Consider the following 72,089-nt stretch of genomic DNA (forward strand, 5'->3'; position numbering starts at 1 on the left):
ATACTGCAGTCATGGGCATGTCAGGACATGTCACAACTGATAGCAAATGACAGATGCCTGCAGTCATTATATGATAATCATTATATGATCATTTATTATGAATTTTGGCAACAGTTGTTGTGCCAAATATTTTTATAAAAAGTTTAAAAGAACAGGATTTATTCAAAATAAAAATCTTTTCTAACAGTACAAGTCTTTACAATCACTTTTTATCAATTTAACATATCCTTGCTGAATAAAAGTATTAATTTCTTTCAAAGTTCTTTCAAAAATGTACTGAACCCAAACTTTTAACAGTACTGTATATAGTTAGAAAATATTTGTTCTTTTTATAAATTTTATTCATTTAAATGTTTTTTTAATTAATAAAAAAATTAATAAAGCACAGCTGTTTTCAACATTGATAATAAATCAGCATTTTAGAATGATTTCTGAAGGATCATGTGACTGAAGACTACAGTAATGGTGCTGAAAATTCAGCTTTGCATCACCTGAATAAATTCTATTTTGACGTATATTGAAATAGAAAATAACTATTTTAAATTGCAATATTTCAAAATGTATTTTTTAATAAAAAAAACTCTAAATTTGTATTTTTAATCAAATAAACGCTAAACATTGAAACAGCAGTGTAGAAATATTTTTAAGACCTTAAATATTGAAACCACTCGTGATTATTTCACTCCGTTTTCGATTATCATACCCTTGTATAATTGTTATTTTTAATATGAATTTTAATAATTAAAAATAAAACCTCCATGTTTAGGACAAAGGTAAAACAATAAAATATATACATAAAATGGACAGCATGATACAACAGCAAAAGATTAATTATATAACCTGTTTAAATATAACCTGTTATATACACTTTTTTAGTGCATTACACTGTCGCATCAAACCTCAAAGTATAAAAATGCCAGTTTCACAAATGAACTCAAACCAAGTCTCACCAAAAGGGACAATTTGGGGTTTTCTTAAAATGAATGATTCTGTAAGGTTCTTAAATTGTTGTCATTCTGTTGAACTCACATTAGCAATTTACTTAGCATAGATTATATTTGAAACACAATGGAAAATTTACCATCATTTAGCAGTAAAAGTAACATTTCTGATATATTTCCTGGAAAATTTTTCATTGACCATAATGTGCAACACATGACTAAAAGCTGCACTGTCTGATAGATGCAAGTCATATATTCTACATCACTTTAAAGCATCCGTTATTTGATTTTTAAGCATTGTTGAGCATTATTAGAATCAACTGCAGTAGTGAACATGTCAGGACGTGTCCCATGACTGATAATAAAAGAAAGATGTCTGCTGATGGTTGATTCCTATATCTATATTCTGGAAAGATAAATATGGCATCCAAAACAACACACAATCAAAGACTCAACACGCCTAACCTCTCCACTGGACAGACACTAACCACAAGAAGGTAGATTTCAAATTAATGTTGAAGTTAAGACATTGCAATTCATGCACCACCATGTTGGGGAACGCCCAAATTCGACAGGAATGGCATGGATCAAAAAATCGTTACTCTCACTGGATTCATTGCTCAGCTTTTACAAAAATGAAAGAAGATGTACAGTAACAGGAAGTAGTGACTCGTTCGCTAAATAAATGAGCTTCACCCGCTTATTACTCACTCCTTTTTGCAAAACCTGTATGACTGTTTACTTCTGGGGAACAAAACTTGTTTTGAAAAATAAAGTAAATGGGGTCCAGTGTTGTTCAAAACACCATTATGTTTTGTGTTCCACAGAAGAAAGTGAAATTTTTACACTCAAGTTTTTGAACTGAGGACATCCACATCCTTGGCAAAGACCAACATTCATACTTGCAACTGCAACATTTCATACTGCAACTGCAACTGATTCTTCTCCAAGATCTGACCAGGCAACACGTGTTTTCTCTAAGCAGAACTACTAATTAACTAACTCATTTTTCAAAATGACTCTATACTGGCACCGATCGCTATTTAATTATCCATTATCTGTAACATCTCTGACTCAACTTTAACACTAGCGTGTTTCAAACAATTATTTCCATATATTGTGTGAAGATGTAGTCAAAGATTTTATCTCTACATATTATGTTCAAACGTATTAGATTAAGTAAATGAGTTAAGTCTTTTAGGTGTTAAAAAATAACTGATGAATGTATGCAAAGAAAAATAACTCACCATTCCAGTATTTGCAACTTGAAGCATGATGACAGTTTGAAATAGCTTGCACATTTGAAGCCTACTTAAGTGCCCACCTCTTTTTTTTTTTTATGTGGTTCTTACTTCCTACCAGTGACGTCACGACATTCACAAATGCTTGTTGCATAATCATTGATGACTGGATATAAACCATGACACCACGGCACAGTAATTAAATCTGATTATGAGGTGTTTATAACCACTTGTTCAAATGTAAAACATTTGCATGTCAGCATTTCCACGTACTCACGGTCTATGCAAGTTCTCTGTTGGAATCTGTGATAAAACAACAAAATGTCACCCAGATATTTGCATGTCATTTCCCACCAAATGTTACACAATACTATGGTTTGTGCACACTGGGTTTTCCATTATATGATGTCCTTCAGTTGATGCTGCATGTTAAAATAATATCAACATGCTTTTCGACAATTTCTCTGTACACTACCAGTCAAAAGTTTTTGAACAGTAAGCTTTTTAAAGAGTTCTTCTCTGCTGCCTGCATTTATTTGATCCAAAATACAGCAAAAGCAGTAATATTGTGAAAAACCTTTGCTATTTAAAATAACTGCTTTCTATTTGTATATATTTTAAAATGTAATTTATTCCTGTGATCAAACAGAGTCATTTTTTTAGGAATATTTATAGATCAGCATTTATCTGAAATAAAAAGCTTTACATTATAACGTTACACATTATACACTATATCATTCAAAAGTTTGGAGTCAGTATATTTTATTTCATTTGGAGAAAAAAATAATAGAAATTAATACTTTTATTTAGCCAGGATGCTTTAAATTGTTCAGAAGTGATGATAAAGACATTTATAATTTCGCAAAAAGATTTCTATTTCAGATAAATGCTGTTCTTCTGAACTTTCTATTAATCAAAGAAACCTGAAAAAATTCTTCTCAGCTGTTTTCAACAATAATAATAATAATAATAAATGTCTTTTGAGCAGCAAATCAGAGTATTAGAATGATTTCTGAAGGATCATGTGGCTGGAATAATGATTGAAATCACAGGAAAACAATACATTTTAATATATATTCAAACAGTAAGCAGTTAAATAGTAAAATATTTTTAGAAAAGTACTGTTTTTGGTGTACTTTGGATCAAATAAATGCAGGCTTGGTGAGCAGAAGAGACTTTAAAAACACTAAAAGTCTTACTGTTCAAAAACTTTTGACTGGTAGTGTATATTGCATTTTTAGGGATATAACAATGTACAAGTAAGTTTTAAAAAGTTACATAGTTCTAGTTTATTCACAGCATGCACATTCCAAAGCTGTTTGTCCTTCGTGGCTTGAGGTTTCTTGTCACTTCCTGCTTAACACCCATTGTAAGATGACTACATTTTCCAATGTAAGATCTACAAATAGATTTCTCTCTGGAATGTGAAAAGAAATAAAAAAAGACTAGCCTGCTGGAAAAACCCACTTTATATCAGCTTAGGCTGGTCTGTTGACTGGTTTAGTTAGCTGGTAAGACTGGGCAGGGTGTATTGTAGTTGAAAATGACCTGACATGGTTTGAATCCTTTCACCATAATGGAAATACAGAATGGAAATACGTTTTTATCTTTTTTTAACTATAAGGGAGACAAAGCAACTCATTTACACTACTGTTCAGATGTTTGGGGTCGGTAAGTTTTTTGTCTTCACTGCATTTATTTTATAAAAAATACAGTAAAACAGTAATATTGTGAAATATTTTTACAGTTTAAAATAACTTTACTATTTTAATATATTTTAAAATGTTATTTATTCCTGTGATGGCAAAGCTCCAGTCTTTAGTGCCACATGATTCTTCAGAAATGACTATAATATGCCGAGTTGGTGCTCATACAGCACAACATTTCTTATTATCAATATTGTGGTTGAGTGGTGTGATACTTTTGTGGAAGTCATAATGCAATTTTCACATTACAATACATTAATGATGTCTTTACAAAAGTTTGGGATCAGTAAGATATTTAATGTTTTTAAAGAATTCTCTTATGCTCATTTACTTGATGAAAAATACAGAAAAACAGTAATATTGTGAAATATTACTAGAGTTTAAAATAATGATTTTTGTTTTAATATATTTTAAAATATAATTTATTCCTGTGATGCAAAGCTATACTGTGGTTCAGTTGTGTGTGTATTTTTTTGTGGAAGTCATAATACATTTTTTTTTTACATTACAATACATTAATAATGTCTTTACAAAAGTTTGGGATCAGTAAGATTTTTAATGTTTTTAAAGAATTCTCTTATGCTCATCAAGGCTGCATTTACTTGGTGAAAAATATAGAAAAAAACAGTAATATTGAGAAATATTGCTACAGTTTAAAATATTGGTTTTCCATTTTAATATATTTTAAAATATAATTTATTGCTGTGATGCAAAGCTGAATTTTCATCACCATAACTCAGTCTTCAGTTTCACATGATCCTTCAGACATCATTCTAATATGCTGATTTATTACTTTTATTATTAATGTTGGAAACAGTTGTGCTGCCTAAATTATTATTATTATTTTTATTTTTTATTTTTTTGATTTTTATTTTTTTTTTTTTTTCAGGATTTAGGAAAAAATCTTAAATAATCTTTAGTTTAAAAGAACAGAATTTATTCAAAAAATCTTTTCTAATTTAATCTTTATAATAAAAAATTTAAAACATCCTTGAAATAAAATTTATTTAAAAAAAGAAATATTTTCTATGGTAGTTTATATTGTTACTTTAGTTTCACATTTTTTTTCATGTCAATTTAATGCACATCCTTTGCATCAAAAGAATAAATTACATTTTTAATTCAAATGGAAAAAAAGTTATTTTACACTGATCTTTTTCTGGATTTGGAAATGGAGCCTCCTGATGAGCATTAAAACCTCTTTAAAAAAATCTTGCTGACCACAAACTTTTGAACATTAGTGATTATATTTGACATTTAAGAAGCTAAACTAAACACCACACCCTGTTTTCACTTTTCCAGTGAGAAAAAGTATAAAGGACCATCCACTGATACACCCTCCACCAGCTCAACTAAACGCAGGATGTCTTCAGGATCATCTACAAACATTTCTTCTGGCTCATCAACGCTCATTTCTAAACAGCAAGTGTCATTCGAAGCATCACAACCTGCACACAATTAACAAAAAAGGACATGAATAAATGTCTAAATCTATGAAACATTATCCTGGAGTCAAAATCAATCTCTTATCTAGTTTTTATACTATGAATCAAAATCAATCTCTTATGTATAAAAGGAATATGTGATTTCGGATGCAGCCTATTCAAAGTGGTGCCTCTAATGGTGGTAAAGTTACACACTTAAATCTAATTCTTTACCTTCAGCATTTCTACATTCAGTGGTGCCAATGGTTTGCTTCTGGATATTGTCTATAAGCAACTTCAATGGTGGAAGCTCATCATCACTGTCCTCCATGTCCAGATCAGCTCCATCTGTGATGTACATCTCTCGGTGTGTCCCTTCATCCAAACAGATAATGTGTAGTTATGTAAAATATTCAAATAAAGTAAATAAGAAATTATAATAGTTATCAACTTATAGTATAGCTGTGTACATTTTCACTCTTAACACACATTAACAATTATTATTACTACTTTTACTTTTTACTAATCTTGTTTAATGTTCATTTTAACATATTTGATTTTTAACATTAAAAGTAGCATCAAGGTGATACAAAACCCATCAGTGTCAGTCTTATTCATCCTGTTAAGGGTTATTTTGTGATAATGGCAGGTTGATTTACATGAATACTGCCCATTACAATAATATAAGCTAAAAAAAAAAAAATAATAAGAAGCTTATATTTTAACATTTACATTAAACAAGACTAAAACATGTTGTAAAAGAGTGTTATTTCATGATATCTAATGCATACACTACTATTTGAAACTTAAAAGTTAGGTAAAAATAGAATAGGTTTCTTGTTTTTGAAAGAAGTCTCTTTTCTGCTTTATTTTATCAAACGTACAGCGAAAACAGTACACTCTAAAAAATGCTGGGTTCAGCCCGTTGGTTTATTTTATTTGGTTGTTTTTAATATTTTTTACCCAGGTGATGGCTAGCTTCTGTAACTGTAAGTTGCTGGGTCATTTTTTTAACGCTGGGTTATTTTTTTCTACTCAACCGCTGAGTTGAGCCTGTCTCTGATGAAACAACCCAGCTGCTGAGTTACAGTCAATCAGAGTGCAGGCTTTTTGAGTTCTCTACAGGAGAAAGCGGTTCTCAGCGCCACCACTTTGCACTTCTTTAGCAAAATAATTTTGTTTGTATACATTTTATTTAATTTAGAAAGTCTTTACTGTGCTGTAAATTGTATTATTTTACACAATGCAACATAAGGACGAAATGCACTATTTCGGTAAGAAATGGTTATTTAAAAACAGTTGAATACACTAAAATTTAAATTATACTTTTAATTACATTTATATTACATTACATTACATTGTAACATTACATTGTTACATTTTTGTCTAAAATGCTTGTTAAATGAGTTTAAATGTATGTACAGTAATGTTGTAAACTATGCTGTATTTACCCAAATAAATTAAATTTGTCTTGTATTTTGTCCATGTATTCTTGCTTAATAATAAATGTTTATCTTTTGATTATTGCTGTTGCCTCTAGTAATTCTGTGTGTTTTTTATAAATTTCAGTCCATTTTAAACCAGCAATATGATAATTTTTAAACAGTGGTTGACTTAAATAAAATAACCCATGTTTGGTAAAAACATTTAACCCAATCAGCAATTAACCCAGCATGTGTTCTGTCCAATATTTACCCAGTGCTGGATTGCCAAATAACAGCAAGTGTGAAATATTATTATTTAATTTAAATTTAAATACTATTTTCTTATTTTACTCTATTTAAAAAATTGTATTTATTCCTGTGATGGCAAAGCTGCCATTCAGCAGCCATTACTCCAGTCTTCAGTGTCACATTATAAATGTCTTTACTGTTATTTTTGATCAATTTAATGTTTCCTTGCAGAATTTAAGATTTAATTTCTCTCTCTCTCTCTCTCTTTCTCTTTTAAACAAAATTATTAAGCAGTAAAACTGTTTTCAACTTTGTTAATAGTAACTATTTTTCTTGAGCACTAAATCAGCATATTAGAATGATTTCTGAAGAATCCACTTGAATAATATCTACTAAAAATTCAGCTTTGCCATCACAGAAATAAATATAAAAAATATATTTTTAACTATAATTATATTTCAGAATATTGCTGTTTTTATCAAACAAATGCAGACTTGGTGAGCATAAGAGACTTGTTTCAAAGCAAATCTAAAATGTGAAGGTGGGAAAACACAACAGATGCTCTTTGCACCACCATCTTCCATATGATTGTTGTTATTTTGGACTCTGACCATTTCTGTTCTTGAGCCTCATGGCCAAGGACTTTGTGTTGAGATGCAGTCGGTGACTGTTGCTTATGTGCTGAAGCAGGTTTTTGGCGTGAAGGACAGAGAGGCTATAAAGACCAACTTTTGATTATGCAACCCATCAGCACAAATGTGAAACTTCCTGCCCTGTAGTGTAACAAAGACCATAACTGAAACTGCAACACAGAGGGTTAAACATACTTAAGATAACAATTTCCTTGGAAAGGTGCTTTTAAGTCACTAGTGACTGATTGAAATTTTGTAAAACAGTAGCAATAGAACCTGAAAAGTAATGGAATGAATGGATGGCCATGGCAAATCATACACAAACTGCTGTTTTCCATTCACCACCTGGAAAATAGAAATGAGACACATAAATGACAGTAAAGGTAAGATGCAGAGTACAGTTAAGAAATTAGTAATTGTTTATAAACCCTACTGACATGATTAGATCAGGAGTGTTAAACTCAGTTCCTGGAGGGCTGCAGCCCTGCAAAATTTAGTTTCAACCCTGCTTTAGCACACAAACCATGTAGTTTTCAAATAAGCCTGAAGGAAGTGATTAACTGGATCAGGTGTGTTTAATTAGGTTAGGTTCATTAGGCTTCATCTACATTAATCCAGATACATTTGAAAACAGTGTTTTTGCTTTAAACACTCTCTGTCCACACTAGCGTTTTCCAAAAGTTTCTCATCCACACTGAAACTTCAGAAAACATTGCATTTGCTTTACCGTGCAAGCGTACACCATCAAAAAACTCACTGAGATGATACCCGGAACAGACATGACACGTTTTAATGCTATTCTTTTTATTCAGGAAAATTTTTTTTGATGCAAGATATAAGTGTACAAAACAGCAATAACATCTTTGCAAAGTAGCACAAAGCAATGTGAAACATGTCATGAATGATGTAATTGGCCATGATTTTGGAGTTACCTCAAAAATCTGCAGTCCTGTGGATGCCACACCCATGAGGACACAACTCTGTGGTTTGTTCTTTTCCTGAGATCGCAGGAGAGGAAGGGCAGAAGTGGAAACAGAGAATTTTGTTTGGGAAATGTGAACAATATTGGTAAATAGGGATGTAATGAAAATTTCACGATACGATAATATCTCCATGTAAATGCATTTTGACATTTCAAAATTAAGAGCTTCAACCCTAAGAAAACAAGTCAGAAAAAAGGGACTCTCTTTTTAGTTGTGTTATACTGTCTCAGTCTAAATTACATTCACACTGGTGTTTTAGGAAACCAAATTAGAATAATAATAATGACAACAATTTGATACCATTGTTATTCCTATGACAATAATAGCTATATATTGTAAAACAAAATGTCAATGTAAAATAAATGAAAATGAATAGGTATATTATTTTTGCCTTTCACTACAGTAGGGAAATTACAATATTTATTTCCTAATTTATACACTTGAGTGAGATATTTTGAATTTGGACTGCAGTAACATTACCCGTTTGCTGTCAGCAATTCATATTTTCCCCGTGAAATCAAAATGAAAGTTGTTTGGCTTAGTATGAATATGTTGGTTAGATAGATAAGGTTATCTATAAGCTAGTGTGTTCCAAAACAATGACAAAATTCACGTTTACAAGATATAAGCATTTAAAACTTACAGTATCTCACTTCTGCCAATATGAATTAACGATTTTGATGACATCACGCTGCACCTCAGCTTCTCATTAAACTTTCTGTCCAATCAAATGCTCTCTAGAATCTGAAGCGTCCCGCCCCCTACACTATAAATAGACACTGAAGCTGCGGCTGAGATCGGTCACTTGTTCACAGTGTTAGTATTTTCTATATGGTGAATGGCAGGGGCGTTTCTAGGATTTGAAAACACCTGGGGCTGGGGGCAAAACATCAGGGGCAAGTAATGGTGAATGGGAGATCACATCATAATTATGTAAGATTTTGTTAGACACAGGTGGGTGGGGGAGGTCCGGATGGCATGCCCCCCAGGAGAAAATGTGATATATTTTAAAGTTAACTTCATTAATCTTGTACACTTTGAGAGTTCAAAAATAAGAGCTATAAGTTAACCCATGTTCAGTGTGCAAACTGAACAAAGAAAAAAGGTTGATGACGTGACTCACCCCTCTACTGATACTCTGAAAACATCTGACTATGAACTGATCGTTTGAGCAAAGTCATATTGTGCTTTCGATTTTAGTTCATTTGACAGTTACTTTTCCAAAGCAATAGCACAAAACAACACTGTTACACTATGAAAAAAAGCATTATCAAAGCATTATCACAAAATTATAACTTTACGAAAATATATTACACAAACAAAATAATACATTTAAAAATATATATTTGCATGCAAAAATAGGGCCCCATTTATTTTTTTCAAATTCCATTTTATTTATTTATTTTTTTTCTAAATTCTGTTTTTTCTGTTTTAATTTTTCTGGGCGCCGTTTTAATGGGTTAATTTAATTTTATTAATCAAAAACATGTCTAATTAATTAAAACAATGAAACTTATACAATTTAAGGTCAATTTATCAAAAGTTAAGTTATGTTTAGGGCCCTATGAAATGTTTTATTTTTTTCTCACCTTATATTTTATTGTTACCAAATTTGTTTTAGCATGTCTATTTATTTAAATGCATTAAAAAACTTTTATTTATTTCTACAACAGCCTCATGAACAGGGGCGTCGCTAGGGCTAATCATTAGGGGCTCGAGCCCCGAAAGTTTTTACTCCAGCCCCAAATGTTTTTTTGTATGACCCCTATGATTTGCATGGAATTTGACAAAGTTTGAATGATTTTATCAAAAGTTGGTCATTGAACTTAAACCAGGTCGCGATATGGACTGGTATCTGTAAATATTATGCCGCAAAAGACTATTTAAATATGAATCCTGCATGTTCTGCGTGTCTTTTTATGAATGAACGGCGCGGATGCGCGGTTTCGTTTTCTATAATACTGACACGCGCAGTGATTTCAGCGTCTGCCGTTTCACTAAATGAGGGCATAAATACGTTAACAACATCTCCAGAACTGCATGAGCATTTCACTGTTTCATTTGAGTAAAACAAGCGTCAAAAATATACACAGAAATTTAAAGGTATTCACGGCAAGTCGGCAACCCGTCAAAATAAAAGTTCGGTTTAACTTTATTAATCTTTCAGTATAATGTACGTGCCTACTACTACGACTACTACTACTATTAATTAATAAAAATGTTTACATTTTTTTTTCACACAATATTTCTTCCATGTTTTTACATTTTAATAGTAAATCCCCTTTATCTGCCAAAAATAAAATATAATTTTCATTAAAAGATCAATAAAATTAATATTTTATACCTTCATCTGATAACCAGAAAAATGCACAACACAGAATTCCATGAAGCTATTGTAAAAAATAAATAAAATTTGTTTTTATGCATTCAAATAAACAGAGATGCTAAAACATATTTGGTAACAATAAAACGTAAAGTGAGAAAAAAAAGTAAACATTTCATAGGGTCCTAAACGTAATTTTTCTTAACTTTTGATAAATTGACAGTAAACTGTATAAGATTCATGGTTTTAATTACTTACACATGATTAAATACATTTTGATTAATAAAATTAAACCATTAAAAAGAAGACCAGAAAAATGAAAACAGAAAACAGATTTTGAAAAAAAATAAATAAAATAAAATAAAATAAAACGGAATAGGGCCCTATTTTTGCATGCAACTATATATGTGTTACAGTTATAAATACATTTTCAAATGTATTATTTTATTTGTCTAACATATTATTGTAACGTTATAATTTTGTTATAATACTTTGATATGTTTGCTATTTGTAGTGATGTATAATAGTGATTACTATTTACTATTGTTAATAGTCTGACAAGGTCTTTAACACCCAGTTTAATGCCCCCGGCCCCACCTAGAAGGATCCAGGTTCAACCACCTGTGTCTAACAAAATCTTATGTGAGCATGATGTGAGCTCCCACCCACGACCACTAGCCCCTGATGTTTTGGCACCAGCCCCGGATGTTTTAAAATCCTAGAAACGCCCCTGCTCATGAAATTCTGTGTTGTGTATTTATTTTTTTCTGGTTATGAGATAAAGTCATAAAATATTAAAATTTAAAAAATTAAATTTTATTTTTGGCAAATAAAGGGGATGTACTAAATTTAAAAGATAGAAGGAACATTGTGTAACAAAGTTACACAATACAGTAATACTACTAGTAGTAGTAGTGTAGTAGTAGTACTGTAGGTACATGCATTCTACTGAATGATAGTAATGTATTTCTGCCACAATGTCTACAAGCCAAACTTTTATTTTGACGGGTTTCCGTGAATACCTTTACATTTCTGTGAGTATATAACCCTGGTTTACTCAAATGAAACAGTGAACTGCTCACTAAGTACTCTCAGAGCAGTTCTTGAGATGTTGTTCATGCATTTTTATGGCAGACTAAATGGTATTTTGCGGCGTAATATTTTCAGATACTAGTCCATATCGCATTTCATTGAAGTGTAACGACCGGCTTTCGATTAATTCATTCAAACTTTGACAAATTCCGTGAATTCTTCGGAAATCATACAGCCATACAAAAACATTCGGGGCTAAAGAAAAATCTTTTGGGGCTCGAGCCCCGAATGATAAGCCCTAACGACGCCCCTGGTGAATGGCATGTAGTGCACAATGAAAGTGGCAGGGAATGATTCCGACAGTGTGAATATGCTTTCTAGTGGGGCAAATTACGTGGTTATGCGTTGTGTCACGCGAACCGCGGCAGCGCGCACAGTCTACTCCGGACTTATGTCTCTGTCACATATGTCACATATTCTTTTAAAACTACACAGCCTCAGCATGATCCTGATGACTATTTTGTTTTATTAAGAGTTTCATATTGAATCAAAGGGGTCATCATTTAGACTGTGGCTGTCAAATGCAGAGCTCAACGGCTCTGGCCCAAGCTGATATAAGTTAAATGCTATTGGATATTTTTAAAAAGGGGGCGGGGCTGCTCGATATGTCCCGCCCTGTGTCCGTTGTTTCAGTTGAAATTACGTCCCACATAAACGCTGCGTGTTTCAAGGCACTTCAGTGGACCTTTTACCGAGCTTTTTGAGTCTCGGCAAAATGAACGGCATTTCGTATTTTAACAAAATATAATTAAAATGTTACGACCTCCCTAACACATTTACTGCTTACACAGACGTGAAACACTTCAAACTTAACAAAACTATAATGCTATAAGAAATAATGCTAAAAGAAAAGATTAATTCATTGTTTACCTGGGTCTTTAGTCTAATTCGCTCACCTCGCCTCTCATCCGACAAGTGAAATGCTGCAATCAGCACCATAAGAACGAACGACTCGAAAATAAAGACTCGAAACAGGTGAATAACTAGTGAACCTATTGTTGCACATGCGCGACTAAACGAATCACTTGTGACCCGACACATAAAGATTTTGAGAACGACAGTTTCACTACTTCAGTGGACCTTTGAGCTTTTTTGACGGAAACGGCATAGAGCTTTTATTTTGACCGAAAACTCCAGCTTCAGTGAAAACAGGCTTACAAAAACACGTCTCACTACAAATCTAATGAAATGCTGTAATCATCTGACGCGAAAATAAAGCATAACTAGTGACCTATTGTTTCATATCGCCTTGTTTATATAATTTTGAGACAGTTTTGTTATCATGATACCACGATATTGATAATACATTACATCCCTAATAATGGGATTACATACAAACTTTTCATGTTTTCCCTTTATATATTTGAGTTTTTCCGAAGACAAGCAGTGAGACAATTCTTGTAACCATTGTTTAAAATGAGGGCTTTCTGCTTTTCCAATGTACAGCTATGTAAGTTTTGCTTGTAATAAAATATCAACAATTTCTTATCAGAGCTAGTAAAAGTGCACATTACAGGGAAAATATTTAGTGTACAGTTTATAGAACAATTGGGAACATTTTGTTTCAATGCCAGGGATAAATAGTCAAACTTTTTTTTCAAAAACATTCAACTTGGGGACACTTCCATAAACAATCAGGTTTTGATCTCTAGATTGCATTGGTCAGGAATGTTGGGATTAAATCTGTGTAGTTTTTCCAGAGCTATATACTCTCATAATCCACTTATACTGCAGAAATTTAAAATTTATATTAATCATCTGGGTTTGAGTCTTTAACTGAAACTGCATCTCTTTATTTGAATTTAAACTTGCTCACTGATGTGTAAATCCACTAAATTGCAGCTGCTGGCAAAGGAGCAGAGTGTATCAGAGTGTTTCATTTTCAGTTTAAATCCTCAAAAAAAAAAAACTATGTAGCTATATACTGTACAGTGCTTAAAATCCACTTCCAAAACAAAGATTCACATATAATGTACTCATCCAAGATGTTCATGTCTTTCTTTCTTCAGTCGTAAAGAAATTGTTTTTGAGGAAAACATTTCTGTATTTTTCTCCATATAATGGTCTGATATGGTGCCCCGATTTTGAACTTCCAAAAGGCAGTTTAAATGCGCCTTCAAACAATCCCAGCTGAGTGTCCTGTATTCTTGCTAGCATTGTTTTTAAGTACACTTCCACAGTCTCTGTTGTTATTGTTATTGTTATACTTCCAAAAAGTTTCTAGTTGTTCCCAAAGACTTGCTTTTGATTAATTTGATCTGTCTGTTAATCCATTAAAGAGACAGATCACCCAGAAATGAACATTTTGTCTTAAATTACTAACCCTCAAGCCATTCCAAAGCCGTAAAGCCTACGTTCATCTTTCGGAACACAAATTAAGATATTTTTGATGAAATCCGAGAGCTTTCTTACCCTCCATAGACAGAAGGGTCCTTCCACATTCAAGACCCAGAAAGGTGATAAGAACATCGACAAAATAGTCCATGTGACATCAGTGGTTCAACCGTAATTTTATGAAGCTATCAGAATTACATTTTGTGTGCAAAAAAAACAACAACAACACCCTAGCGCCATTTTGGAAAGGGTCAGAAAGCTCTTCGATTTCATCAGAAATATCTTAATTTGTGTTCTGAAGATGAACAAAGGTCTTACAGGTTTGGAACAGCACGAGAGTGAGTAATTAATGACAGAATTTTTTGGGTGAACTATCCCTTTAAATCCCAACATTTGTATTTTAACATTAGAAACACTACTGTAACTTTAGAACACAAAGAGTTACTTTACCACATACTGGTGTGGATTAACCATTACAGAAACATAAAAAATTATTTTGGTAATCACCAATACTGTTAGACAGCTGTGGCAAAAAAAAAAAAAAAAAAAAAAAAGAAAAAAAAAAACTTACATTGGGTGGTGGTACAATAAATTTGTTTAGCACTGTATATGTTATTGCAAATAAGATCCTGCACTCACTGTTGTGTAAAAATCCTTTTTACACCTTTCTGTAAAGGGAGTAAAAAAATTTAAAAAATAGACTTTCTTTGTTAGCCATAGAGTCTGAAGTGATTAACAGATTGTATTTACTATTATTACTATTTGAGCTAACACTTAAAATGACTTCTGTTGATGTAGCCTTCTGTTATTAGATAAATTAATTAATATGAAATTTGGTAAATAATAATAATAATAATAATAATAATAATAATAATAATAATAATTTTCGGAACACAAATTAAGATATTTTTGATGAAATCCAAGAGCTTTCTGACCCTTCATAGACATCAACGCAACTACCACATTCAAGGCACAGAAAGGTAGTAAGGACATCGTTGAAATAGTCCATGTGGCATCAGTGGTGATGACATGAGAGTGAGTAATTAACCTTTATATCTGAATCTGGAAATTTCTGGCCTTGATTAATACACTTCTGAATAAGTGAACTCGAAAAAAAATTAATTCATTTAAAAAAAAAATCACTAACTTTGAATAATCTATAGATGGTAAGAGGCACATCACTCAAGGTAAATGCTTCCTGTATGAAAAGCAAGGTAGCCTCGCTGGATGACATTCCTTTAAGCTCCATGTGCAGGGCTGGGGTGTGCTTCAGGATATAATCATTCCCGTGCTTCTGTACAATCTGCCGACATCACAACGAAACACCATTAGTTTGTGAAAAATAAGAACGGGTGGGTTTTTTTCAGCTTTACAGTCTAAAAGGGGAACACCAGCAAATGTAAACGTCATATAAAATAAATGTCATATAAAAGTCATACCCAAAAAGGGAAAAATCCCTGTGGGCTGAAATATGGGCTTAAGACTTGTGCTTCAGAATCTCCCAGTTCAGCTTGAAGGGCATAGGCAGCCAGCTGGAAGTACAATCCTTCTTGCTCAAAGCACTCAGATCTCAAAACTTTCGCTTTCAGCTCAGCATAATACAGCTGACGGGCTTCACTGTTTCTTTCAGAATGAAACAAGCAGTTCAAATGATGCTTAAATTCACAATTTAAATGATTAACATCAACAACAAAAACTCAGAAATACTTTTAAGTATCTAATACTCCTTTATTAAACTGACTTACTATGGCTCACTGGAATACTTGATTCTGATTGGTCAATCACAGCATTCTGTGATCAAATATATTTGTATAATAATGACTATTAAACTATATAACTGACTATTTTCCCATGCAACCCATTTCCTGCATTTAATAAAATAAACTCATTATTTCAGTAATGTGTTTTCATAAAGTTAATTTTGTTAATATTGGTTAATACATTTAGGCAGCGTTTACACTACAAGTCTTAATGCACAGATCCGATCTTTTCACCATACACTGTAAAAAATAAAAAACACAATTTGTTGAGTCAGCTTAAAATAATTTGTTACCCTGCTGCCTTAAAATTTTAAGTTGAGTCAACTCAAATAAGTTTAGTCAACTTGAAATGTTAAGTTGTACTAAGTAACAACTTAGATATTTGTGTTTGCTAAACTTAACAGATGGGAAAGTAACCCAGCTGCCTTAAACTTGAAGTTTAATCAACTCAAATATCTAAGTTGTCACTTAGTATAATTTAATATTTCAAGCTGAATAAACTTTTTTTGAGTTGACTCAACTTAAAATTTTAAGGCAGCCAGGTTACAAATTATTTTAAGTTGACTCAACAAACTGTTTTTTACAGTGTATCCAATTTTTTGGCCCGCCTGTTTACATTCACTTTAGATACGCCTTGTATCCGATATCATTGTTTATCCTAATCTCCCGCATAAAACCATTCCACTGGCTTTTACGACCATGAGCGCAAGGACTGACCCTCGAATTCTGGACTTTTGCTTATTCATATTTTCCAAAGTCGGCAAAAGTATACCCGACAGCAAATAATTAATCAAAGAAAGCGAATGCGACCTTTAAATGCTACCATCATAAGGACGGCGTTAATGCTTTCTACATCGGCTTCTTCAGCGCGGCTGACTGCACGAGCGTTGATGATGACAGCCAATTCTCGATTTACCAGTGAGTGCACTGTATTTCATCCCGTGCTTTAATAGGGTTACAAACTCTTTTTATGTTATGTTAATGCTATTGCATACTGTGTAATGTTTATCAAAATCGTCTCCCCTCCTTGCTGAACGTGCTCGCATAAACAAGACTAGCTTTCATTAACATGTTGTTAACATAATTTCCCTGGTGAAAAAAACAGCATATGCTGGTAGGTATGTTTTGATGCTGGAATGCTGGTTAGGTAGGTTTTGATGCTGGTTTAAGCTGGTCCTTTGCTGGTTTTTGCTGGTCATGAACCAGCAAAGGACCAGCATAAACCAGCCAAGGATCAGCATAAATCAGCAAAGGACCAGCTTAAACCAGCATCAAAACCTACCTAACCAGCATTCCAGCATCAAAACATACCTACCAGCATATTCTGTTTTTTTCCCCAGGGTTGCAAGTTTCTAGCATGTTTCTAGTCTGATTAGCATGTTGATAGCATGTTTTGTGCATGATTAGCATGTTACTAGCAATGATTTAGATAGCTAGATAGATTAGAAATATTAGAAATATTGGAGTGAAAGCTTAAATGAGTCTAAATCGATTAGAAATAGTACATAGAAGGGAAGCTTGATTGAGCTTCAAGGGATTCTGGGAAGTGTTGAAAAGTGTTGGCTCATTTGAACATTCCGTCAATGTAAGTCTATGGGATTTTTGGTGGTTTTGATAGTCTGGTTTACAAAAACTGTAAGCCGGATCAGTTAGAAAAGATATAGCACACCGAGTCAGATCAGTCTGAAGGTCTGGACCAAGTTTGGTGGTTCTAGCTTGAAAACTCTAGGAGGAGATAGATACCGAAATTTGGCTCAGAAGAAGAATAATAATAATCTTAAATAGTAGATCAGTAAGTTGGCTTTGTCAAGCCAACTTAATTATGCCAACTTAATTATGACATTTAACGCAATCTGTCGTGGAACAAAGACGTAACTGACACGGAGAATCGAATGTGTTTAAATGTAGTAGGTCGGATGTCCAGATATCAGATCGGATGTGAAAAAAATCGGATCTTGTGCGGATATTTGTGTTTACACGCGTGCATCAAATTCCGATCGGTGTCAGATGTAGGAAAGAAATCTGATTTTTTCTGCCAGTGTAAACGCAGCCTTGGTATCATAAACAATGAGCCACAATTTTTATAGCATTTACGAATCAAGGTTTATGCTATCTTATAGATTAACTATTTTTTATTAATCTTTTTTATAATAGACCAATTTGCTGTTTGCAAACAGCGATGACGATTTTTTTTGTGGGCGGAGCCTATCTGGTTGCAGAAAATAGCGGTTTTCACGTGGCAGTCAATGGAAACCATGCAATAAAAGAATAAAAAAGGTACCTTTGAGTTTATATTTTAAACTTCTGACTTTATTTTCAGAATTCCAAGATTATATCTCTCTTTTGAGTTTATATCCCACACTTCTGACTTTTTTCCCCTTAGAATGAACAAACTCACTATTGTTGAGTAACTCGAGTTATAAAGTCCGAAATACGAGATATAAACTTGCGTTTGCAAGAAAAAAAGTCAGAATATATGGAATAAAAAAGGGTAATGTAAAATGCTGTATTTTAAATAGTATTTCGTGCTGTAACTGTAGGGCTAATATAATGTTCCCTATGAACTGCATGTGTGAATACAAAATACAAAACGTTGCAAAACGTTTTTCAAATGAAAACGGTGGTGCGTTGAACACCCTGTTCTGATGAGAAGGCCCTTCTTTGTGTTCTTTTTGAAGAATTTTCAGAGCCTGATGAAATCGGTATGAATACGTGTTTAATACTCCAAAATACGCCCGATGTTACAGTCACTGCCCTTGCCGTCCAGAAAAAAAGAGAACATTCCAATCGAGTGAAGGGAATGGAAACCAGGCCCGTAGCCAGCCTAGCGGAAGGGGAAGGTTCTTTTTTTCAAAAAAGTGGAACTTTTTCGGTTCCCACCCATTTTGTATGTAACTATGAGGTTCAAATACTTTTTTTGTGTTGACTACTCATACATCAGTTTGTGCTGCATTATCATGTGTGCTGGTATCTTAATAAGCATGATTTTTTGATTCACCAAAAATATTTACTACAATGTTGTCAAACTGCTTACCAAGATATGGCCTTGTTCAGTAAATATACACAAATACCTAAAGCAATAAGTTATTTAATTAAATTAATGACATTTTTAAAGCAATAAATTCACAGATTCTTTATACTGACACATATCCATATGGTGGGTGGACTTGTGTCTGGAATTTGGGCGTCCCCAAATTTAAGACCTCTTGAAATTATAATTAAGACTTTTCTTATACTTATTAAGGTGTTTAATACTTTTTATGGCTTTTAAAGTGAGTTGTTATTTAAAAAGAACACTTGTTTATTAAAAAAAAAACGTACATAAATTCTGGACATTTGACGGGATGGGGTGGGTCGTTCGAACCACCCGAACCCCCCCCCCGGCTACGGGCCTGGAAACCGTGTTTTTTCTGCAACCACTATGCGCGTGCAGCTGCAAGTGATGTAACTGTGACATCTACATTACATTACGTCTAATTAATTTAGTTAGAAGTTAATTTTTACATTCTGAAATGTTGAAAATCCACTAGAGCATGTAGAAATGGACATTACCCAAGATGTTAAAATGTTCTTGTAAAGTGATTCCATTACTTCATGTGAGAAGTGTAGTAAATCATCTGTAATTTTTTGTTCCGGTAGTGAACTAATTCTTTTACAGGGTTAAATCAAATAAACCAGGGTGATCAGGACACTCACACAAAGTAAGGTGACAAACATTTTCCAAATTTCCCAAAAACACAAAGGAAATGAAAAGAGAAGAACATACTTACAAAATGAGTTCAACATTTTCTACAAAGTACTGCACTTTCAGGTAGAGAATCACTTTCTCCTATGAAAAGAAATAGACAGATAATGCATTAGGATGACATCACATCTTGTGCCATACCACTGAAGCATACAGTTGCCAGGTAATAACTTCACCACTTTACTGGAATAAATACTCAAAATTACAACACATCAGAAAACCACTAACATCACCTGTATGACAGGCCCACTCACTAATGTTCCTATACACGCTGTCTTCTTACTAATAGTCCTTTCAGTATTTACCCCAAAAGTTATGAAACACTTGTGTTGGTTAGTCAGTCATGACTAACAGGTATTTATGATTTACAGGTATTTTAGATGGATTTTTTTCAAACTTTCAGGCAGTGGGCTTTGTAAACTCCAGGGGACTAGGCAGCCCCTACCCTTATGCTTTTAGGGAGCACACAAAATTATCTTAACCTACTTTCAGTATTATTCATTCAGTAATTTTTCACCATGTCATGCATTACTGTATACCATGTATAAAAGTAAGCTACAGTCAAACTAAAAATTATTCAGATACCAGATATAACTTTTTTTTTTTACTAATGGGTGCAGGGCACTGTAGTTCATTTATGTAAGTGAGTATAACAAAATAAAGTAAACTGTGACATATTATACTCAAAAATTCTTCATACAATGGACTACCAGTAAATTTGGAATAAAAAATTATCCAGACACTTTGACCTGACCATGTTTTGCTCAAGTGTTATTACTTTAATTGCTAATGCAACCTTTTTACACCACAGACTAAACAAAATTAAGCATTACTTGGTAATTGGTCAATACAGTATTGATAGTTGTGTAAATATAGTCACACTTTTTATAATTTTTGGTTGATAGTAATCCATTACATACCTTTCTATTAAAGTTATGTAACATTGTCACAATGAATTTGTTCTGACATAGCTTAACAGAGAGATGTTGAGCAAAATTTGACGTCTTAAAACAAAACATGACATATCACACCGTGTCATTATTTATTTAACAAATATAAAGCCAAGATGGAAAAGCCATGTGTGACAAAGTTAGGACACCGCATGATTTAATTGCTTGTAGATCCACTTTTAGCAGTAATAACTTAAAGTAATCATTTTCTGTATGACTTTTATCAGTCTCTACATCGTTTTGGAGGGGGACCAGGCACTATCCTTTCAACTTTGCTCCTGTTTATTGAGGTTCGTGGGTATTTGTTTGTTTAACACCTCTCACCACCGCATTTCACTTAGGATAAGGTCTAGACTCATTTTCAGAGGTCTTGTAAAATAACGGCAGAGGCTGGAGACCGGATGTACATCTTTCAGATAACACCAAAACCACAAATTAAAGCATGCAGCACACGTTAGAGGCACGTTTGTACTGCAGAGAAGCTCTCTCGCACTGTTATTCAGTACTGTTCGGTTTTCTGTGAAAGTGTGACTCTTCCAGTTCATTAGCTGTTTGATTAACCTGTAAAACTGTTTGCACTACAAACCACTGTATTCATAATAAGACTAATTCATTAAAACAATAAAAGACACACCAGTTTGTAATATCAAGCAGCAAAACATTCTGTTTTGTACAGCTAAAAATAGCAGGGTTGCCAACTTTTAAGTTCAGCTTGGAGTGAGATTTTTTTTTTTTTTTCGATTCTACATATAAGGGGATAAAAATGCAGTTGAATGCCTTTTTTTAGCACCATTTTAAACTTGGTTTAAATTCAGTATTTGCTTGCATTCATTGTGTGTACTTATACAAGTATCATTAAAAAAAGGATGAAAGTTTTTAACTTTTTAAATTTCACATTTAAAATATAGTGTTTAATCATTTCTAAATATTTATTCAAATGAAAAACTTAAAAATAAGTTAGCAGTTAGTAAAGAGCCACACAGTTACCTAGTGGATAAACCATGGCATCACAAATGAAAATGTTTTTTTTTCGACCACAAAATGACTCTAATTTCCCTTTTCTCCATTTAACCTTAAATACTACACTAATTTTAAGTAATAGACATATAAAAATATATGCATATTTTAAGTCATTGATGGACCATAATTATTGGACAAATAGTATTTAGTATTAAATGATCTCCTTAAAATATTAAACTTATTTAACTGAAAAAAATTAAACTGTCCCCCGTTGGATACGTTCATGTGCATATTTTGTTTGTTTCAGGGTTTTGTTCTTTGAACCATTCAGAGCCCTGCAAAAGAGTTTACAGTTGACTAATTTTGCGAGTGTGAGGTGACTTCGAGGTGCCCAGGGGATACAAACCAAGTCCTAAATTATCGCCCTTCCACCAGCATATGTGACTTTTGGTATGAGGTGTCAGTTCTGATGTTCTCTTTAGGTTTTCACCAAACATAGTGCTGTGCATTACGGCCAAACATCTCTACTTTGGCCTTGTCTGTTTGTTTTTAGTTTGCAAACCTAAACTGTGCTGCCATGCTTTTTTAGATGGAAAAGGCCTTCCAAACATGCCATACTTGTCCCATAGTTATAACTGTACTGTCATGAACTTTATCATTTAACATGTTAATGGAGGCCTGTAGAGTACTTCTTGGTTTGTCTGCCATTTCTCTGAGCATTACACATTGTGTTAAAACTCACATTTAAAGGCTCCAGACCAGCAAACTGCCAGAACATCTAAATGACGACATGGTGCAATATGTCATGCGTTGTTGTGCATTTGAGGTTTGATTTTCCAAATTTTAAGACCTGCCAAGGACCAGATATTTTTTCAATCCTTATTTGGAAAACCATGCAATTCAATAGGATGTCTAATTTTTTTCACTGTATAGGGCCACTGTAGTATTTTTTTAGCTTTATTTGAGCTTGATTTTACCTTTAACGTATTCTTTCTCCAAGACTTTGGGAGGTACAAGGACAATTTTTGCTCCAGATCCAAGAACAGTGGTTGATTGTCTAAATTAAATGCAATGAACAAGATAAGTTGAAAAGGCTACCTTGGTTTAGACCAGGGGTGGCGAACTCCGGTCCTGGAGAGCCACAGCCTTGCAGAGTTCAGCTTCAATCCTAATAAAAACTCATCTGCCTGGTTATGCAGGTGTGTTTGAGTTGGGTTAAAGCATAACTCTGCAGGGCTGCGGCTTTCCGCGACCGACGTTCCCCTCCCCTGGTTTAGACAAACGAGTTTTTTGCAAAGCTCAGCTTTAGTTAAATCATTTCAAAGTAAAGGGATTAGTCAGCAGGTTCACATACACACAAACAAAAATAGGAAACCACAAACCCTTTACTATACTCAGGCCAAAGAGGTGAAGACTGGATATACAAAGCAGATTAGACAGTTGGTTTAACACGTCTAGACCTCTGTCTTTAAGCTGTAATACAGAGATGTTAAACAGTAAGACAAGCTATACATAAATGAAATTAACCAGAAAGCCAGTTTGAAAAGACTTCTGTAACTTAAATAACTCTGAAATCTGAAAAAAATGTTTATCACAAAGACAAAACATACATTATGGAAAGATCTAACACTAATCATGCAAAAATATAACTTTCTATCAAATGCAAAAAAAAAAAGAAACTCTTTAAGTTGACAGATATTCAGATATCATTGTGACATAAATACATTTCACTCACCCCAACAGTCATGCTCAGTTCTTTGTTATTGGGCAGAATAACACTCAGACCTCTGCTTTGGTTCTTCATTGTGGATGTGCTTTCTTTAAGGTCCTCTTCTTCAGTGGCCTCCTTAAATTGTTGCTGTAGTTGTGGGAAGGGTTCGTGTCTATCTCTCTTTAATGCCCTCCCTTTGAAACGCTGCATGTTTATATTCCCTACTGGAAAAAAATGGCTTAAACCAGCCCAAAAGGCTTTTCATTATTACCTGGTCTTACCAGCCTTGGTGGTTTCAAAAGATTTATAGGAACTTGCAAGCTGGTCTCACTGGGAGCTGTAACAGCCAGACCACTGTGGGAATAATAAATACAGTAACTGAGGATATGAAAATGACAATAGATGTTCTTGTGTGAATCTTTTAAAGATTAACTTCTGCATGTACATTGCACAATACTGTGTGATCACAACATTTAGTTATTGACAAGTCTGAAGTTTGGTGTATGAAATCCAATTTGATTCTCTGCCAGTAGGGGGCATCAAGGTCCCCGATAACGGCTGTAAACAAAGCAGTGCTGCGCTCATGAACGCTACTTTATCAGATCAAATTGAAATGCAATCAAAACTTTTCTGAAGATGCTTGGTTCCCTTCAGAGATATAAAACACCTGCATTGCATCATTAGTTAAATTAATAAGAATGCCTATGTATGAGGAAAGTCCTCTGATGAGTTACCAGGGTTAGGGCTCAGCCCCGGGCGGCCCCGGCCCAACTTAACCCCAGGTAACATTCATTTATTTCACATCTATGTGAAAAATGAGTTGAAAAGAAAGGATGACCTCACTCTCTCACGGTCACATTCATCTCTCAGTATTACTGGATACAATAAACAGGTATTCCCCATTTTCTCCATCCTAGTTTATTTCAATTTTTGCTTTGAGGTTTGATTTTTTTTTTTTTTTTTTTACATTTTCATGATTTATCATTTTGCTCTTTGAGAAAGCTTGCACTAAATGACACATCATGCCATCAGACCGGCATGACCACAGATAAAAGGATTTCTGTCTACAGTAAAAATTCACCAGTGTTGGGGAAAGTTACTTTTAAAAGTAATGCATTACAATATTGAGTTTCTCCCTAAAAAGTAACTAATTACGTTAGTTACTTTTTATGGAAAGTAAGGGGGTTGCTTGTTTGTTTTTAATATAAAAAGTTATATTTTTGCCAAATGTAAAAGCCTTTTCACACCAAAACCCTCAGGCTTTGAGAAAAGTAAATTCACGTCTATACAGTAGACCGCAGAAGAAAAAAAAAAGTCAACTCTTTAGCAATAAAAAAAAAAAAAGAAAAACAAATGTTAGATTATCTTGAGTAATTTTTGCTTATTAGTATGGTTGAATTGGATCAGGCGGCAGCAAGACATCGGTTAATAAATGGGATTAAATGCATAAAGGATATTTGTATTATTTAACATTTAATTATTGCAGGTTTGCATCATATAAGTTGAATTTCACAGTTTTTATTGATTTTGAGGAATACTGAATCTGGTTTTTTTGTGAGTGAGATGAATTAATTCATGTTCACATTTATTGTAGAACTAACATCTTACTCCCAATTTCACTCAACATGGGGGCATGGTGTTACTTTTTTGAAAACAGTAACTCAGATATTTTCTTGTCAATTAAAAAGTAATGCATTAAAAGTAATAATATTACGTAACTCGCGTTACTTGTAATGCGTTACGCCTACACTGAAACTCACTATAAGACAACTGTGGGATCCTAAAAGGCTAATTTAAAAAAAATGTTGAGGAAGACAATACAATATTTGATATGAGAACATTACCTGTCACTGACTGACTTTGTTTTCTGAGATTGGTTTTAAATTACACCTCAAATGTATATAGATCTTTCTCTATAGTTTTTTTTTTCTTTTAAATCTGTAACTGTCAAAGCACCTCATTACTGATTTTCTGGAGTTCAGCAATCCAACTACACAGCCTCTCAACACACTCAACATGTAAATTATTTCATTTTTAAATTTAAATATAAAAACTTTTTTTTTTCTCTTCTTACTTTTTTGTCACACGTGAATGTGAGCAGCCCTATTGAGCTGTGGAAACTTCCATTAATTGATTGATTTATCATCCATATTGTTAGAATTTTTAAATTATTACTTGCAGGGTTCCTACACATTTTCCATTTCAAAATTTCATATTTTTCCAGACTCAAAAACCTCTTAGTAGATTTCCAGACCATATTTAACATGAATGGTTCATACAAAATTATCTTCAGCTTTATATTTGGTATGTAGTACAGTCCTCTGTACATTTTTATTATTTTCTCATGGTTTTTTTTGTCACTGATTTTCTCGAATCCCCTAAGATTAAAAAAACAAAACAAAAAAAAAAAAAAACAGACTTTTGCATGTGCAAAATGTTTGTGCCCTTGAGAAAATATTCACATGCGCATGGGAATTTTTGCATGCTTATGCATTATAGTTTCTAGCTTTATATAACCTATTTCCTTTGTGGATCACTGTCATCTTACTATGAATAAAACAAGAGCATGGATGCATGTGAATTACTAAATCCAGCTACGGACACAGACCGTCATCTGGAAAGTGAAACTGCTACTCAGTCACAGCACAATACACATAATAATGAACTCCAAGCCATCAGAGGATTATGAAAATACAGCATTGCTCTGGAACTTGCACTTCATGTCACTATTTTCTGTTTCTATTTTGTTTTAGTATTTATTTATGTTCATTGTGATTCTGCTAATAACGTTGTTGTTGTTTTCAAGAATAACGTCATAATTCAAGATTACTGGATAAAGGATTTTAGAGCTGTTCTGAATTGAGCATAACTCAATACAGAGAATTCCCAAGTCCTGCAAGTCTCAGCCTTAAAATACATGGATCCTTCCAGATTTTTTCATGATCGTGGGAACACCCTGTATCTTTTTAAATCAAATTCTCTCTGTAGCCTACGCAGTGTGAATGCCCGCCAAATAATCTTGCACAGTAAAAACAGGTCCATCACATACACACAAAGGAGTTTTCTTCAACGACTTGTCAAAACAAGCATGGGGTCATAGTCAGGGATAATGCAAAACATATGACAAACGGGGCTGGAAATGATAAACCAGCAGAAGAGGCCTTCTAAAAAGGCAAGGCAAGTGCAGCTCTTTGATGGGGGAAACAAACTTAAATTTCATATTTAAAATCACCATTGAAATCTGACAAGAACTGCCTCATAAATATTGTTCCTTATGCTCCAAAAGCGTTAAAAAAAGCTTATTTTATGCTAGATCAGATTTATGCCCAACTTCACAGCAGAAAAAAATATGTTTACAGCCTGGTTCAAAAAGCTAGGTGGGCGTGGTTTCAGCAACCAGCTCCACCCACGTCCCGCCTATTTGCCCATTTTCGATTATCCGGGAGTGACGTGCAGTGACGCAATTTCAAGATGGCGACGGCCGACTCCCGCCCAGTAAGAGCGTCAAAAATGCTTGTCCATGTTTTTTTTAGAGTCTATGATCTTTCCCCATTTACGAGTGACAAGTCTTGGGAATTCTATTAGTTTTGGGACATCAGAAAGTATCCTCAACTTTTGCCTGCCCACAGGATCTCCAAATATTAAATTACAAACACAATGTTGCAGTGTTTATAAAGGCAACGTGCCTTTTTCAGCATTCTGGATATATTGTTCTTTGAGACAAATTTGTAGCATAAATACAGTTTAATTCACATACTACCGACATAACATAACAGTTACATACCAGTAAATGAGGAGGGAATCAAAGTGCTTGGCAGCAAAAGAACCTCCACCAATTAAAAACATATTTTCCAAACATATTTCATGATCCTCAAGGCCTGCTAAAACCATTACATGTATCTACTGTTTGTGTATTGCACAATATTATAGCTGTAATCCTTTATTGACGTCCAAATGCACCCATGGGACATGACCTAAACTACACAATTCACACATCAATGGCTTGATCTACTTGCAGCATAGTTTTCAAAAATGAGTCAATATTTCCATTGTCATTCATGTGCAGTGATGGGAATAATGGCGTTATGAATAAAAGGTGTTACTAACAGCTTTATTTTTTTCAATGAGTAATCAAACAAAATATTTCCCCTGTTACAACACTGTTACTGACAATAGAATGCGGCGTTACTATAATTTATTATAATATTATTATGATTTTATGTTTCAGTTCATCAGCTTACCTGTATTTGACGAACCGTAAACTCTAGTGTGAAGGCACACGAGCAGTTGTTTTGTCTCGTACACATGAGAAGAAAGAAACAGAGCGAGAGAGTCTTACCATGCAGAATTGACGTGCATCATGTAAACAATATTATTTGTTGTATTTTCCTGTCAAAATAACAGAGTTCCTTTGGAATTCTTTACCTTTTAAGAACTGCCAGTTTCTCCAGTAGTAGGTGGAACTAATGCACAAATGGCAATCTCATTGGCTGGCGCTTACCTATTATCATCCCTGTTTTGATTTCTGTGACACTTTGTGACAGTTATTATAAACCAATACCCCCCTCCAGTAGTAGGCGGAACTAATGCGCAAATGGCAATCTCATTGGCTGGCGCTTACCTATTATCATCCCTGTTTTGATTTCAGCAAATCACTTTGAGCAAACGCAGACAACGTCATTAATATTCATGGACTCAGCAGCTCATTAATCCTTAGTGCTTTTTACATCGTGCTTTTTAGTACTAGAATTTGTAGTAGTTTTGTTATCTTATCAGTATTATTTTTCGACCTACCTCCCCTCCCCCTTTTTTTATAGAAAGACTAAATTACAAACAATATCTTTAGCACCACCACCAGTCTTAAGTTCAGTCAGCATGACATATTTGGGTGAACTAACCCTTTAAGGGGAATAATAAATTTGGGGGTTTCTTTAAGGTGGAATAGGAAAAACACACTCAAAGTAATTAATGACAGAATTTTTATTTTCAGGTGAATTATCCCTTTAAACTCAAAAAATGTATGAGCAGTAGACGTCAGGTTTAGGATGACCACACACTAGGCGATTTTCAAATCTTAACCAATTTATAGTAGGAGACCACAGACATGAAGACAGTTTCATTCAAGAAGTTTTAACTGATTTTTAGCCTTATAAACCTCTGATTGCACACACGAGACGATCCGACCAGACCACGAAACCCCACACTGGTTGATTGTAGAAATGATTTCAAAGTGACGCGTGATCTCACACATACTAGAAGAAAAACAAAGAGAGAACAATCGATGTTGTTAGCTGTCTCTCCTGGTGCGCATTGATATCTATGATTTGAGTTCAGGGACGCTCCGTATCTGCTCCGGGTCACCTCTAGTTCAGAGGTGTGATGCTTCCTGGCTCGACAGCCAGGACAAATCCAATCAGACTATCAACAGCTAAAACAAGCCATCATTAAAGAATTCTCAGGCCCAGAGTCTGAACATGGATTGAACGCAGTTACAGTGCTGCTGGGGGCGAACTCTGTGACGTTCACACAATTTTCTTAGAAAGCTGAGCGCGTACATGACCACATCCTCTGAGTTCCTAGAAGACAGCAGTACATCCTGTCCAATAAGAAATGCTGTCTTGTTTACAACTATGACAATGAGCACTTATCGGGTCGGTGCCGATAGCCTAGTGGCAAGTGCACAGACATACAGTGCCGTTGCACTACGGGCGTCCTGAGTTCAAATCCCAGCTCGAGGACCTTTCCCGCTCCTGCTCCCCTCTCTCTGTCCCACTTCACTTCCTGTCTGCTTTCCACTATCCTATCCCATCATAATAAAAGGGAAAACCAAATCAACTAAATGCTGGATTTTCAAAGGTATGTGAAAAATTGTAAGTTCACAGCACAGAATCTTTAAAATATGTCAGAGAGTTTAACACACTGGTCTGTTATTGTGGCGACATTTCCACGCCCCTACACATGACTTGGCACAAAACGAAATGTGACTGGTTGCTGTACCTGTCAGTCGTATAGCCTCTTGGGTGGGCCTTGGCCATTCAAAGTGGCCAAAGTTAACAGACCCTCTGCCGTCAGTCTGAAGGTCTGGCTACACGAGACTAGGCAGGACTCAACTACAGCCATGTCTTTACTTTCCATCTGGGGGAAAACTCTCTGAATCACCACTGAGTCAGAATAGCAACTTCGGAGATCATCAAACCCAGAAGAACGTGTTCACGACCAAGTTCGTTTTACAACCAGGGGAATGCAAGTATCGTACATTTAACTAAGCGAAACAGAGGTTTAGTGTAAGCTGTAGACCCAGATGCAAAACAGCGCTGATGGTTTCGGTCAGGTGGTTCATAGCAATCACATTGGTGGAACAACTTAAGTGATTAACAGCATGCATCAGGGCTTGTATTGTCATTAAAAAATTAGATTTTAAAACAGCAATTTCCAAGCCTGGAAAAGTTTAGGTAAAGTCATGGAAATTAATTTAACAGACCTCTGTATAATACAGGGGTGTCAAACTCACTTCCTGGAGGGCCGCAGCCCTGCAGAGTTTTGTTCCAACCTTGCTCCAACATACATGCAGTTTTCAATTAAGCCTGAAGGACTTGATTAATTGGATCAGGTGTGTTTAATTAGGGTTGCATCTAAACTCTGCAGGGCTGCAGCCCTCCAGGACCGGAGTTTGACACCCCTGGTATAATATAATGATTTTTTATAAGGTAAACATTAAGAAAAACTTTCACATTGTTGGTGGTATTTCAAAATGAACACTTACTTGACTCTATCAACACAGCTTTACTTGATTATTCACTCAAAATAAAATAGATTTTTTAACTATTATATGTCAGGGTTAAAACAAATAAGCCAGGGTGATCAGGACATTGACACAAAGTAAGGTGACAAACATTTTTCAAATTTCAAAACACAAAAACAAAAGAAATGTACTTACACAATTAGTTGAACATTTTCTACCAAGTACTGCAGGGAAAGAACCACTTTCACCTAAAAAGGGAAGTAGATGGTTAAACAAAACACTCCATTAAGACATCACATATCCTGTCATGCTACCAAAACATAAAGTCTTGGAAAAAAAAATCAGATATGGCACTGACGCCCTCCGTTTACTGGAAGGGTTAAATTAGTTTGAAAACCACAAACTAGAAAAACCCCAACAACACCTATATGCACTTGTCTTGCACATGCACATGCCTGTCTTTCTATAAATAACCATCTTAGTATATATGTTTTGTAGCGCTCAGTCATGACTCATGTTGGTCAGTCATGGCCTGTTTGACACATACACACACACCCCTGTTTCCTTGTGTCCTAATGTGCAGAAGTCTTAAACCACTAGTATTAGCTAGTTTTTTTTCACCAGCTAAATTAGTTTTAAGTCAGTTATTTCTACCTTTTGCTGTAGTGTGTCAGTAAGACATCAGTTTACATTTTCAAACATTCATTTTTCCAGTAATTGTCATAATCCAGTGAGATTTTTGTATGCACAAGGAGTCTGACAACAGCTAGTGCTCCATTAAGAAACAGAAAAAACTGAGACTAAATCCAGAAGAACTGTGACGTCTCCAAGATGCTTCAAGAAACCCACCTGCAAAGCTACAGTACTGTGAAAAGTTTTAGGCACTTGTGTAAAAATGCTGTAAACTGAGGATGCTGACAAAAATAATGTCATAAATATTTTTAACAATTAACTTAATTTTTAACCTAATTAACTTAGCTTTGCAGGTAGGTTTCTTAAAGCATCTTGGAGAATTGCCGCAGTTCTTCTGGATTTAGTCTGTCTCAGTTTGTTCTGTCCTGTGGTTTGTGCTTGCTTTGTGCTAGTTTGGGCCAGTACTATTTTTGTTTTCGTTTTTACACTGTCTTTTTTAACAACACAGCTGAAGTAATAAGGTAAGTTATAAGGCAAGTAATAAGGACTTGATATTCATATTTTCGGTTCTGTGCACAAATAAAACCTGCAATAATGTTATTTCATTATTTCTTTACAAAACCAAAATGTAAAACACAAAGATTGGCCGGTCAGTTTCATTTGATGTTGTACTTAAAAAGAAGTAAAAAGAAATAAACAACGGCTTGATTTTTTTCATTGTGTTTAAAAAACATAAAACCCTCAAACATAAAGATGTGTAGATTTTTCAGAGGACTTTGAGATTGATTTAGCATGTGTGGGCATGTGTGTAACCAAACACATTTTATCTGATAAAAGCTCTACCCACTGTTATAACTATAAAACAGGGTGTTGGCGGAAACTCCAGCAATACAAGCTTGTTTCTGAGAATCCTCAGTCCTGCGGCTTGGCCATTAGGGTTGCCAGGTCTTATCAACAAAACCTGCCCAATTCTTAATCAAAACTAGCCCAACTGTGTTTCGAGGGAGATTTTCTGGTAAAAATCGCATTCTGGGGTTAAAATACACATTTCTTGCCGTCGCTCCACAGGTAAAAAAAAAACAAAACAAAACAAACAAACAAAAAAAAAAAAAACATTCCAAGGGCTAAATATCACAATATTGGGGCCGTTTCAATCCGCGGGATAACGGAGGACTTGGCAACACTGTTTGTCACGTACAAAAAAAAAAAATCTTTTCATGGCTGCTGCACGCTTTTGACAAACAGAGATTACTTTATTCGTACGGCATTTGGCTTTTATGTGATCAAAAACAAGAAAAAAAATGATACATGAGGTTGCTGATTTTAGATATTTATTCAAAAAAGGCCTAAGCAAAGTTTTAAGCAACAGTAAAAACTGTACATGCAACACTAGAATAATTTTTTGATAACACTGTTTGTTTTTCATCATGGGAAAAACCTAAACCCACATAAAAATAATAAAAAAATACGTTTTCCCCGTAATAATTAGTCTACTGCAATGTCGAAACTGAAGCGAGATCATTGATATTGATGCCTTTACTAGTGTTATTCCAGGACATTTAAAGTCTTGCATCGAGTCAATCTTTCATATTTATTATAAATAATAATAAAAATAAGACATGATGATTTATTCGAAATTATACCCTCCTCTAAGCCGTGTTTTTCTTGTGGGGTAAATGCTTTTTGCTAAACGCGAATTATTTCGTAAATAAATAAATAAATACGTACATAAATAAGCAAGTAAGTAAATTAATCTGTTGAAGCTTTATGTTTTTTCTTGATGTGATAGGGGCCTTTACATGATTTTACCCATGAAGAAAAAAATACGAAACATCTTAATCCTAATTTTTTGTTTTTTCGTGAAATGACCAAAAGGTACACAGAACAAGAATGATCAATTATTTAATTACAATCAGCGATCAACCAGGACACAACAAGCAATATTATGTTTTGAGGGCATGTAATATAAACTTTTCAACCGGATTGATTTGTACCAGAAGTATTATCTGTGATGATTCCATGAGATTTCTTTGAAATTTGAAACTGTTATTCTTGGTTTTACATGTTATTAGAGAGAAGAGTCAGATTTTTTTTTTAATCAAGCCAAATTCTTTATGCACAAATGTAAAGATAGTAAGCATTTCTATATGTACAAATACTATATGCATCTGATTTATGATTCTTCTAATAATTTTCTAATAAGAAAGCTTTGAAAACCGTAAAGGTGGTGCGGTGCTCACAACAGCATTATAAATAAACTAAGGTAGATAGAGAATTTTCGATTTGCAGGCTCTCTCTCAATGAATGACTGTTAAGGTCATTTGTTTTTCACTATTACTCTACTGAATAAAACAGGCATTTACCAATTTTCCCCAGTTTTTGATTTTGGTTTCAGTTTGGACTGTTTTATTCGACATTTTTATGATGTAATTATTAGCTTTTCATCTCGCAAACCGCAGTTTCAGACACTTTGCACTAAATGACACATCACTAAGACAACAGTACTGATATGTGCTGGTAAGTTACTGTTAGGTGAACGGAGTTCACCAATCTCACAAACTGTGGGATCTCAACTAAAAGGCTAATTAATTAAATGTTAAAGAAAACAATACAATATTTGATATGAGAACATTAACTGTGGCTGCTTTAATCCTTATTTCCTCAATTACCTCAAATTTATAAAGCTCAAAGCACAAATACAGGACTTCGCCTATAGGATGAAAGTACTTATCAGCATTAATGGGCCGGCAACTAATAAAAGACATCTTATTGTTGTCTGCTGGGAGAGAGAAATGCATTTGGCTTTTTATATTCAAGTGAATTTCAAATATACAGTCTTCAGTGCTTATATGAATGCTGTATGAATTCATTCACACAATGTAGAGAACAGCTGCGTCTATTATTCTGCTACCCTTGACTTGAAAATGTTGCCTATATGTGACCCTGGACCACAAAACCAGTCTTAAGTCGCTGGGGTATATTTGTAGCAATAGCCAAAAAATACATTGTATGGGTCAAAATTATGAATTTTTCTTTTATGCCAAAAATCATTAGGATATTAAGTAAAGATCATGTTCCATGAAGATATTTTGTAAATTTCCTACTGTAAATATATCAAAACTTAATTTTTGATTAGTAATATGCATTGCAAAGAACTTAATTTGGAAAACTTTAAAGGCGATTTTCTCAATATTTTGAATTTTTTGCATCCTCAGATTACATATACTGAAATAGTTAAATATCGCTCTGTCCTAACAAACCATACATCGATGAAAAGCTTATTTATTCAGCTTTCGGGTGATGTATAAAGCTCAATTTTGAAAAATTGACTGCTCAGCCCCCCCAAAATTTTTAGCTCCATAAACTGTACACGAATTCGTGATCTCCCCTTTAAATTTCGTAAGAAAGTTACGGCAAACTTCAATCGGCTCCTCCTGCCTTTCAGCCCGTTCTTCTTTTTCAATCCGCAGACCGTGGCGGCGCAGAGTGAGAAACAGAGGACAAGATGTGTGTTTATCAACAGATTGTTATATTCATCACAGCTGACTTTATAAAACGATCATGTGTCCATTTTCATTTGAAAATTTAACGTCCAATATAATGCATATTCCAGTGCATTTGCAATAAGGTTTGCATACTTAAGAAAATAGGGTTGTACTAAAAATGCAAACCGTAATTCTGTTTGTGTGTGTGTGTGTGTGTATAGCTGAGCCCCCCTAAAATGAAAATTCTAAAATCGCCCCTGTCCTTAATTAGGGGTGTGCCCGACGCCTGAATCAGTATATTCAGAAAAGCACGGAAAACCTGATACATTACAGTACTAACCTACATAACTTTTAACTTACCACATAAACAGAGAAAGCAGAAATGACTGACGGGACCATGGCTAATGATTTGCAAACACCTGATCTTAATGTGTGGGAGCGCTGGCGCTCCACTGCCGATGACTTGTCGTACTCCCACACATTAAGATAAAGTGTTTGCAAATCATTCGCCATCAATCGGTCATATTGGCGGGACTTAACCTAAACAACACCACTGAACTGAACGAAAATCGCATATTTGTCTGATTATTGCTGCTGCTGTACTAATTGGTCGGACGGGGAAAACGTTTACCATAGTACCACAGACTGATAAAAGTTATAATAACTCAAGGAGAAGAGTGCAAAGAACTGTCTGAGGAACAAAGGGCGTTTGTGGTTTGGCAAACTGAACCAGGATTTCCAAGGCAAGAATCTTGACAAAATTCGTGTTTGTTCTAATTTCCGGTCAAATAGGTGAACTATTAGGTTAATATCTTAATTAATATTGCTCGTATGTATCTTTACCACCTATTAACTTTAGTTTGACAAAATATTGCGGCCTTTCCTGCTTTCTAAATCCTTCTCTATATGATTTGACACATTTTATTCCGTGGTTTAGACATCGTAAATTAGCAGAACAAGGTATACAAGGTATTCGTGCAATCCATGCGGTTGATTACATCCGAGTATTGCCAGTATGGCCACGCATCTGGGTTACTGAACAAATCGTGATGTAAGAGCAAACCCTCTATAATTGGAAGAGAACGTATCCACCTTATTCTTCATACTGATTATTCATTCATTCATAATTAAGATAATACACTAATATAATATGGTAAGACACCAATTTGCAATATCAAGCTGCCAAAGGAGTTTTGCACAGCTAAAAATAGCTGGATGCCATAAGACCAAAAGCCAAACCCACAAAATTTACAAATGGCCACGCCCTACGTGAAAAAAGATGGATTGAAATATATTTCATGCCCTTTAGGGATTCCGTAGTACACGTAGTTTATTTTCCGAACATGGTATTTGGATTCGGCCAGTTTTAATTTGATTGATTTTAAAAATGCTAATAATTTTTTAATTTACAATGCAACATCATAAAATCATTTTAAAAAGTGGAATAATGCCAACTGATTTTTATTACAGAAGTATGCAGTATATACTGCACAGTATTTATTAAGTAGTAAGCTATTATTTTTATTCAAAAACTTGTTTTTGCAGTTTTTTTGCACCTGAATATTTGCGCACATCTTGCCTTGTGTAAAACAACAGTCTCAAAAACACTTTCAGTGTCACTGCAAATATGATACACAACTCAGTTTAAACTGCTTTTGTGAGTCGTGACCTAAAAATACTTCTGTCCACCTTATACTTTAACGTGGGAAACCCCCTATTATTTTTTAATCAAAGTCTCACAGTAGCCTACGCAAAGTGTGAATACTCCCCAGCTGCATTCTTGTACAGCAAAAACAGAACCATCGCATGCAAAACACACGGCAAATAAAGTTGGAAATTATAAATCAGCAGAAGAAGCTTTCTGAATGGAATAAAGATGAGGTAAATTGTACTTCTGGGACATTAGAGGGACATTCGATATATTGAATAACAAACAATATTCCAGCGGTTATAAAGGCAAAGTGTCTTTTTCAGCATTCTTGTTATATTGTGCTATATCGTGAGACAGATTTGTGGCATAAATACAGTTTAATTCACATACTACAGACATATTGCACACATGCACACACACACTTGCTGCCGAGGATCTTAACTCCAGTATAAAACAAACCAGTTACTCAGAAGGGAATCAAAGTGCTTGGCAGCAAGAGAACCTCCTCCAAATATTACAAATGTATCTTTAATGCTCAGCCAAGTAGAAGCAGTTTTCAGTAATGTTTCCCTCATGATCCTCAAGGTCTGCTAAAACCATTACATTATCTACTATTTGTTGTATTACACAATATTATAGCTGTAACTATCATTCATGGACGTCCAATTGCACTCATGACTAAGTGAATAAACATGACCTAAACTACATTTCCAACATCAATGGCTCAGGTTTTTCAGTAACTACTTGGACGTTTGCTGCATGATTTTTAAATGAGTCACTATTTCCATTGTCATTCATGTGTTATCAAATGACACTCTATACAGACGTTTGACTTTCTAGTTTCTGCGACACGGTAATGTAGAGAATTTCTTTACATCCTCTGACAGTAGTGGTTAAAAAGAAAATGCCCTTTTTTAAAGGATTTCTATACACTAGCCGTCATCCCAGTGATGTGCGCTTGTTAAAACTGAAAGTGACCTCATAAAGAGTGACTTTCATGTACCGAGTTAAAAACTAACTGTATGATACCATATAAACATTCAGAGCTATAAAGACACCCAATTTAGCTGAAAACCAAGGGCTTTCACTGGCAGAACCGGTACAGTATGTGTGAATGGATGGTTCTAGTAAATCGAAAGCGCTGAGAGAACTACTTGTGTATTGAGTAGTGCATGGGTGGGTTTTCAGTGAAAGGAAGACTAGTATGAGGCGTTTGGTGAAGGCACTTCCAGGTAAAGCTTTCCTTAGAGTAGCACCTTTGACAGTCATGATTAGCCAGTAAAAAGCCCTTGAGTGTGGTGGAAAGCCGCGCAGCTGTGTCGATGCTCCTAATGTGTCACAGCAGACTGAAACCCAGAATGTACTGTAGGAGTTTGTTTCTGTTGGCCTGAGGTAAAAAAGCGCTACTCAGCTCCAGATAGCACACACCAGACTCTCGTCTCTCTTTAAGCACCTGTGAAAGACAAAAAAACGTGAGTTTTTGCACAACGCTCTTTAGAAAGAAAACAGAGACCCAGATATTTTTATGCACCAATGTTATTTTTACATTATGGCTAATAACCAATAAATGGCTGTTCTTAATAATATACTTATTGTTCACCTCATTCTAAACACACACACACACACACACACACACACACACACACTTAGTTTACAGGAACTCTCCGTAGGTGCAATGATATTTAAACTGTACAAAAGGTTTTTTCTACACTTTCCAAGAAGCTATTTGCATTTTTAGATTTTCAAAGGAGTTAATTCTGAATGATTTATACGCCTTTTGAAATATGGCACACTCATAACCAAACACACCTACACTAGTTTCTTTGCAAGAAGTGGTATTTTAGTATTTATTTACTATTATATCATAATATTTTGAATGAGATTTTATTTGTACATTTGTGGTTTAAATTTTGTTAAAAGCTTATCATTTTTATTATTTAAAAAAAAAAAATTCAGTATGTTTTAGTAGTTTTTGTACTTCATTTTAAACTTAATTTTATATTTATTTAAAAGACAAATGTTTTTTTTCAGTTTTCATTTTCACATGCAGGTTTGTTAAATATTACAAAGAATTTTTTTTTTTAAAAAAAGGAAAGAACATTGCACATCAACATTGTTCTGTAAACTGCAAAAAAGGCCTACATAAACATTTTAAATATAGAAAATGGCTTCTAAATTTACATTTTTAATTTAACATTATTTTTGAATCTATGAAACACAAAAGATAAAATAAGAGGATATAGTTTACAACTTAAAAAAAAAAGTTTTTCAATGAAAAGTATGAAAACAGCATTTTCTGAGTTCATATGAACAGATTGAAATTTACTGATAATCACTTCAGATGCTTTGATGACTAAAATGATGATGCAAGAAATGGAGAATAAGCAGCACGTGCATTGTCACATTTGAAAGAAACGTTTAGAGCAAGAAAAAATTTACGCCCACATATGCAGTAGGCATTATTATAAACAGGTTAGACCTTTAAGCACAAATGTCACAGGGCATCTCTCTTACCCCCAGCTCTTTAAAGGTTTTCACTGTATTCTTTACGAGGTAGTGTGTGGCACTCTCTCCTAAAAACAACAACAACACAAATCAATGTTACCAATATCAATCCATTCATCAACACATTCATATATAAAACACCTTTTATATAGGATTATGACTCAAAGTGCTTAGACATGCACTAATTATAAATACAACAAAAAAGGAAAAATAGCCAAATGGATAAAAATAACATTTATTAAAAGATAAATAAAGTTCAAGGAAAGAATAATCAAGGGGAACAACAGATTTTGGGTTTTCCTTAAGGTGGGACAGGAAAAACAGCGCAAATAGTGAAATGGAAAGTGCCATGTGGTTTACCATATGCAGCCATGCCTCTCTCCGTGCGCGTTAGCAAGTACTTGAAAAGCTTGTATGTGTACTCTCTCTCTGACATGGGCGAACTCAGGCTGTGTACAAAGATGGCTGCACCACTGTAGGCCTCCAGCACCGGAGTGAGAATCCTCTGGAGAAAAGTATAAAATTCCTGGTGCTCAGCTGATGGGCTCACCTAAAATAAAATAAAAAAACACATTAGCATTTAACAATAAGATGAATTTAAGAATGAACTCATTCTTGGATAAACAGAACTTCTGTTCCATTTGTCTTAAGCAATTCTTACAGATAAGATAGAACAAGTAGGGCTGTCAAACGATTAAATCGCATACAAAATATAAGTTTGAGTTTGCTACATATATGTGCGTGTACTGTAATGATGATGTATATATAAATACAAACATTCATGTATATATTTAAGAAATAAGTATATGTATTTATTAGAATTTTTATATAATTTATATTATATATAAACAAAAATATTTTGTACATAAATAACGTTTCTCTTAAATATATAAATTAATTTGTGTGTACTTATATAAACTTAATAATTACACATAGTACACACACAAATATTAGCCAAACTCAAACTTTTATTTTGTATGCAATTTATCGTTTGACAGCCTTAATGACAGAAGATAGATAGATAGATAGATAGATAGATAGATAGGATTACCTTCAGGTAACGGTCTCTTTGTTCATCTCCAAAGTCACTGTCTTCATCTTCTTCATCACTTCGCCAAGCAAGAGGCTCTGGAAACTTCTTGGGCCAAGGCTCCTCAGAAGGGCTCAACTCCTCCTGGTCCTCCTGAACACAAGAACATAAAGCTGAATTTAAGAACCATTTTTCAGTCAATTATTGTTCTATAATAATTACTATTGATTATTGTCAAATGAGATCTCCACTTCCAGAACAACAATTTACAAATAATTTACTCACCCCCTTGTCATCCAAGATGTTCATGTCTTTCTGTCTTCAGTCGTGAAAAAAATATGGTTTTTGAGGAAAGCATTTCAGGATTTTTCTCCATATAATGGATATTATTGGTTCCCCCGATTTTAAACTTCAAAAATGTAGTTTAAATGCAGCTTCAAAGGGCTCTAAACGATCCCAGCTGAGGAAGAAGGGTCTTATCTAGTGAAAAATAAAATTTGTATACTTTTTAAGCACAAAAGCTCGTGTAGCACAGGCTCTGGGATGCGTGTCCACAGTGCTACGAATTAGTGATGCATCATTCTTGAACGATTCTTTCATTTTGAATGTATCTTCAGTGTGACTCGGGAAGAACGAGTCGTCTCGGGGAGTGATTCATTCAGCTGCACATGTGCAACATCCTATTAGGTTCTGTACTGGAATTAGTTCACCTGTTTCGAGTCTTCGGGTTTTTCAGAGTCGTTCGTTCATCTTATGGGGCTGTCACGTGATGAACGAACGACTCAAACCCAAAAACTTGTCAGATAAGAGGTGAGCTATGGTTTTATAGTTTTGTCTTGTTTGTAGTGTGACCAACGTTTGTGTAAGCAGTAGTTGTGTTAGGGAAGTAATATGTAAAATTTTAATTATATTTTGCTAAAATTAACAAAATGACTTGAAAAAAAGATTTGTTCATTTTGCTGAACGAGACTCAAAGATCCGAGTCGGTAAAATGATCCGGACTTCCCATCACTGCTACGAATCACGTCTAAGTTAATCGTCTGTGTACTGAGTATGGTGAAAACCTCCATCTTATTTTCTCCTCCAACTTGAGAGGACGAAATCGTTGTACCTTGTTGTTTGCAAACAGCGTTTAAAAACTTACTTGCACTTTCTTAATCTTTACGCATTCGCTTAGTAAACACTGGGTCTGTGGTTTCACCTACGTTCCGCATGACCTTTCGAAGTGATTCAACAGTACGTAGCGTTGTGAACACGCATCACAGAGCCTGTGCCACACAAGCTTTTGTGCTTAAAAAGTATACAAAATTTTGTTTTCTGAAAAAAAATAAAATGACCCATCGTTTCACTAGTTAAGACCCTTCTTCCTCGGCTGGGATCATTTAAACTGCATTTTGGAAGTTCAAAATCGGGGCACCAATGAAGTCCATTATATGAAGAAAAATGAAAATGTTTTCCTCAAAAACCATAATTTCTTCACAGCTGAAGACAGAAAGACATGAACATCCTGGATGACATGGGGGTGAGTAAATTATTTGTAAATTGTTGTTCTGAAAGTGGAGTTCTCCTTTAACTAATGACTGACCCACAAATAATATTAATATTAGGCACAATTATTATTTGATGTGGTTTTTAAATGAATCACATCTGGTATCTACTATATACGTTCACTCTCAATCAGGAAGTCAGTAATACATTGTCAGTAATGAGATTACAGAATCTTCAGGAATCCACCTAAAATCCAATCAGGTCATTAGAATAAGCCAACAGCAAAATATTAATTCTCAAATGACTTACACTGCAAATTCATATCAAACATTATTTGTTCTGTGCTGGCAAGTTTTCAAGTGCTACAGCTTTAAACAAAAAAAAAAAAAATTAAGCACAAGATAAATAAAGAGTTGCACAACTTACCTCAGCTACAATGAGAACACCATACTCGATTAACCTGGTAACAGCATCATGGAAGACCTGGTACAAAGTCTGACAAGGCTATAGAGAATAAAGACAGAAATACACTTTAATGATTCACCTGAGTACTTCTTTCACACAGTCTTTGTTAAACTGAAACATCAGCCAGTAATAATAAATAAACATATACAGTACTGTGCAAAAGTTTTAGGCCACTAGTATTTTCACCAGCTAAAAAATGGTTTAAAGTAAGTTAATATCTATCTTTTGCTGTTGTGTGTCAGTAAAAAATATTGGTTAACATTTCCAAACATTCTGTTTGCCATTAATTGTAATAATCTAGTGAGACTTTTGTTTGCACAAGGAGTCTGACAACAGCCAGTGCTCCAAACAGAGATCTGAACTCACCATCATCCAGTCTGTCTCTGGAATGACGAAGAAACAGAAAAACTGAAACAGACTAAATCCAGAAGAACTGTGGCAACATCTCCAAGTTGTTTCAAGTAACCTACCTGCAAAGCTACCTGAAAAACTCTGCACAAGTGCACATAGGGCAAAAGCTGATTTAAACGCAAAGGATGGTCACATCAAGCATCTTGGAGATGTTGTCACAGTTCTTCTGGATTTAAGATTTCAAGACAGACTGGATTAAATGATGGAGAGATTACATCTCTGTTTGCACAAGGAGTCTGACAACAGCCTGTGCTCCACACAAAAATCTCACTGGATTATTATAATTAATGGCAAAATGAATGTTTAGAAATGTAAACTGATATTTCCTACTGACACACTACACCAAAAGACTGACTTCAACTGACTTTGAACCATTTTTAGCTGATGAAAATACTAGTGGCCTAAGACTTTTGCACAGTACTGTATATATTAATTAACTAATTAATTTATGGTTGTTTGTTAATTGTTAGTACCCTTACTATTTTTGCATAGTGACATTATCTTCAGGCCAATTAAGCCAATTTTAATTATTACCGTTTCTCTCAACTGTAACATGAAGTGTATATATATATATATATATATATATATATATATATATATATGTATGTGACCCTGGACCACAAAACCAGTCTTAAGTCGCTGGGGTATATTTGTAGCAATAGCCAAAAATACATTGTATGGGTCAAAATTATTGATTTTTTGGCATATAAAAAAAAATCATTAGGATATTAAGTAAAGATCATGTTCCATTAAGATATTTTGTAAAATTCCGATTGTAAATATATCAAAACTTAATAGTAATATGCACTTTTAAGAACTTCATTTGGACAACTTTAAAGGTGATTTACTCAATATTTAGATTTTTTTTGCACCCTCAGATTCCATATATTGAAATACTTGTATCTCGGCCAAATATTGTTCTACCCTAACAAACCACACATCAATGGAAAGCTTATTTATTAAGCTTTCAGATGATTTGTAAATCTCAATTTCGAAAACTGACCCTTATGACTGGTTTTGTGGTCCAGGGTGTGACCCTGGACCACAAAACCAGTCATAAGGGTCAATTTTTCAAAATTAGGATTAATACATCATGAATAAATGAATAAATAAGCTTTCCGTTGATGTATGGTTTGTTAGAATAGGACAATATTTGGCAGAGATACAACTATTTGAATATCTGGAATCTGAAGGTGCAAAAAAATTTAAATATTGAGAAAATCGCCTTTAAAGTTGTGCGAATGAAGTTCTTAAAAATGCATATTACTAATCAAAAATTAAGTTTTGATATATTTACTGTAGGAAATTTACAAAATATCTTCATGGAACATGATCATTACTTAATATCCTAATGATTTTTAGGATAAAATAAAATTCAATAATTCTGATCCACACAATGTATTTTTGGCTATTGCTACAAATATACCCCAGCGACTTAAGACTGGTTTTGTGGTCCAGGGTCACATATATTTTATGTATGTAGTTCAGATACAAAACCAGCCGTCAGCAGCCATTTATGAGCACTTTTTAGTCATATTAAACATTTAAGTTAAACGTTTTCAAGTTTACAGTGTACACTACAGTCTCCGGGCTCACAGTGTCCCAAAAAAAAAAAAATTTTTATATATATTTATTTATATTTATATTTTTATTGTATGGCTATCTGGGATTTCGGTATGGAGTTAAACATAGAGTTAAACTTGTAAATGTCATTTCTAAATCGTGATCTGCGTTGTCAAAAGTTTCGAGTTGGCATTTCAAAAATTGATTGATACTATAATCAACCACTAGATGGTGCTGCTGCTTAAGTGACGGTGGTGTGATGGCATACCAGCGCTACTGCGACCTCATTGGACAGAAAGTGGGAGAGGCCTGCAGCTCTGCGGATCAGTCTCTCTTGGCTGAGCAGCGTGGATGAAGGATTCTGCTCACTCACTGAAGCTGCAGATTGCTCTCTCAGCAGGGCCAGTGCGCTGCAAGCTAGCACACATTTACATACACACACAGTTACAGTACACATACAGTTTGTCATTCTCAAATCAAAAATACACACACAGTGTGCTGCATCTGTTATGAAATATAGAACCTCATATCTTTTACCTATTATTGCATCGCAAATGAAGACGTGGAAAAGACCGTTGCTGTAGAAATTGAGCTCAAAGAGAGCAGGTACGGTGTTGCTGGGAGCAATGATGAACTCTGTGTTTCTGTTGGTGCTGGTGACGTTCACACAGTTTCCCAGAAGGCTAAGCGCATGCATGACCACATCCTCTGAGTTCCCAGAAAAACCCAGGTCGAAGTCCCTTGACAAGATCTCTTCTTTCATATTAAAGAAATCTTCCACCAGTTTCGACAGCAGTACACCCTGTCCAATCACAAATGTTTGTCACAGTGATTATAAACCAATGAAACGGACCGAAGAAGAAGAGTTATGAAGTGAGGACGGTGCTTACCTGTCTGTGCCGATACAGGAGTAGACAGGCCACGATATGAGTGGACATGATTGCTGAAGACTTACTGGCGGCTGTGGGAAACACAGAAGGCAGTGATCAGATTGATCGACACTGAAAGTGGTTTAACAGAGCCAAAGCTGCAAGAGATGCCAAAAAAATGTGACCGTCAAGGGTGAAGGTGCCATTTTTCAATGTCGAAATACAAATACAAACAGCCTTTTGGAAGTTGACTTTTCAGAAGTGTAAACACTGTGCCTCTGTCGCAAAACAGAGATCATTTATGTAATTTCCACAGAAATCTTACACTTCACCTTTAAATAAAAGGACACTATTTAAATTCAAAACTGCATAATCTACAACCTCCATGACATTGTTCTCTGAAATGTGCTGTATGAAGAAAAACAGGGTGACTTTGGAGCTGAAAACCAGGTTCATGACAGTGTCTATATTAAACATTCAAAAGCAAGCTGCAATTCCACCTCAGAGTGCTGATCCTTTGACCTCCTGTCCTTAAAAAAGCAGCAGCAACAGGGCATTCAAACACTGAGGAAAGTGGCTGGCCAAAAGCAACACATCACCATGGTGAGGACTGTGACCAGAAGTAACCTACAAAAACTGTCAAGTGTAGTAGATAGAACGTGTCTGGAGCATATTTCACCTCAAAATCGAAATAATAAATATAGTTTGTTAACACTACCACTACCAGTTTTGAACAGTATGATTTTTTTAAATGTTTTTAAAGAAGTATCTTCTGCTCACCAAGCCTGCATTTATTTGACCCAAAGTACAGCAAAAACAGTATTTTTTTATTATTTGAAATAACTGTTGTTAATTTAAATATATTTTAAAATGTAATTTATTCCTGTGATCAAAGCTACATTTTCAGCATCATTACTCCAGTCTTCAGTATTATTATTATTATTTCTATTATCAATATTTAAATCAGCTGCATATTTTTTTTCAGGATTATTTGATGAATAGAAAGATCCAAAGATCAGCATTTATCTGAAATAAAAAGCTTTTTGGGAAAGTAATGATAGAAATGAACACTTTTATTTAGCAAGGATGCTTTATATTGATCAAAAGAAATAATAAAGGCATTTATAATGTTACGAAAGATTTCTATTTCAGATAAATGCTGCTCTTCTGAACTTTGTATTCATTAGAGAAACCTAAAATTCTACTAAGCTGTTTTTTAACAATAATAATAAATGTTTTTTTAACAGCAAATCAGAATATTAGAATGAAATCTGAAAGATCATGTGACTGGAGTAATGATGCTAAAAATTAAGCTTTGAAATTGCAGGAATAAATTACCATTTAAAATATATTCAAATCGAAAACAGTCATTTTAAATAGTAAAAATATTTCAAAGGTGTGCTTTGGATCAAATAAAGATGTAAACTAAAGACCTCTTTAAAAAACATTAGAAATCGTATGTATTAAATGTAAAAAAAAATAATTAATGAAAAATTAATTTTAAAAAATGCAAACGTAAATAATTAGAATTTCAGGGGAAAATGTACATTGATTTTCATAAAAATAATGCTAACAATCCTAAAACATGATTTTCTAATATCTGAAATCCAGACATGTTCTTGTAAGCATTTTAAAACTTACTTTGGTTCTCTTTGGAAATTATGTTAGAAAGTTTTTTGATCTGAACAATGAGCCCATGAACTTTTTTTTTTTTCAATGTCAGTGATTCTGCAGGCCATGATATACATGCAAGTTTTCCAGGCAGATGAGAGATGAGCAGTATTACCATTTTACATTTGCTGACCCCACATAAATATTTTTTTCCATTCCACCACCCCCAATGCTTGAAAGAAAATCACCCACCCATTGCCTAAGAAACTATTCATGTATCATGGCCTTTCAAGTGCCCTTACTGAAGAGAACGTGCTTGGCCAGGTTAGCGATGACCTGCCTCCTCCAGGGCTCATCTGACAGGTCTAAGGAATTCAGATGATCCTCATCTTCTCCATTAAAAACAGCCTGATCAGGTCTGCAAAGAAAAAACATAATTGAACATAATCCCATTAGCCACACACATCTTTCTACATACCAATAAACAGCAGTCCACATGATTATGTTGGTTGCTGGCAGTCTAAAGGCCATACTGTGCAGCGATGATGGTGGGGAGAAGGATTTGCTCCAGCGTGAGAGACGCCTGAAGATGGCGACTGCGCTGCGTGTCCAGGTACTCCTACAGCAACGGACAAGAAAAATAGAGACATTACGGGAGAAATCTGCTATGTATTCAGCCAAGCAGAGATCAGATGAGCTGCTCTGACCTTCAGGGAGAAGGGCTGTGTGAAATCCACACGCACACAGCCGTAATTCTTCCGGAGCATCCTGAACACGCCACAAGCAATTCCCCACAGACTCTCATTCTTCTTAGGTTTGCCCTGAAGTGAGAAGAACAGTAACATAAATTATGTCTTTTACCAAAGTATGTAGTAGAAAACCAAATAAAGATTTACGTTATTTAAAGGGGTCAACGGATGCCAAGTTGATATGATTCTTTAGGGTCTTAATGAAAAGTCTATAACATGCTTTGGTTAAAATTTCTCAGTGATAGTGTAAATAACTTTTTTTACCTTGCCAAAATTAGCTTTGCAAAAATCATCCTGTTCTGGTCGAGGTTCCTTTAAATGTTCGCCCCGCCCCCGCTCTACTCTACACTTTAGCCGCATTCAGCCGTGTTTAGCTGCTAAACTTGCTAACTAGCAAGTTATTAGGAAAGGCGATCACAAAGATTCATAAAAAACCCTTATACTCACTTCTGCTGTAGGTGAAGCTGGATCACGAATGATTTGCACAAACATAGACGGATTTATGTAGATCGGGAGGCGCATTCCATTTACAAACAAACGTAATCCACTGCATCTTCAGCGGCTTAGCTGTCGGTAGTAATTGACGACCACTATGTTCATTATTACATCCAGCAACACAACACCTCAATCGGAGATATTCTTGTCTAACTTACATCCCTGCTCCGGTATCGAAACAATGGAGGTCGGACTGTTACAGCTGATTTAGGCAGGTCTGAGGGTCAATCAACTATTGTGGGAGCGGCCTTTGTCGGTGTGACGCTACACCGACAGGCATCTGAGAATGGCTCAATTTGAAAAAGGGGATATTATTTTTACAGATTAATTAAAAACCACTGCATGCATTTTTATCATCATAGGGTAGATGTGTACATACACTGCCAACACACATTAATGTTCAAACAACATGTAAAAGTGAACTTTGCATCCGATGACCCCTTTAAAAAAATCCATAGTTTTATATATATTTTGGATTATGGGGCGCCATTATGACGTGAAATGCACTGGGTGAGCTACTGGCTATTTTTACCACAACACAACTCCGAATACACAACTTGGAAAATAAAATACTGATATGATGAACACAGCTGCTGAAAGAGCTTATAGGTAGTGATGGATATAAGCGTAGGTCTAAACCAAATGCTGTACTTCCCCAGATACTGAGTAAAATTCATGCAGGGAAACTTCAGCGGTAGCGCCATCAAGAAAAGCGTTGGCGTTTTTCCATCCTATCAGCGTCTCTCCATCCTAGAGAGCGTTTGTCTCTGCCATTTGTAAGCTCTGCCATTTGTCGCTGTGGTCCACAATAAGCCTAAAAGGCATCAGGGCTAAAAAGACACATAGGTTTTAATCATCCACAGGCATCTTCCCATTCTTTTCTCCTGTTCTTATCGTTAGAAAAGCAGTAAAGAATTACATCGCTTCTCTTTCTGCCCTTCGACTGAAAATTACAACCAAAAGCTACACAATGCTGTATCGTAACAGCATTTTATTTTCTATGTTGTGTTGCAGCAAAAATAGTAACAGGTAGCACCGGTAGCTCAATGAGTGCAGCCACTCGAAAATAATGGCGCCCATAGTCCAAAACACGTATAAAACAATGTGGATTTTCTTTAACTATGTAAGTCTTTGGGTTTTCTGCTATGTTTTTCAATAAGAGACATCATTTGTTATTTTAAGCCATACAAGTCTTAATACCTGAGTTCCCTTTGAAGGCTTAGTTCATCCAAAAATGAAAATTAGCTTATTATTTACTCACCCTCCAGGCATCCTAGGTGTACTTGACTTCTTTCTTTCAGACGAATCCAAATGGAGTTATATTAAAAATTATCCTGGCACTTCCAAGCTTTACTACAGCAATGAGTGGGTGTTTCTTGTCAACAGTCCAGAACAAGTTTAATAAAATGCATCCATAATAAAAAGTGCTTCCAGGGGGTGAATAAAGGTCTCCTGTACCGAATTGATGTGTTTTTGTAAGAATAATATCCATATTTTAACCGTAATAATCACTTTAATCTAGCTCGCGCTAACAGTTGTACACAGAAGCCGTCCTGGGCGGACTCAAAAGTGAAGAAAGTGAAAGCGAGGTGGTGAGTGGAAAACAAAACAATGGTCACAAATTAGAAGTAAAAAATGAGGAGACTGGTTTTCCTTTGCTAAAGTAAGGAAACTTTGCTTCCTTTGCTCCTGTAAACAAACGCGACCGCTTCCATGTACAACAGTTACCGCAAGCTACATTAAAGTAATTATTATGTTTTAAATATGGACATTTTTCTTACAAAAACACATTGATTTGCTACAGGAGACCTTTATTCACCCCCTGGAGCCGTATGGAGCACTTTTTATTATGTATGGATACACTTTATTGGACTTGTTTTGAATTGTTAATAACAAACACCCGCCCACTGCCATAATAGAGCTTGGAAGTGCCAGGATAAATTTTAATATAACTCCGATTGGATACATCTGAAAGACGGAAGTCATAAACACCTAGAATGCCTTGAGGGTGAGTAAATAATGGGCTAATTTTCCCTTTAAAAGGAGGATTACAGTAGCAAAAGCTGACTGGTTAATTTTATAGGTTATGCGTGAACTTAAAGGACTACTCCCCTTCCAGAATAAAAAAATACCTTATAATTTACTCACCCCCATGTCATCCAAGATATTCATGTCTTTCTTTCTTCAGTTGCAAAGAAATTAAGTTTTCGGAGGGAAACGTTCCAGGATTTTCTACATATAGTGAACTTCAATGGTGCTCAACAGATTAAGGGTAAAAAATGCAGTTTCAATGCAGCTACAAAGGGCTCTAAATGATCCCAGCCGAAGAACAAGGGTCTTACCTAGCGAAACCCTCTGTCATTTTCTTAAATAAATTAATATTTATACACTTTTGAACCACAAATGCTCATCTTGTCTAGCTCTGCGATGCGTATGCGTACTCTTTGCACGCCGGTTCAAGACAGTTAGACTATGTTGAAAAACTCCCATCTCATTTTATCCTCCAACTTCAAAATTGTCCTACATTGCTGTTTGACCTTTTTTGGAAAAGGGCGTTTGATCTTCTTTACACATTCACTTTGTAAACACTGGCTCGGTACTTCTGCAGCGATGTAGAACGATTTTGAAAATTTGTTTTTCAACCTACCCTAATTACGCAGACTACGCATGCACATTGCAGACCTAGAAAAGACAAGCATTTGAGGTTAAAAAGTATATAAATTCTACATTTTTTTGAAAATAGCAAATCGTTTTGCCAAAAAAGACCCTTATTCCTCGGCTGGGATTGTGTAGAGCCTTTTGAAGCTGCACTGAAACTGCATTTTTAACTTTCAATCCGTTGAGCACCATTAAAGTCCACTACATGGAGAAAAATCCTGAAACGTTTTCCTTAAAAAACTTAATTTCTTTGAGACTGAAGAAAGAAAGACATGCACATGACATTTTTATTTTGTAAGTGGAACAATCCATTAATATTTACTTTCTGTTGAATATCACCACAGATGGACATACCAGCTGCTCGCTGTTGTAGTTTCCTTCTATAATGCGGTCATATGAGATGCCTACAGGCACGATCAGAACATCAGGGATGCTGCTGGCACAGAGTGCGTCAACCACGATTGAGAGCATGCCTGCACGCGCTGGAGACGGCTTCCCGCTTCGAGAGCGCGTGCCCTCCAAATACACCTCCAGAAACTGCTGCTGCCGCAACAATTCTTCCGTGTACTGAAATTGAGAGAAAAGCAGAAGAATAACCCACAACGAATATTACAATACTTTAGATCCATGACCCTTCCTCTGCAAATTCCCTGTAATTAAAGCAGCCCATTGTGGTAATGCGGTGCTCAACAGGAGACAGCATGAATAATGAAGGAGTAATCCATCAGCTTCTAATCACAACCTTCTCTACAGTCGCTGCAATGACAATCACTATGCCATTTTAACAAAAGCACTAGAGCATATTACAGCTGCTCCAGTTTCCTGTGGCTCACAAGGTAACTCCTTACCACACACAGTCACACACACACACACACACACAGGTTTTTCAAAGTAGCCAAACCGAGACAGCAAGTCATTTTCTCTGAAATAGAGTGCAAGTAGAAGTTTGACCCTAAACTTCTGAACAGTAATGTATATAGTAAAAGCAAAGGGCAAAAAAAAAAAATCAACTCCCCTAACTGAGTTAAGTTCCTCTGAAGGTTTTTTCCCCTCACTACCCAAAAACTTCGGTAGTTACCAAAGATTTTAGGCAGTGTAGGAAAAAAAAAATCCTCTCATGGCCTAAAATCTTTGGTAGTTTCCTTGCCACGTTTTCACCATGGGTGAATAAGACATTATTATGCAATTTTCTGTAAATATGCATCGAAACTTGTGAGCTAACACCACTATTCAAATAAGCTGATCTGTAATTTCTGTGAACTTACTGCATGTAAAAGTGATCTGTATAACACATCTTTCTTCCCGTCTGCCGTTTCATCCAGTTTACGACGAATGAAAAATCCTCCAAGTTTCCGTATTAATGTGCTGAGGAAGTACAACGCATACATACCTGTTATATTCATGTATTAGTTTAACTGTCTATTGTCAAAATACCATGCATCTTCTAAAAAATACAACACAATCATCATGATTTTGTACCTCAAGATGGGAATGTTAAGGTTGTTGCCGGCTGCGATGTGAGGGGCTTTGATGTTGTGACAGAACAGGATGAAGGTGATGAGCAGGTAGTCTATGTGGGACTTGTGAACAGGAAGGAAGACCAGTGGAACATTGTACTAGAAGACACACAATAAAATGTTTGTTATACTTCCACCCATTATATTACATGAAATGTACATAAAGGTGGTGGATATAGACATTGTTAGTTAATGGACTGTTTATCTGTATATCTTCTTGTAATAAGTGAGTTTGTCAACTGATGGTTTTGTCTGTGACTGTTTTGGGAGTTGTTACAGTATGTAGTATGCAGATAAGAAGAAATGCCCATGTTTGGTGGGAATAGGCCATGAAGATGTCTGACCTCAGATGCTGCTTTCTTCAGCATCTCCAGCTGACCTTTATGGATCTGAATGCTCCAGAAGAATCCATTAAACAATTTCAACAACACCCATCCTGTTAATCTAAAAGAGACATACAAGAAAGAGTGTTGATCTAGGATTTATTTCTAAAATATAATATGAAAATCCATATTATTTTAAAAAATAATTAGAAATATAAAGATATTTTTATTTTGAATTTAAATTTAGTATTCTAAAAGAATACGTTGATTCAGCAAAGACACATTAAATTGCTTATAAGTGACCAAAACTAATTTTTACATTGTTACAAAAGATTTTTAATTTAAATAAGTTGTTCTTTTGACCTTTTGAAAGAATCTTGAAAAAAAAAAAAAAAAAATCATCACAGTTTCCTCAAAAATCTTAAGCAGCACTGACAATAATAAGAAAAATTCTTAAAGGAGAAGTCCACTTCCAAAACAAATATTCACATATAATGTACACATCTTGGATGACAAGGGGGTGAGTAAATTATTTGTAAATTGTTGTTCTGGAAGTGGACTTCTTCTTTAAGCACAAATCAGCATATTAAAATGATTTCTGAAGAACCATGTGACACTGACAACTGGACAATGGCTGCTGAAAATTCTTTGGAAATTCAGCTTTGTTATGACATAAATAAATGACATTTTAAAACGTAATAAAATATTATTACAATTCAAAGGAATCATTTTATATTTCACAATATTACTTTTACTTCATTTTTGATCAAATAAATGCAGCCTGCACATATGAGACTTCTTTCAAAAACATTAAAAAGAACTTTAAAAAGAATATACAAACAAAAATGTATACTTTTTATTCAAAAAAAAAAGAAAAAAAAATGTGTGTATGTAATATATATATATATATATATATATATATATTACAACACCCCCAATCTGTTGTTTTCTCAAAATAAAGTGCTCTGTGACTGGATACAGGTCCAAATAACAATTAACTGAAAAGGAGTTGCTGTATATGACAAAACAGATGGAATTTCCCAGCTAGAATAATAAGAAACTGTCCATTTCTTTCCACTGCAGAGGAAACAGAAGCTGCATCTGAAGTGGTATTAGGTGTATTTACACAGACTGTTTGATGAAGCTGAGATGCCATAAACGCATTTACACTGCAAAATGCATAAATCATTTTTTAAGATTCATGTTTTCAATATTTTTAAACATACAAATAAGAAATGTTGTGAAAAATGCAATCAAACTTTTAAATGTGAAACCATGCCACCAGGAGGTGGCAGAAAGGACTGTTTTAATAAGTCATTTAGTCTACCTCTAACAGCGGATTCATTCAGAAACGAGGCAAATGACTCTTTATGAATGGGTTACAGAATCATTGACACTGACTATTTCCGTCAACAAATTGAGCAAAAACAGTCAACACTGTGCCTACAATGTAACCCACTTGCAGTGTCGGACCCGGACCCAAAACACACTTGTAGCCAATCAGCAGTAAGGGGCGTGACTACTAGTGATAGAGAGAAGAGAACGCTCAATTTGAGTACACAGGACAGAAATTACGAGAAATAGAGAGAGAGAACTGGAAGATATTTAAAAAAATTAATATAAAAAAAAAAAAAAAAAAAAAAAAAAAAAAAAAAAAAATAATATATATATATATATATATATATATATATATATATAGTTGGAACAAAACATTAAAAAGTAGGCTTACGATCAGGCGAGAGGTAGGACCTGCATAAATATCGGAGCAGCTTTTCAGCGGTGGAGAGAACTCAAGGAGAAAACATCTTGTGCAATGCTTCGTACCTACATAATATATTTAAAATTTCTTTCTTTCTTTTTTTGCTACTACTGTATGCATGTATAACTTTCTGTGAGTGCTGTTGCGCTCATTTGTTTTGATTTTTGCACGAGTCTCTCTCACACACTCACTCAGGCTGTACAAGCCTCATCTGGCATGACATAAATACATTATCAGTCACCATAAGTGTGACGTCAAAATGGTAAAGTCAGTCAAATCAGCAGACTGACTGACTGGTCACCAGTCTGGGCCGATTATGAGGATAATCCTCTAATTCCGGTCCCTGGCCGGTCAATCGCTGCATCTCTAAATTTAAACATCACTATATTATAACAATAATAGAATTGATAGATGTCTTATAAATACATATATGTTAAAGTAAATTTGCATTTAGATTCATCAGTTGTAGTTTTGTAAATTGTAGCTTTGCTCATGGAGCATTATGTGAAAACTGTACCTGATGAAGGCAGGTGAGATGTTGGCAACCATTTCCTGCAGGAATCCTCTGGCCTTCCGTCTAACTTTACTGACAGCTTTGGAATCCACTCCAGACTCCGCATCTGCGCTAGCACCCTCGGATGCTACCTCCACGATAGCACTTTCCAGCCTACAGCAATAACACTTACAGTCAATCTGGATGTTACGATGCATTCCTGCTGCTTGGAAACAGACCTTTACATTGCACTCGCTTCTTGCTTTTATATAAACACTCGGTACCTGCTGCTGTTAAGCACGTTCTCCACCACATTGCGAGCAAACATGTCCTTCCGGACATCTCTCTCCAAGACAAACAGCACATAGCTCAGCCTTCGTGCAAGCCAACCTCTGTGTCTGCATTACACAAAATACAAGACAGTTACAATGCAAGACTTCATCACTTAAATGGTACTTAAAGGAAAATTTCACACAAAAATGAAAATTCTGTCATTATTTACTCATTCTCATGTTGCTCTTTCTGTGGAACATGAAATGAGATGTAATCATGAAATTCTGAAGAATCAAATAGTCTGTGAGTTGAACTAGCTGGTTATGATCCGTTGGCTGATTCAGTTCATAAACTTTCTCAATGATTTGTTTATGAATCATACTGATTTGATTAACTTTTCCACAGTTCTCTTTGGAGCCATCTGGTAGAACCTTTTGTGCTGATAGGCAATATAAAATTATTTCTGGTGTATTACGCATTTCCCACTTCCTCTTCTCATTGGCAGTACCGGCTCAGACCACCTTTGGTCCTTGTCATGTGATCTAGGTACATACTATCCTCTGACAAACAGTGTTAATAATTCATTCCCTGACTTTCCACTCCTCACAGAAACCTACAACCTTCCATTCGACACTTGAATGTAAACACACGGCAGGTCATTTGGTAGGGAAACCACATCTGACCAACTATGGTATTAATGGCGTATCACAAACTAAACTAGGTTAATGAATTACACTATACTGCAAGGTGTGTACCTAAGCAATGTGAAATGAGTATTCTCACGATAGATAAGAGAAGTGGTCATGTATTCAGAGCCATCAGGTCTATAGCCAACAGAGGTTGATGTTTACCTTGTGTGCGTTTCATTGATGTAAATCACATTACGGAGCCCTAGTGAAGGGATGCTGGGATTGAATAGCCTCTCCTAAAAACACATAATTGTAGTAACTACAGATGTTTCTTAAGAAACACACGTATATTTGGTCAATATGGCAGCAGCTTCAACAAACTAACCTGACTCAGAGGTGTGCATGAGTGACAGCATCTTCCAACAAATGGTCTCTTCCTGTTCAGCAGACCCTCCTTCCATGTGGTGGTCACAGAACGAAGGACAGACGGGCTGGAGCTTCTGTCCTACATGAGAAATACAATGTTTATTCCAAACAGTCCAAACAGCAGGGCGGCCATAGTTCACTAGAGCAGATGCGTTTATTCGGGAGCATTGTGCGCTGTGAGATCCAGAGTGAAGCCTTCACCACCATTTACCATACATTTATTGTAGTAACACTAACTGCACGATTGTGGCAGAAATGTGGGTATTCGTTTCGACTGTACAGTGGGCTGCGGAAGTTTGTGAACCCTTGGTTCTTAATACTGCGTGTGGTGACCTGGATGATCTACAACTGTTTTTTGGTTTTATGATTGTTGTTCATGAGTCCTTGCTTGTTCTGAACACTTAAACTGAGCACTGTTTTTCAGAAAAATCTTCCCGTTGCTATAAATTCTTTGTTTTTTCCAACATCTTTTGCATATTTGAACCCTTTCCAGCAGTGACTATGATTTTTGATTTTGAGATCCATCTTTTCACACTACAACTGAGGGACTCAAACACAACTATTAAAAAAGGTTCAAACATTCATTGATGCACCAGAAGACAGCGCGATGCATTAAGAGTGGGGGGTGAAAACTTTTCGAATTTGAAGATCAAGGTAAATTGTACTTAATTTGTCTTCTGGGAAACATACAAGTGTCCAAAAAAATTATATTTCAACAAAATAAGAAAAATTTGGACGACATCACCCTGTTCAAAAGTTTTCATCCCCTGGCTTTTAATGCATTGTTTTTCCTTCTGGAGCATGCCACTGTATTATATTATTAATGTAGACATGAATTAAATATATTAGAGTAATAAAATATAATTACAATTACATTTACTAAATGTTTTTAGACTACAGTTCATACAAATACCTAAAAACCATATACTTATTTTTTTACAGTCGCATTGAGGTGTACTATATGTGTGGTTTTAACTGTGTTTATGCGACTATGGAAGACCAATGGTTTGAAAAAGATAACAAAAATCAGGTTGCTACAATTTTTACAGATGTTACTGATTTTGATAATGAACAAAAATGTACATCTGCATCCTAACTCAAGCTACTACTACTATCAAATATGCATTTCCAATTTTTAATATTAGCAGGCAACACAAATCTATTTCTCTATTTGAAACAATATCACTCATTAGAACATGCAGAAATTAAAAAATAATTTTTTCTATTAAGCTATTTATTTTAAGGAAAATTAACAGTCTGGTCTCTACAACTTTAACTTCAGAGCAAATATCTGGCTTTAAACTTTAGAAATAAAGATTTGACATTTCTCATTATAATTATCAATACTGACTGATATGAAAAAAATTATTGTGATCATTTTTTTGGCCATATAGCCCAGCCCTATTTCTGACCCTGCACAGACAGCGATGCAACTACCATGTTCAAGGCCCAGAATGATAGTAAGGACATTGTTAAAATAGTCCTTGTGACATCAGTGGTCCAACCGTAATTTTTTTTGTGCGCAAATAAGACAAAAATAATGACTTTATTCAACAATTTCTTCTCTTCCGTGTCAGTCTTCGAGGGTACCACAACATATGTGTGTGAGGTAGAACTTCCATCTCTCTTAGTTCATCATCTGTATATTCTGGTTCAAATAAGTAAGAAAAAAAAAAAATCGCAAGTCATTCTCTGTGTCGCAATCTTCAGACATGTTTACAAAAACTCTTTTATGTATAGTGTGACTTCCTCTGAAAACAAGGCGCAGCGCATCTGGATTCTGCGTCAGAATGCCTGGTACTGGTTGTGGTACTCTTGTGAGTGACACAGAAGAGAGGAAATTGTTGAACAATAAAAGTCATTATTTTTGTTTTCTTTACACTCAAGTATTCTGGTAGCATCATAAAATTAAGGTTGGACCACTGATGTCACATGGACTACTTTTTAAGGCTGTCCTTGCTACTTTTCTGGGCCTTGAACTTGTCAGTTGTTTTGCTGTACATGCAGGGTCAAAAGGCCCTTGGATTTCATCAGAAATATCTTAATTTGTGTTTTGAAGATGAACAAAGGTCTTACAGGTTTGGAACAACATGAGGGTGAGTAATTAATGACAGAATTCAAATTTTTGAGTTCTCTTTAATATTTAAGGTTAGGGGTTTATTCACATCTCTAAGTATAAGCAATAACAGTGATGCTTTCCTTAGTTTTTCCATGCTTACCTGGTCCTCACAGGGATGCTTCAGACAACCACTTCCGGCGTCAGGGTTATTGGCCAGGAGAACGTTATCTGGACCCCCCCAGAACCATGTGGACATCCATCACCTCTCTTCAAACCACGCATCAACAACAAAACTGTGGGAGGGAAAGAAAAACAGAAAATAAGCAGAGGTCCATTGCCGCCCTCTGTGCTGTAGGTTAAGGCACGGACAAGCTCTGATTACAGCTTTTCACAACAGATCACTGCACCCGGCAAAATATTCCACAGAAAGCCAGAACGTGAAACCATTGTGCCTTGTATTCGAGACAGCACCTCCAGCTCAGTTGCAGCTGAATAACAGGAATGTCAGACGATGCATTCCACCCAATCACAGCAAACAAATAAGGTTCACCAAACCTGCTGCGGTGGTTTCAGGTGAGCTGAGCATTCTGACAAAGACTTCAGGAAGAACGGCCACAAAACAAGCAGAGCTTGATTGATGATCAGTGCATCACAGCACAGTCTACTTTCCTGATCTTCGCAGCCTTGGAATAAAGTAAACCGACAGCTCAAAGCACACGAGACACCGTCAGCTGAACTAACCTTGTGGTTGCCAAAACCGAGCGCACGTGCGACGTAAGAAGACACGGCCACTCTTCTTACCTCTGCATCTCTATCATAACGTCCTGGCTGACCTGCGGCTACATAATCTCTTGTTTTTATCTGCCGATTTGCTGACCCGTGGTTGAGAGCGTCTAGTCTCCGGTGTCATGTTAAAGGGCTACGGCCTCCCGCCTGCGGAAAACATGCTGAAATAAAAAGTGGGCTGATGAAGCACACAATATATTGCAGCTGTCCAGGTCAGAGGTAAACTGAAAGGGTGGTAGTCACAGCAAAACCGAACGGTGCCTGTGCTCCTGCGAAGTGATATATTTATGGAAGACGAGCTGTGGAAACAAGCTTGTGCCAAATTAAGGGTGCAGAATGTGCCCTTTGAAAACCACACGAGAGATCTGCACATGTTCAGTACATCTCACTCTCAAAAAATGAACCAGAAAGCTATTTGAAATTTACATGTTTATCTTTCTAACTAACATTTAGTTGTGGCACACAAACACAGGGTGAGAAACAGGAACTTCATAAACTATCAAAAAATTAGACGAAGTTTAAAGGTTCTGACTATCATTTCCTCTGTGGTCAAACACAGTTTACAGTTGTCTCTATTATTATAGGCTCTTCTTATTTCCTCTGTGACTGCACTTCTTCAAAACACCATATCAGCAGCTCACAAGGGCATTACAGAAGCCGCAGTGGGATCGTTTAGACCGTAGGTAGAATACTCTGAGGCTGTATTCTTGATGTTTTCCCTGAATGTTTTGTTCGTCATGGGTAGAGAAAGGGATTAAAGTAAATGGTGATGAACACTGTCAAGCTCCAAAAAGAAAGAAAAAGAGACCCCAAATACTGTATGATGATCCCTTTAAGCAACTTGCTTAATAAATAATAATATAGACTGAATCTTTTTTCTTCTTACCATAGAAAGTAGTGTTAAGTGCATAAACTTATAAATAATTATGATTTATTTTATGATTTCTGACCAGGGTTTAGAAAGAAAATTAAAACAGTAATTTTTTTTACTTTTACCTAAATAACTTTCTATTCATTAAATAAATAAATGAATAAATAAAAATAACAGTTTCTACATAAATACTGTATTACCTGACCACAAAATCATACTATAATGATTTCTGATGGATTGTGTGCCATTAATTAATAAATTACATTTTAAAATGTCTATTAAATCAAAATAGAAAACATTTTTAATGCAATAATTATGCATTGTAATACACCTTATAATGCATTGTACAATCTCATGAATACATCTAACCACAGTTGATACATTATAACATTTATCAATTCATTGTTACACTATGCATTTTAAATTTGGTTAGAATTACTTACAACAAGATATAATGTATTACAACGCACATTAATAATTCTAATGCATTACACTCTTTAATAACCCTTCATAATGTATTATACATAAAGGCTTTAAGAGTTTGATTATTGCTATAATGGAATTTGTCAAAATGGCAATGACAAGCATGCTCTACTTCATTACACATAAATACAGATCTTAACTGGGCATCTAATAGAATATGCATCTAGATTTTCGCATATTAAAAGTGAATGGTGAAAGAGATTTTCACTTGCAATGTTAACCTGCAACTGCAAGAAAAACTTTAGAACTGTGAAATAAAAATCACAATTACTTAAAAAAAAAAAAAACATAACCAGGAGATGTAAAATTGAGAGGAGAAGGCTGAATTATTTAGAATAGTAAGAAGAAAAAATAGAATTAGAATTAGTCGCAATCATTTCTTTTTAATATTCTGTGGTGGAAACGGACTTCCATACAAATCAAAGAAGCCCAAATCAACAGCGAAAATCTTATAAATGAAAAAAAAAAGAAAAAAGTAAATGCTATATATAAATTTGGGCATCACAATATTGTGAAAATGTAAAATATGAAAAACAAATATTTATTAGATTAATTTACATTTAACTTTATTCAATTATAAGTGTTTTTAAATATTATTTTAAGTAAGCATTAGATAATAGTAAAGTAATCTAAATGTAAGAATTCTATCTAAATATAGACTGTTAAAATAAGAGTTTGGCAAGACACGGATTTGAATCCCCGTCGATCCTATCAAAAATGACTTTTAAATGTTCTTTTACCCTCTGCGCCATTGATGTTGTTATTAGGCGAACGTCTTTTATAACGCTGACTCGCCCAATCACACATTGGTGGGCGGAGTTAGTGTAAATAGCCTCTGCCAACACAGCAGGCTATTTGCGCTTGTAAATAATCACTCCGTTTTTTATTTGTGATCTGATATACAGCTGTTCTTTTTAATAGTAAACTTATTTTCAGGTCATCATCATAAAAGCCCTATAAACACCATCACAGGCACAAAGATGCATCTTCCATTTCATCACGCTGAATGCTCACTAAAAACTGACAAGAGAGCTTGCACGAAAAAAGGCGGGATTTATCGCGGGACAGTTTTAACAATGTCCTTGCTACCTTTCTGGGCCTTGAACATGGTAGTTGCATTGCTGTCTATGCAGGGTCAGAAAGCTCTCGGATTTCATCAAAAATATCTAAATTTGTGTTTTGAAGAAAAACAAAGGTTTAATGGGTTTGGAACGACATTTGTGACAAAATTTATGATAGAATTTTTATTTTTGGGGGAACTATCCCATTAAACATATTCCCCTTCAAAACATGTGAATGGCCCAAAAACTTTGGTCACTAATTGCTCAGAAACTTAGGTGTTTTATATTCCAATCATAATATAGTTTAATCACTTTTGATTAACCTATAGTTCTTTGCTGACAGTAATGTAATTAAGATGACTCAATCACATGCTCTCATTAGGGTGGAAGTGGGTCAGCAGAAGAGTGGGTCTTTGAATGAAGCTGGCAGGAGGGAGTGAGGGAGAAAAAAGATGGGATAATCTCTTTCACAATGAATAACAACTCCAAGCAAGACGCAGAGCACATGCTGAACGAGCCTGGGGAGAAAGAAAAAGAGAGAGAGGTGTACAGCGAGCCACACCGCAGCTGCTAAACGAGAGTTCATTGAACTCTGGAAGCCCTGCCTGCATTGTCTGATGTGATCTACACCAATAGGCGACCAGAACACTGATGCGAAAGGAGAAGAGAAGACCGCGTTTTCTGAGAAAGCCTGGCTGGATGACAAAACCCGCAGAGAGGAGACCTGCTCAAAGAGACAAGGTGAAAAATAGCCCTGGACTGGCTGTGAAACTTTTAAAAGTTGCTGAATGGACCCTGTCTGAAAATAATCCTGTATGATCTGCATTTTTTTTTAAAGCAATCCTTAGTGGCTTCACAACTTTAAAATGTCAAACTGATACTATAAATCATATTTGCCCACTTGCCTACTACTGAATGTACCAAACTAGAGCTGTACATCTTACAAAAATGGGCACCTAGACTGTAAACAAACACACACTCCATGTCAACGGTGCTGTAAGCTGGAGTAGTCGCCACTAGCTTTAAAACGTAATCGAATTTGATGAGCAAATCCACCAGCAATGCAGGGCAGTGGGTTAATCTGTCTCGCAATCTGTTCATCTCAACTCTAAAACAAGAAGAAAAAAGAACAAGCACATGCACAATCACAAGGCTATGACAATCCAAAGTTACTGTATTTTGAAATAATCTTAATCATAACAACATTTCATAACAAACCAATATTATTCATTAGTTTAAGTATTAATTTGTCAATAAAAAAAATAAAAAAAGACAGGTTGTGGAATTCATTAAACTAACAGGAAGGATCAGCTATTACAGAATAGTGAAAATCCAGTCATAATAACGGAATTGTATAATGCGGAATGTCACGGAATTTGCTACATTTCGATCATCAAAAGTAGGCCAGTACACTTTAACACACCATATGGAGTAGTGTCTGTGAATATTACACCACAAAAATACCATTTAAACATGAATCCTGCATGTTCTGCGTGTCTCTGTGTAAATGAATGGCACAGGCGCACATGAAGTTTTTGGGGGTTTCCAGCCTCTGTGCCTCAATATGAGTATATGAACACATAAACAATCTCTAGAACTGCTCTGAGAGTCTGCTTCATTATCATTTTACAGTTTTTTTTTTGAGTAAAACTATCATCGTATCATATATAGAAAACTTCTCAGCAGCCCGTCAAAATAAAAGTTTGGTTTAACTTGAAGAAACGATGACAGAAATATTACTTAATGTAATAATGAAACTACTACTAATAAAATTCTTATCAAAACTTTATTTTTAAAGAAATACATACCAGAAAAAATATTTAACTGAATTTATTTAGCAGAAAAATGTAAGTACACAACACAGTATTTCTGGATTTTTTTTTTTTTTTTTTTATAAAACCAGTTAATTAGATGTGCATTTGATTATTAATATTTAATTAAACTATTAAAATGGAATTCAGAAAATTAATGGAAACTGGATTTAGTAAAATGTAAAATATTTATTAAAACAAAAACAAAAAAAAAAACGGAATTTGGGAAAAAAATAAAAGATGTTTCATGGGGCCCTATACAGTCACACTTAATGAAATATCAGGGGAAAATTTTAAAAGTTAAGTAAAAAATTTTGATAAAATCATGCATACTTAACATGGCTCTGTGGATACATAAGCAGAGACTAGTGTAAGTGTAAATTTAAAAAAAAATAATAATAATAAATAATAATAATAAATAAAACAGAGAGAAGAGAGAGAGAGAGAGAGAGAGAGAGAGAGAGAGAGAGAGAGAGAGAGAGAGAGAGAGAGAGAGAGAAGTAGGCCAGGGACTTTCTTCTATGCATCGGTTGTTGATTGGATTTTCAGATTTGGCACTCAAAAGGGGAGGCTGATGAATATGAGCGTGATAGGGCAGGTTTAAGCGGACTAAATGTTTAAAGACATCCTGCATACGTCACTAGAGAGAAGTCTTGGTTTCACCAGGTGATCCTGTTATGACATTCTGATTAAACATCACAGGGTCAACAAATTTTTAACCGTTCACAAGATCTATAACATGCATTTAGAAAATAGATAGAATAAATTTTTCATTTCACACTGACTAAAAATAAAAAATAATAAATAAACAGCAATTAGAGGACAATCCTTATCCAACAGTTTAACCCTACAGTCAAAATAATCAATAAAATAAAATCAAAATAAAAGATTTACACTACCAGTCAAAAGTTTTTGAACAGTAAGTTTTTTTTTTTAATGTTTTTTAAAGAAGTCTCCTCTTCTGCTAATTTTTTGATCCAAAGCACAGCTAAAACACAGTAACATTTTGAAATATTTTTACTATTTAAAATAACTGAGAATAAAACACTTTTGTAACATTATACACTATACCATTCAAAAGCTTGGAGGCAGTATAATTTTTATTTTATTTTATTATTATTTTTATTTTTGGTGATGCTGTTTATCAGAACTTTCTATTCATCAACGAAACCTAAAAAAAATTCTACTTAGCTCTTTTTAACATAATAATAATAATAATAATAATAAAAATTTTTTTTGAGCAGCAAATCAGAATATTAGAAAGATTTCTGAAGGATCATGTGACGAATAATTATGCTAAAAATTCAGCTTTGAAATTACAGGAATAACTTACATTTTAAAATACATTCAAATAGAAAACAGTTATTTTAAATAGTACAAATATTTCACAATTTTACTGTTTTTGCTATACTTTGGATCAAATAAATGCAGGCTTGGTGAGCAGAAGAAACAAAAAAACATTACAAATCTTACTGTTCAAAAACTTTTGACTGGTAATGTATATTTAATTTCCATAAACAAATGTAAACTTATTTACTTAATTTGCAATTAAATCATATTTATCATTTTTGATAATATCATTTTGTTTCTTGAGGGGGGCTAAAATGATACAATTTTATATCAGCATGTAGAAATCATCAAACAAAACTGCTAAGACCAAAAGTCAACACAATGGGACTGTGTCAACATGCAAAATTTGTCCCCTTTTAAAGATTCGAGGACAAATGTCATGTCGTCTTGACATCTGATAGATATGTTTACCCATTATCTAACATAAAATTAACCAAGCGTTAAAAATAACTAGTTTTAAGAAATAACTATCTCAATCTATATTGTGATTTTCAACATTGGTTTCTACTTTCATTAATCTAAGTGAAAGCTTCTGGCTCTGTTAGTCTCTGTTACCATCTTATTACTCAGTTTACATTAAAAGCACATTTTTTCCAGTATTTCGCCTATTTAATTTTAAAGTGTATTGAATGTTTATTGCTAAAACACTGCAAAAAATCCATCATTAAAACTACTTAGATGGTAAAAATGACAAACCCCATGAAAACAGATAAATAAAACAGCTCACATAATTTTGTCTGACCTCCTAAAGGTTGACCATCGCCATCTTCTGAAGGTTAAACACCTTTCACAGAGCATTCATTGAAAAATACTTAATATATAAGAATTTCAGGCCTTACATTGTACCGTATTCGCGCCTTGAACGCTGTTTGAGATGAAGGTAGCGTTGTCCTCCTCACGCTACTGTAGCAACATGCTAGTCTGACTGACTTGACTGCTTTTGACTGAGTCTTTGTCAACTCAACCACGTTGTTGAGCTCAAGCAAACTGCCAAGAACAGTCTTATCGTTTGACCCTCATGGACAGTCAGGACGTTTTGCCCTGAAAGCACTGCAATCGCAAACACTGCAACTGTACGCGGTGTTTTAAATAAAGCGACGGCGTTAAACAGTTATTTGGGTTTTTATGTAAATTCATTTAAGACAGATCATCCTTGGCACTTACTTCACGCGGTCAACCCCAAATTACCATAAATTTTATTATTGATTTAAAGTCATTTGGTTTTGCCGGTTCACTGCATCGGTTTACTCTCTCAGCTGCCTCCTTTCCCTTATGCTAGCTTGCTAACTAACCCACGCGCCCACCCTCATTATGCATCAAAACGAAACGAAATCCGCAGAGACAACGTGCTATGCAATGAGGAAAGTTTTACCTCAAGAAAATGCCTTTGTTGCGTCATCATTGTTGAAATTTCCCTCTTCTGCGTGCTGGAAACCGACCTACGTCCTTGAAACTGCCCACAACACAACCTATAGGCAGCAGTGACTGCACTTGCCAGACACCGCACAGAGGGGAACGATGACAGCTGAGCTTTTTTCCGCCTCCCCTACGCTGTCATGGCAGTGGTGTAATACTGGGTAGAGCCACTAAGGGTCGTGATTAGACAGAATGTGTAAAAAGGTGAGACTCAGCTAATAAAGCATTATAGAGCTGTTTAGTAAGGAAGACCGTCTCCGTCACAGCTGAGAAAAAGTATGATTGTGTAAGTCATTATAATGAGAAACTTTCTCATAGTTATGACAGTATCTCATTATATTGAAACATTTTTAAATAATTAGCTAATAAGTAATAATACGCAGGGGGAGAAAATCTCGTAATAATGAGAAACTTCGTCATAATAACGAGAAACTTACGCGTAATAATGAGAATTTGTCTCGTAATAATGACGTAGTTTCTCGTTATGACTTTACATCTCATTAAACTTTCTCGTAATAACGAGAAAATTTTTTAATAAAATGACTTGACATCTCATAATGAAAAATCTTCCTAATAATGAGAAACTTTCTTGTAATAAATGGCGTAGTTTCGCGTTATAATGATTTTACATCTCAGAATAATAAGAAACTTTCTCGCAATAATGAAACTTTATGATAATAATGCTTTATGAATTGACATCTCATAATGAGAAACTTCCCATAACGAGAAAATTTTTCATGACGTAATTTCTCCCCATAATGACTTTACATCTCATAATGAGAAACTTCCCGTAATAAATATTAATGTTTATTAATATTAATGTTTTAGCTGTGTAAAACAGCTCGTTTTCCTGCGTAATATTGCAGATTGGTGTCTTACCTTATTATGTAAATGCATTATCTTAATTATAAGCGCACTGGTTTGTAGTGGAAAGAGTTTTCTATTTGATTATATAGAAATATCCTAGCAAATGATCACTGCACATTAAATGAAACATTGCATGTGCTTGATCTTTGGATAAAGATTAAAGTCCATGCTAGAACTACTAAAGAAAACGATTTGCATTAAATTCACCTCACTAATCTAATGCAGTGTTGATGTCTCCAAGTCTTTTTAAGTCTTGTCCAGACATCCTGCTGGGTCTTAATTGTGTATTCACAAAGGAACAAGAACATTCGCATATATATTCTGAACACGTTCCTTTTCAGTTATGCTAGTGTGTATAACAACATTTAGCCTTATTTCGTAATCTTCGGAAAAGAGGGAGGTTTAGACTTCATGAGCTGCTCATGTGGTATGATATCTCATGTGGACATGTAATTACAAATATAGTTATTAATGGACATGCATTTTTGATAATACTGTGCTCTCAACAGCAGATTCGACCATGTGACTCCAGGACAGTCACAGATCAGGCCATTTTCTGAGTCAGCCACATCAACTGGCTTCAGTATTCAGAGTGAGTACAGCTGAGGTTGCCATGCCCTTTCTCATCACTCCTTGTCTGCTTTTTGCAAGCCATGGCAGTTGATACTTACAAGCCAAAAAATTCAACTTTTCAAAAACGAATAAGTGTATCAAAGTTGTTTAAAATCATTTTAAGTCATCTTGAGGCCTCTTTAGAAAGTGGGGCCTCCTGGATGTTTTAGCCGTCAAGGATGAGTGCTTTGCAGGTGATCATCCTAGACTGCATTTTTAGACCCTGATGTTTAAAGCGTCACAAGGGATGAAAGTTACTGTAGCACAAATATTTAAAATTGTTTCTAGTGCAGCATGCACACTTGATATTACATAACACAATGAAGTCTCGGTACACCTGAACAGCTTGAACACCTGGAAGGCTCTTCATAGTCAGCTGTAACGCTAGCTGTCCCTGGGCTCTGGGCCTCAGAGTTGATTTGCATCTGCCATAGTTTTCTCTCAGGCATTGCACTCTAATGTATCCCAATGGTCTCTTCCATTTTCATGGTAATGAGCAGAAGAGAAAGTAGCCTTTGCTGTGCTATAATTTTATCACGTGGGATATCAGTGCCTGTGCTATCTGCACCTGATCATTTTACATCAGTGCTGGTAATTAGCTAATTTTGGCTCGGTGTATGTTTTGATCTTATAAAACAGTTATTGACAAAAGACACACTCCTTTTATCTTTGAGCTGTCACCTTACTTTTTTAAACTAGAATAATGTTTGGTTATGATCAAAGCCTAACATGCTCTTTTTACAAGACAACAAAAAATCATATTGTTAAGGAGTATATTTATCTAAAAGCACTGCATTTTTTATTTTTTTGAAATATAAAGCAATAATTTAAAATATATGTTTCAGTCTTTCTACGTTAAAATTTCATGTTAAATTTAATGTATTATTTGCAGAATTTTGAATAATTTGAGAAATTTACTAGCAATTTCTGAGTGAAAATTATTTTATACAATTTTTTAAGTATATGTAAAATATTTATGGAAGTCCGTTTCTGCCACTGAATAAAAAAAAAAAAAAAAAAATTAAGAATTGCGAGATGTAAATTTACAATTGATACAAACTCGCAATTCTGACTTTCTTTTTCAGAATTGTGAGATATAAACTCACAACTGCAAGTTATAATAAGAATTGTGAGATATAAACTTGCAAATCTGACTTTTTTTCTCAGAATTGCGTGATATGAACTTGCAATTGTGAGTTATGAAGTCAGAATTGCAAGACATGTCTGAGAAATAAAGTCTGAATTGCAGAGTTTATATTCTGCCACTGTGACTGTGTTTTTTTCAGAATTATTAATTATATAAACTCAATTGTGAGTTATTAAAGGGGTCATCGGATGCAAAGTTCACTTTTACATGTTGTTTGAACATTAATTTTGTGTGACGTCACACCGACAGAGGCCACTCCCATGATAGCTGATTGACATGAGCGTTTTACCTCAGATTAGCTGTAACAGTCCGACCTTTCGATGCTGGAGCAGGGATGTAAGTTAGACAAGAATATCTCAGACTGAGCGATTGTTTTGTTGCTGGATGTAATAATGAGCATAGTGGTCGTCTTTTACATCTGAGCCGCTAAAGATGCAGTAGATTACGTTTGTTTGTGAAGGGAATGCGCCTCCCGAATGACATTAATGCGTCTATGTTCATGTAAGTCATTCGTGATCCAGCTTCACTTACAGCAGAAGTGAGTATAAGGGTTTTGTTTATGAACCTCTGCAATCACTATTGTGTTAGTTAGCAAGTTTAGTGGCTAAACGCGCTAAATACGGCTAAAGTAAACAGTCTCTCTGAGCACAGCTTGTCACTCCAGAGAGAGAAGAGAGGGGTGGGGTGAGCAGATCTTATTTGCATTTATAGGAACAATCCCTCAGAATAGGGTGATTTTTGCAGAGCTGATTTTGACAAGGTAAAAAGGGTGTTGTTTTACACAACCATTGAGAATTTTTAACCAAAGTATATTATAGACTTTTCATTAAGACCCTAAAGAATCATATTAACTTGTGGAAAATGGGCATTCGATGACCCCTTTAAATCAGAATTGTGAAATATAAACGTATCTGAGAACACATCATGCAATTCTGAGAAAAAAGTCAGATTTGCAAATTTAGCGCGTTTAGCCGCTAAACTTGCTAACTAACACAATATTAGGAAAGGTGATTGCAGAGGTTCATAAAAAACCCTTATACTCACTTCTGCTGTAAGTGAAGCTGGATCACGAATGATTTGCGTGAACATCGACGCATTTATGTAGATCGGGAGGCGCATTGCCTTCACAAACAAATGTAATCCACTGCATCTTCAGCGGCTCAGATGTAAATATCATGCAATTCTGAGAAAAAAGTCAGATTTGCGAGTCTATATCTCACAATTCTGAGAACTGCGAGTTTGTATCACACAGTTCTGAGAAAAAATTCAGAATTACAATGTAAACTATGTAAAAATAATTGTGAGAAAAAAGTCAGAATTGCGAGATACAAATTTGCATTTGTGAGAACTTGCAATTCTGACTTTTTCTTTGAATTGTGAGTTTATTTGCGCAATTATGAGAAAAAATTCAGAATTGTGAGTTTATATTGCACAATTCTGACTTTATAACTCACAATTGCGAGTTTATATATCACAATACTGAGAAAAAAGTCAAAGTTGTGAGTTTGTATTACGCAATTCTGAGAAAAAAAGTCACAATAACCCTTTATTTATTTATTTTTCCTGACAGATGCTATTACTAATGAGCATTCATAAAAAAAATTATACTATTTTATGATTACTTTTGGTCATTATTGTTAAATATGTTATATTAATAATAAAATATTACTGTCTACTCCACATCATAATAAACTATGCTATCATTTTGCTTTTTATAAATGAACCCACTGTCTCATGGGGTTTGAAACACATCTGTCTATGAGGGCTTCCACTCAGAGATTAAGTTTTAATTGTGTTAAACCTGTTGACATCACTGTGATCAAACTGAACTGGCTGACCCTGTATTCATGATTCATACACATGAAAAAAAGGCTAAACGGGGATAGTCGCCTGTCCTCAAATTTAAGGAGACACACTGTCTGAGGATAAATGCTGCTTCTCTAAGTGCCCTGCTTTCCTTAGAGACTGAAACACAATCTCTGTGAATGGCACATCCTTTGACTATCAGATTTTGTGTGCTTGTCTTCAGGCTTCTTACCTTATCCGGGGGCCCATCTTGATCTATACAGGGCCCATCTATACATTCCCCTTCGTATGTTCGGTCACGGAAATCTTAAAGGCTTTTTGTGCGCCCGTTCCCCAGTGTGATGTTTTCGGGGTGTGTGACAGTCCCAGTTCATGGACGGTATATTTCGGATCTAAGTGCTCCTGCCGCCATGAATGATTATCAGTCTGACATGTGGTTCCGGAAAAAGCTTGTTTCCTGACCTACATTGCATTGTAACTTCCTGAAAAGAGTTTGGGGTTGTCTATACTAGAATGCGGTGTCATTGTTGTGCCATTTTGCTCTTTTTTTGCACTCTACAGAAATGGAAATGATCCAATTTGAAAACTTCTTGTAATCTTAAAAGAATAGTTCAGCCAAATATAAAAAAATGGTTGAAAATGGCCATCCTAGATGAGTTTGTTTCTTCATCTGAGAAAATTTTGCACTATATTTAGCATTTCCTTCTCACCAATGATTCTCTGCAGTGAATGGGGGCTATCAGAATAAGAGATCAAACAGCTGATAAAAACATTACAAACATGCAACTTTAATGAATGGACTTAAGTTCTGTGAATTGCTTGTAGATTATTGTGATAAACAAATCCATAATTTTTAAAGTAAAACCATTGCTTCTGGCTTACAAGGTTGTTCACAGTGAGCTGTGTTTTATGGAAACCCGTTTCTTCCACAAAAAAAAAGAAAAGCTAATTGCGACTTTTTAATCACACAATTCTGACCTTTTTTCTGGCGATTGCGAGTTGTCTTGCAATTCTGACTTTATTTCATAATTTCATAATTGTGAGATACAAACACGCATTTACGAGAAAAAAGTCAGAATTGCGAGATATAAACTCACAATTCAAGATACAAACTCGCAATTGCAAGATACAAACTCGCATTTACATAAAAATCATAATTGCGAGATATAAACTAGCATTTACAAAAAAAGTCATAATTACGAGATTTGCGAGAAAAAAGTCAGAATTGTGAGATACAAACTTGCATTTCAGAAAAAGTCAGAATTGTGAGATACAAACCTGAGTTGTCTCACAATTCTGACTATTTCTCGCAATTGTGAGTTTGTATTATGCAGTTCTGAGAAAAGAAGTCAGAAATGCGAGAAAATGTCAGATTTGTGAGATACAAACTCGCATTTACGAGAAAAAAGTCAAAATTGCGAGATATAAACTCGCAATTGCGAGATACAAACTCGCATTTACAAAAAAGTCAGAATTGCAAGATACAAACTTGCATTTATAAGAAAAAAGTCAGAATTGCGATATATAATCTAGCATTTAAAAAAAAAGTCATAATTACAAGATTTGCGAGAAAAAGTCAGAATTGTGAGATACAAACCTGAGTTGTCTTCACAATTCTGACTCTATTTCTGCAATTGTGAGTTTAATATTATGCAATTCTGAGAAAAGAAGTCAGAAATGCGAGAAAAAGTCAGAATTGTAAGATACAAACCTGCATTTGCGAGAAGAAAGGAAAAAATGCAAGATATAATCTTGCAATTGCAGGATACAAACTCACATCTACGAGACAAAAGTCAAAACTGCGAGATACAAACTTGCAATTGCGAGATACAAACTCCCATTTTCAAGAAAAAAAGTCAGACTTGCGAGATACAAACTCGCATTTGAGAAAAAGTCAGAATTGCAAGATATAAATTCCTAATTGTGAGAAAAAGTCAAAATTGTGAGATACAAACTCGCATTTACGAGAAAAAAGTCAGAATTGCAAGATTAAAACCTAAGTTGTCTCACAATTCTGACTTTATTTCTCGCAATTGTGAGTTTATATTATGTAATTCTGAGAAAAGAAGTCAGAAATGCGAGAAAAAGTCAGATTTGTGAGATACAAACTCGCATTTACAAAAAAGTCATAATTGCGAGATACAAACTTGCATTTACAAGAAAAAAGTCAGAATTGCGAGATATAAACTAGCATTTACAAAATAAGTCATAAGATTTGTGAGAAAAAATGTAGAATTGCGAGATACAAACTCGCATTTGAGAAGAAGTCAGAATTGCGAGATACAAACCTGAGTTGTCTCACAATTCTGACTTTATTTCTCGCAGTTGTGAGTTTATATTATGCAATTCTGAGAAAAAGTCAGAATTGCAAGATATAAGCCTGAGTTGTCTAGAATTGACTTTATTTCTCGCAATTGTGAGTTTATATTATGCAGTTCTGAGAAAAGAAAGATACAAACTTGCATTTGCGAGAAAAAAGTCCGAATTGTAAGACACAAAGCTGCATTCGTGAAAAAAGTCAATTCTGAGAAAAGAAGTCAGAATTATGAGAAAAACAGAAAAAATTGCGA

The 72,089-nt window shown here is 34.9% G+C and overlaps 3 protein-coding genes across 3 annotated transcripts in view; 1 reads left to right on the forward strand and 2 right to left on the reverse strand.

Moving 5' to 3' along the window:
• Positions 1–5,025: 5,025 nt before the first annotated feature.
• Positions 5,026–27,877, reverse strand: LOC127173761 (FERM domain-containing protein 1). The gene is made up of 11 exons (XM_051123706.1): positions 27,717–27,877; positions 23,747–23,829; positions 23,500–23,669; positions 23,147–23,237; positions 22,742–22,821; positions 19,880–19,938; positions 15,789–15,972; positions 15,497–15,652; positions 8,550–8,615; positions 5,547–5,687; positions 5,026–5,336 (listed from the first exon to the last, which is right to left on the reverse strand). The coding sequence occupies exons 3-10, from the start codon at positions 23,566–23,568 to the stop codon at positions 5,610–5,612; spliced, it is 783 nt and encodes a 260-aa protein (XP_050979663.1). The 5' UTR covers positions 23,569–23,669; positions 23,747–23,829; positions 27,717–27,877; the 3' UTR covers positions 5,026–5,336; positions 5,547–5,609.
• A 9,348-nt stretch (positions 27,878–37,225) lies between these two features.
• gpam (glycerol-3-phosphate acyltransferase, mitochondrial) lies at positions 37,226–57,598 on the reverse strand. Its single transcript, XM_051124102.1, is given in 21 exon segments — positions 37,226–37,439; positions 38,501–38,559; positions 38,852–39,041; positions 39,543–39,674; positions 41,436–41,513; positions 43,717–43,865; positions 43,986–44,250; positions 44,339–44,409; positions 46,231–46,346; positions 46,462–46,547; positions 46,636–46,749; positions 50,185–50,397; positions 51,096–51,195; positions 51,310–51,446; positions 51,692–51,791; positions 53,947–54,096; positions 54,207–54,320; positions 55,047–55,120; positions 55,210–55,329; positions 57,470–57,547; positions 57,549–57,598. Coding segments are annotated over 21 exon segments (2,484 nt in total). The 5' UTR covers positions 57,570–57,598; the 3' UTR covers positions 37,226–37,322.
• Positions 57,599–66,354: 8,756 nt separating this feature from the next.
• The window catches only part of tectb (tectorin beta), a 10,762-nt gene continuing 5,027 nt past the window's right edge, over positions 66,355–72,089 (forward strand). Inside the window, exons 1-2 of the mRNA XM_051124103.1 lie at positions 66,355–66,381; positions 66,464–66,546. The gene's annotated coding sequence lies outside the window, so the exon portion shown is untranslated. The remainder of the gene's footprint in view (positions 66,382–66,463; positions 66,547–72,089) is intronic.

The sequence above is a fragment of the Labeo rohita genome, chromosome 12, assembly GCF_022985175.1.
Source record: "Labeo rohita strain BAU-BD-2019 chromosome 12, IGBB_LRoh.1.0, whole genome shotgun sequence".
NCBI classification, from domain to species: domain Eukaryota; kingdom Metazoa; phylum Chordata; class Actinopteri; order Cypriniformes; family Cyprinidae; genus Labeo; species Labeo rohita.

Coding starts and splice junctions, on each gene's coding strand:
- LOC127173761 (XM_051123706.1), bottom strand. CDS start 23,568: ATGAAGAACCAAAGCAGAGGTCTGAGTGTTATTCTGCCCAATAACAAA. Junction 15,973..19,879: donor GAAAATGTTGAACTCATTTT/GTAAGTATGTTC, acceptor TCATTCTGAAAG/AAACAGTGAAGCCCGTCAGC. Junction 5,688..8,549: donor CAGGACTGCAGATTTTTGAG/GTAACTCCAAAA, acceptor GTTTGGATGAAG/GGACACACCGAGAGATGTAC.